The sequence below is a fragment of the Myxocyprinus asiaticus genome, chromosome 3, assembly GCF_019703515.2.
Source record: "Myxocyprinus asiaticus isolate MX2 ecotype Aquarium Trade chromosome 3, UBuf_Myxa_2, whole genome shotgun sequence".
Classification (NCBI taxonomy): Eukaryota; Metazoa; Chordata; class Actinopteri; order Cypriniformes; family Catostomidae; genus Myxocyprinus; species Myxocyprinus asiaticus.
The window spans coordinates 58,062,657-58,123,604 of NC_059346.1; the positions used below are offsets into that span (position 1 = coordinate 58,062,657).

Below are 60,948 nucleotides of genomic sequence, written 5' to 3' on the forward strand. Positions count from 1 at the left end.
CTTTAATGGATAAACTCAGTTTGCCGGTCTCACCCGCGATGGCAGAAATGCACAACAGTCCAATGTGGTTGGACCACAATACAGCAAATCAAATTCGTGATAATTAATACCCTGAGTATTAATAATGAGCAGACATGGCGGTCCGTAACTGTACAAGCAATAACCTTGGTACACAAGAATAACACACTATAATATTCTATCTCTGCCCAGACGTAAACCTCTTACTTGAATCGCATGAAGATGCAGAATGTGTGTTCATCCGTCCTTTAACTCCGACTCGGTTCCTCGAGGCTCGGGTGATGACGGGAGGCCGTTTCCTCACTCTGTCGGCGGGCAGTACGGCTGCTGATTCTCGGCGGGCTGGCGGAGAAATTAGCGACGTCGACTTGATTGAAGATGGAAGAGAAATCTTTTATCTCTTCACTTCTGCAGGCAAACCAATGAAGATGCGGATTGCTCAGCTGTCTCCTTCGGATCTGTTAGAGTGTTCGGAGGAACACAGAGTAATCTCAACTCATCCAGCGAGAATCCAGTCAAAAATTTCATGTAAATGCTTAAGTCCAACTGAAATTGCTCCAGTCTGTTTTTCAAGCTTTGAAATGGTACCACATATGATTATTTATGTATCCATGGGCTTTTACATTTTAAGTGTTAAATTATTACACACAACTGGCCCCGCCTACTTAACTTAAATGGAACTCCCATATATTTTTGCCACCATTTTTGCATACCACTCCGTTTTTTGTGTAGCCAGACTAACAGGCCTTGATAATGCAATTTTAGCTCAGCTTCTTTCAAAATATATGGATGAAGTCGAGGCCTTGTGCGCATGTTAAGTATGATGAACAAATGGTCTCCCTTTATTATGGAAATTTTTTAAATGTCCATAATAATGCATTACAGGCGTGACAGTTATAGGCACTTCATATCAAATCATATGGATATCAATCGTTCTTTTACTCACTATTGAATGAAGCAGTGAATGCAGACTAAAACGCCGCCTTTTTGCAGTTTGTAATTGCATAACACCATGTCGCGATTTCAGTCTTAATTCAATCAATCATGCAACCTTTATAGAAATCACACCAATGTCTCAAAGGTCAAAGAGATTTACATGCATTTTGGATGGTTTTTCATTTTCACATGTCCATTTTTGTCACATGAGTGCGTAGTGCAAGTTCATTCCCCGATCTAAAATGGAAATTTTCTGATATCTAGACTCTATCTGCAGGGGTTTATAATTCTACATCTAAAATGGTTTGATTTACTGGTAATAAGTACTTTCTATGAGAAGTTAAATTTCATATTTAGATTGCAAATGTTTATGTCTGCAATGCTGGAATTGCTGGTGATGTGTAACCTCAAATATTCGATTATGCATTGTGTCATGTACACTTGGGAAGACAAATGAAGACTGTAGCAGCTCAACTAAGCAAAACCCAGCTGTAGCTCAATTATAACTACACATGTAAGCATACTGAGTGTGTATTTTATTTATTGCCTTGCCCTGTGTACTTCCATTGTAAGTGCCTCACTGTAACATTCCTTTAACGTTTTATCAGAAGTCAATTCACAGTTGAAAAGAGTCAATGTTTTTCTGCTATACCATTTTAGTTGTTAGGAATACATTTCAGTTTGTAAAGAATCCAAGCTAGGATATTGACAAACATAAGACATGACATGATCACCAAAATACAAATTCATGGTTGTGAGACTTAATAGTGCACACAGTCACTACAGACTAAAAACTTTGTAACAGATTCACTATTATACAAATTGAGAACTGGTACAACAAAGGATTTTGTCTACACTGTCAGCATGTGCTGAAGCATAATTTCAGGAGGAAATTACATTTTTGAATAGTCTTACAATAACTACTGTTGAGAAAAAAAGTGTTTGTTTTTTTTTCTCTTGAGGGGAGCATACTGCCTTGGAATATTTGTAGATGTTTTTTCCTGAAAAAGGAACAATTATTTCAGAGACAGAGACTCATTTTACAGACAAATATCTTGGCATTTGAGTGGACCAGACACTTAATCTACTCTAATCAAAAACAAATTTTCATCATGCTTTCTTTTCTTTTTTTTTTTCTTTTTTTTTGCATCTAATGTCTATTTGAAGAAATGTTACTATTCATATTTCTACATCAGTAACTTATGAGAGAACTAGTTGTTTCCTTCGGTAAATCATCTCCTTGGTATACAACTGTTGGAGCAAAGTGATGTTCTCTTAAACCAGAAGAAGACACAAGAGGCCGAGGATGAAGGACTCCAAAGAGTGGCTTTTATTAGAGCTCATGCAAGCACCGGTCGATATACAAAATTGAGATCTGCAAAACAACAGCTGTAATTTACCCTCTAAATGTGTCACGGGTGTGACCAAACAAGTCTAGAGATATGTTTAGGACCTACCCAGAGGGGACGGAGCTCTACAAACATGGCGACCGGTGACAGAGGGAAACTCTGCCCATGGAAGACGCGGGTTTACCAACAGGGAAACCGTCTCATGGAAGATACATCACATGGGGTTACAAACAGGCAACCAGCGCATGTGGAGCACCTACCCCAGTACAGGGCCTAATAGCACATGTACTGGGCTGGCATTGAGTTTCTCCACGAACTCACCTGCCACAGGGCTAAGGAGGAAGGACAGGGTCCACGACCACGTGAACATGGCTGGGGGGTAAAAAGTGCACGTCTCCCCCTCCAGGAGGGGAAAGTTGTCCCGCGAACTTACCTGTTCGTACCTGACAACACACGGGATGAACCGGCTCAACCCGGAGATTGATGAACCATGTGAAGATATTGGGTGTTGCCCAGCCCACTGCTCTACCAATGTCTGCCAAAGAGGCACCATTGGTCGGGGCACGTCCTGGGCATGGTATGCCAAAGCGATGGCATCAACGACCCAGTGGGCGGTCCTCTGTTTGGAGACAGCGCTCCCATTCCGCTGTCCTCCGAAGCAGACAAAGAGCTGCTCAGAGCATCTAAAGCTCTGCGTGTGATCCAAGTAGATGCGCAAAGCACGCACTGGACATAGCAAAGAAAAGGCTGAGTCTGCCTCCTCCTGGGGCAGCTTCGCTTGCAGGTTCATCACCTGATCCCTAAACAGGGTCGTGGGAACCTTGGGCATATAGCTCAGTCGGGGCTTCAGGACCACATGAGAGTATTCCGGACTGAACTCCAGGCACGTGTCGCTGACAGAGAACACCTGCAGGTCCCCTACCCTCTTGATGGATGTGAGCTCAGTAGGAGGGCAGTTTTCAAGAAACTGCCTAAAGCTCAACTGATTGCAGGGTTCAAACAGGGCTCCCCGCAGGACCACGGAGAGATCCCATGAGGGAATGAGGTGCAGTCTGTGAGGATTCAACCTCCTCACGCCTCTAAGGAACCTGATGAAATACTTACCGTCAACTGCATTGTGGTGCGCTACCATAGCAGCCACGTACACCCTCAAGATGGGGGGGCAGCCGCCCCACCAGCCTTTCCTGCAGGAAGGAAAGCACCGACCCGACTGCGCATCTCCGGGTGTCTTCGCATCGGGAAGAACACCACTTAGCGAACAGATGCCACTGCAAGGTATAAAGGCGCCACATAGAGGGAGCCCTAGCCTGAGTGATCATATCTACCACCGCGGGTGGTAGGCCACTTAGGTCTTCTGAGTCCTGTCCATGGGCCAGACATGAGCATTCCAGAGGTCTGGTCATGGATGCCAGATGGTGCCCCGTCCCTGAGAGAGGAGAACCCTCCTCAGGGGAATTCACCAGGGAGGGGCGGTCGCGAGGAGTGTGAGGTCCGAGACCCAAGTCTGGGTGGGCCAGTAGGGTGCCACTAGGATGACTTGCTCCTTGTCCTCCCTGACCTGCACAGGGTCTGCCTTGGCGGCTACTGTATGCTACCATCACCGTGTTGTCCCTCTGGGCCAACACGTGCTTGCCCTGGATCAATGGCCGAAGCCTCCGCAGGGTGAGCAACGCTGCCAGTGACTTGAGGCAGTTGCTGTATGCTCGTTGCACACGGCGCCCCAGCCATGCTCGGAGGCATCTGTCATAACCATGACACGCCTGGGGTACTTGCACTAAGGGGACTCCTGCCCACGGGAATGCAAGGCCCGTCCAGTGGCTGAACAGGTAGCGGCAGATCGGCATGATGACCATGCGATATGTGCCACGGCACCATGCCCATCTCGCGACTCAAGTCTGACACCAGTGCTGAGGCGGTCTCATATACATCGTCCCGAGCGGCATGACTGCCATTGAGGACACCGTATGCCCCAGGAGCCTCTGAAAATGCTTCCATGGGTCCGCCGTGCTCCACCTGAACAACTTCAGGCAGTTCAGCACTGACTGTGTGCACTCGCTCATGAGGCGCGCCATCATAGAGACTGAGTCTAACTCCAACCCAAGAAAAAAGATGCTCTGTACCAGGGAGAACTGCTCGTTCCCCAGTTGACCCAGAGCCCCAACCGGCTGAGGTGGCTGAGGTGCCTGAGCACCAGGTCCCTGTGCGCACACAACAGAGCTAGAGCCAGAGACAAGGTGGAAGAAGATGAAGGTGGAGGACTCTGATGGCGGCAGCTGCAGCAGGGAGAGAGTAGAGGTAATGTATATTTCAGGGTGTGAGATGGTGACGACTGGAGCAGAGAGAAACAGAGGTGATAAATCCTGGTGAATGGAGCTGATGGTAATGGCTGGAGCACAGGAAAATAGGCAAAAATATCCAAACTAAAAAATCCAGAGAACAGCGTGAGAACACGTGTAACAAAGTACACAACGAGAGAATGATCCGATACTGAACTCACACAAAAGGGCTTCTTATAAGGGAGAGAGAAGATAGTGTGCAGGTGCCGAGCTCATCAAGCAGTGGCTAGTAATGAGCGTTACTGGGCAACGCTGCCACGTGATTAACTCCGCACCAGCAACACAAGGGAGACACACAGAAACAAACCAGCAGAATGAATCCTCCCATGACAGTACCTCCCCCCTACGCGTGCCTCTCGGCGCGCTCAGGACAGGTGACCTGCTGCTGATGGAAGCTGTCAATGAGAGAATGGTCAAGTATGTCCCGGACCGGGACCCAACTCCCTCCTCTGGACCGTAACCTTCCCAATCAAGCAGGTACTGGAAACCGCGACCCCTCCATCTAGAATCCAGAATACGCTTGACCGAATAAGCGGTTCCCCGTCTACGAGGTGCGGCAGTGGGGGAACAGGGGCAGGTGGATTAATGGGAGAATGAATGACCGGTTTAATTTTTGAAACATGGAAAGTGGGGTGAATCCTTTTGTACGCTGGGAGTAATTTGAGATGAACTGCTACCGGGCTAATGATTTTGGTAACAGAAAAAGGGCCAATAAATTTGGGAGCAAGTTTATTAAACTGAACACATAGGAATATCCTTAGAAGAAAGCCACACTTTTTGACCTACAACATACACAGGAGGCTTAGACCAGTGGCGATCGGCTTGGGCCTTAGTGTGTCGTCCCACCTGGATGAGAGTCCGTCTGGCTCTGATCCAAGTGCGATGACACCTCTGGATGAACGCATATGCGGAGGGTACCGCGGAGATCCAATTTCGTGAAAAAGTTGGCTCCCTGCAGACGCTCGAACGCCGAAGACATCAGCGGCAAAGGGTAAGTGTTCTTCACCTTGATGTCATTCAGCTTATGATAGTCAATACAGGGACGAAGGGAACCATCCTTCTTATCCACGAAAAAGAGCCCCACGCCAGCAATGGAAGAAGAGGGCCTAATGATCTTAGCTGCCAGAGAATTGGAAATGTATTCTCCATGGCCTCCCTCTCAGGAGCTGAGAGCGAGTATAAACCACCCTTAGGGGGACACGTACCTGACTTAAGCTCAATAGCACAATCGTAGGGATGATGCGGAGGAAGAGAAGCAGCACAGGACTTACTGAACACCTCTCTCAGGTCATGGTACTCCACAGGAACACGGGAAACATCCACCGGCTCATCCTGCAACACAGAACAAGACACAGGGGAAGGAGCAGACAAAAGACAAGCAGAATGACAGTAAGTGCTCCAAGCCAATATTTTGTTTCTGGACCAGTCGATGTGGGAATTGTGTGAGGATAACCAGGAGTGACCTAAGATGACTGGAGCCAGGGGAGAGTCAATGACACAGAAAGAGGTGAGTTCAGTGTAGTTACCAGAAACGATGAGTCTGATGGTGATGGTGACCTGGGTGATTTCGGTGAGTTGAGTGTTACAGAGGGTATTAAATGGAATCTTGTGCTCGAGTGTGGAGGTAGGAATATTGAGGGATTTGACCAGGGATGCATCGATGAGATTAGATTCTGCTCCGGAGTCTACCAGGGTGTGACAGGAATGATGAAGGGTATCCCACTGCAGCCGTACTGGGTGGAGAGTAGATGAAGAGGGTTTACGTAGAGAAGATCCACCCACTCCTGGACTACTGGTGGGCTCTGTCTTTTAACGGGCAGAAATGTAACATACGACCAGCAGATCCACAACACAAGCAGAGACCATGAGTGCGTCGTCAATCCCTCTCCTCCCGGGTCAACTGAGCTCTGCCCACCTGCATGGGTTCTCCTTCTGATGACTGGCTGATCGCATCGTGAAGACAGGAACTCCTAGGTGGCGGAGAGAAGCTGGGAGTGTGCTCTGGATGAGAAGCTAGTGCCAAGCGTGAACGACGTTGAAAACGTGAGTCCACTCGAATGGCGTGGTCGACCAACTCAACAAAGGTCTTGGGTAAGTCCAGAGCATAAATCTCATCCTTAATGCGATCAGCCAACCCATACAGGATTAAGTCCCACTGCGCCTCCTCGTTCCAGTTACAGCTGGCTGCCAACATGTGAAACTCTATGGATTAATCAGAGACAGACATAGTACTTTGTCGTAGTTCCACTAATACTCGGGCAGCCTCTCTGCCGTGCGCCGAACGGTCGAAGACCTTCAGTAGCTCACTGGAAAATGACTGGAATGAGGAACAACAAGGATGTTTCTGATCCCACACCGCCGTATCCTAAAGGCATGCTCGGCCCGAAAGTAATGAGATGATTCATTGAGTATGAGATGAGTAATAAGCCACCTTGGAACCTTCAGCAGGAAAGCAGATGGCTGCAAAGCAAATGCTAGAGAACAGTGAGACAGAAATGCTCTGCAGTAGTTCGGCTCACCCGAATAGCTTGCTGGTGGGTTGATGCGAGATTCGGAACGAAGCGTGGGCGGCATCGCTGGTTCTATAGACGTTGGTGGTGGCGGTGTGGGTGCAGGGGACTCACTGGATGCTGGACTCTGTTGGATGATAGATGAGAGCTCGGTGAATCGCGCCGCCAGAGCCTCGATGGCCATCGTAGTAGTGTAACCCCTTTGAATTGTACATTGACATTTTTTTTATTATAGTAAACTTATTTTGTAACTCCTTGTGATTTATATACCACAAAGAAACTCCTGTATATTTGGTGCAGCATTGATTAACCACTAGAGGGCGGTTAACTCTGTTGAGTGAGTCGATTATATCAAATTCAGACGAAGAAGCCAGCTGAACATGCTCGCACGAGGTTAGCATGAGGTTCCAGAAATTGTTCAATTTTATTACGTTTCTTCATTTCAATGTGTATATTCTTTTCTTAAGAATGTTATCAATCATTCAGGTTGCCAATTCATCCTGTCACTGAGGAAAAACCAGTCAATGCTTTTGATTACTGGTTATTCTTTTACGAGAACTCTGGTGAGTTTTGCTTGTTTATGGATTACTTTGAATTAATTGACATTCATCTTTCTCTGTATGTGTCATAAAAACCAATCAGAGATATATATGATGTTTAAGAATGTATTTTTGTATGTTAAGAGGGTCAGAATTGGTATAGAGTTAATTCATTTGTGTATGACGTTAATTAATCTGTTTATGTTGAATGATTGCATCATCCATGAGTTTGTAAATGCAAATGTGTGGGAAAAAAAGATGTTGTACAATGAGATACGTCACATATTTGAATACTTTTCTATGTTTAAGCGTGCGTACGTTCACTAATGTTGTCACGTGTTGGATTAACAATTGTACTTGTGGACATTTTGTGCAGCTGATAGTAAATGTCGGTGTAGAAATTGTTGACATTTACAAATTATAGTGACTGCATTGTTTTGTGCAGATTGTTTTGTTTTTTTTAACGCTGATGTTTGTGTGATCCACCTTCGAATGGTGAGCCAGAGCCCTGATCTACGATTTGAGAAATCATCGTGACTCTACATGGATCCATTGAACTTTACAGCTGAACTGAGAGCTAAGCACATACACACTACCCGGGTAGAAAACACCAAAATGCCTTTACACACATTGACATTTGAGTATCACACACACACAAAGGAGCCAGAAGGACTACTGAGACTTTGTTTTACTTGTTTGATTCCTGGACTTCATATACAACTTTGGACTCAATATCAAACTAATTTTTTTCCACTTTGTTCATGGCGTTGAGTGGGAACCAGACAATTGTGTATTCACTTAAATTGTGGAAATTGTTTATTCGTAGTTTGTGTATTTGTAATAAAATTGCCAGCTGTTAATTGACTGAATAGAATTTGGCCCAAACCTCTATTTTTTAATCCTCCTAGAGCTGAACCTAGGCCTTATTTAAACTCTATTGAGTATAATACACTGAATACTTATTCGTTTTTTTCCGTGTTACAGTAGCACAAACAACGGAACAGTCCAGAGATGAGGTGGAAGATGAAGGTGGAGGACTCTGGCGGCGGCAGCTGCAGCAGGGAGAGAGTAGAGGTAATGTATATTCCAGGGTGTGAGATAGCGACGACTGGAGCAGAGAGAAATAGAGGTGAGAAATCCTGGTGAATGGAGCTGATGGTTATGGCTGGAGCACAGGAAAATTGGCAAAAATATCCAGACTAAAAAATACAGCGAACAGCGTGAGAACACAAGTAATAAAGCACACAACAAGAGAACGATCCAATACTGAACTCACGCAAAAGGGCTGCTTATAAGGGAGAGAGAAGATAGTGTGCAGATGCCTAGCTAATCAAGCAGTGGCTAGTAATGAGCGTTGCTGGGCAACGCTGCCGCGTGATTAACTCCGCACCAGCAACAACACAAGGGAGACACACAGAAACAAACCAGCAGAATGAATCCTCCCATGACACTTTGAATCGTTTGAATCATTTATATAGATAAATGTTTTCCAACTGAACAGACTAAATATTAAATGGAACAAATGACAGTAAAATGCAAAGTAAACTTTTCAGTCATCAAAATACCTTTTGAATGTAACTGTATTCTGATTACCGACGATTTAAACTGTAACTGTAGTGGAATACAGTAACTAATATTTTGTATTTTAAATACGTAATCCCATTACGTTATTACATTATGCCCCAAATCTGCCCCTCTGTGTGATTTTGAAAAATGTATGACATAATATAAGAAATATTTAAGATTCCACACAAATTCATAATCAGTAATCAGATAAGCAAATTTGTGACTGTGTTAACACATTTTGTACAAAAGGACAGGTTTTCTTTCATTAAAGCACTTTCACAAGATGCTCTGTGGAAACAGAGAGTTGGTGTAATTTAGTCTGGAGAATAGCTGGGATGATGGTGTTGAAAGCCGAACTGAAGTCCACAAAAAGGATCCTTGCATATGTCCCTGGTCTGTCCTGATGTTGCAGGATACGTTACAATCCCATGTTGACTGCATCCTCCACAGACCTGTTTGCTCAATAAGCAAAAAGAAGTGGATCTAGAAAGGGTCCAGTGATGTCCTTCAGGTGGGCCAACACCAGTCTCTCAAATGATTTCATGACCACAGATGTCAGGGTGATGGGTCTGTAGTCATTAAGTCCTGTGATTTTGGGTTTCTTTGGGACAGGAATGATGATTGAGCGTTTGAAGCAGCATGGGACTTCACATTGCTCCAGTGATCTATTGAAGATCAGTGTGAAGATGGGGGCCAGCTGGTTAGCACAGGATCTAATCTATTATCAGTTATGCTGATAATATAATTTGTAATTAAAAATAAACAGTTAAATTAGAAAAATGCTAAATAGAAACTTTTCACAAGTGGACTAAAATTTCGAAATTCACATACATGTGCATGTTTTTTGGGGGGGCGGCGGGGTCTCGGTACAGCCATTGACCAGGAAAATAAAAAAATGGCACTCCATATCAAAAGGGTTGCTGACCCCTGTGTGCTGCATTTGACACAGTCTGTCGCATCATCCTTGAAAGGTTGAATGGGTGGTTAGGTATCTCTGGTATTGTACTTGACTGGTTCAGATCCTACCTTGGATCGTTTCCAGTTTGTCCGACTGGGGAATAATAAATCTGAATCTACATTATTATAACAGGGTGTCCCACAAGGGTCTGTTTTAAGGCCCACCTTGTTCAGCATATATATGTTGCCCCTCGGGCAGATTATTTAGAATTATGGTTTAGGGTATCATTGCTATGCTGACGATGCACACATTTATATTAGCACAAAGCCTGATATTAAATCCACCTCTGCAGTTCTTTCTAATTGCTTGGATGAAATAAAAATGTGGATGCCAGTTTTTTATTTTTTCCCCTTTTCTCCCCAATTTTGAATGCCCAATCCCCAATGCGCTCTAAGTCCTCGTGGTGGCGTAGTGACTCGCCTCAATCCGGGTGGCGGAGGATGAATCTCAGTTGCCTCCACGTCTGAGATCATCAATCCGTGCATCTTATCACGTGGCTTGTTGAGCGCGTTACCGCGGAGACGTGGCCCAAGCTATTCTCCACGGCATCCACGCACAACTCACCACACGCCCCACCGAGAGCGAGAATCACACATTATAGTGACCATGAGGAGGTTACCCCATGTGACTCTACCCTCCCTAGCAACCGGGCCAATTGGTTGCTTTGGAGACCTGGCTGGAGTCACTCAGCACGCCCTGGATTCAAACTCGTGATTCCAGGGGTGACAGTCAGCGTCAATACTCGCTGAGCTACCCAGGCCCCAAACTTTCTCAAATTTATTGATTCAAAAACTGAGGTTTTACTTATTGGTATGCCGGCAGCCATACACAAAGTTATGAAATGCTTTCCCTCCAGCTATTAGAAATTCCCCGATGTTGGATTGTTTCAAGAAATATTTAAATCTAAAATTTTTAAACTTGTATTTATTGATTAGATTGTTTTCTATTAACTTCTCTTTTGTTATTTTTTTACATGTATATATTTTATGCTCTGGTGTTGTGTTTTTTTTACTCTATATTGTAGCACTCTGGGTATGAGAAAAAGGGCATTACAAATAAAATGTATTACTATAATAATTATTACTATAACACAGGATAGCACTCATTTGTAACGCAATGGATTTCAGGTCTTTTATAGTTATTTTATTTAACATAAATAGAAAAGTGGTGGATTCAAAAAGTTTCTAAGCTTTCAAATGCCAAATGTGATTACTTATGTATCCAGGGGGCTTTTACATTTTAAGCGTTAAATTATTATACACAACTGGCCCCGTCCACTTATTTAAATGGACCTCCTGTATATTTTTGCCAATACACCATTTCAGCCCATACACCCAGAGATAGCGTGAACACTCCCATCCACAGCCAGTTGTATGTTGCCTAGGCATGAAAACTGCACTTAGGCCCCTTACTTAGGCTCTTTCACGAAAATTGGATGAGATGTAACGGTTGTAACATATAGCTCTGCTTCTAATTGAGATACGAAAATGGAGCCCTCTCTCTCTCGCTCTCTCGCTCTCTCTCTCTGTATTTCTACACAAGGGCTATCTCTGGATTGTGTGTAAGTGCTTTTCAGCGGCTAATGCCTTCATCTCATGACCTTCTAGACCTTGATGGAAGTAGGATATGGGTTGTTTTCTCTTTGCAATCTTTTCCTGCCCAGTGATTTTTTATATCTAAATGACATGACCTTTGGACTACGGTCTCAGTGAGCTGAGAGGTGCTGACCTGAACGTCAAGTAGAAAGACTGCACTTATGAACAACTGTGTGCTCCTGCATCACTGAACAGTCTTATAATGCAGTGGAGAGACTGATGAATTATATGTTCTGTTCATGATGAGTATTAGGGACCAGATGAGGTTTTGTTGACAAGTCTTCTAACTGTTAACCTATCATGAGTTGTACTGAATTGTGATTGGCTACAACACCATAGACCACTGAGTGTCTTCAATACAACATTCTATATTGACAAATGTCTTATAACTTCTTCAGCAGGCATCTTTGCAGTTCAAAAAATGTACTTTAGCATATGCTTGTTAGAGGTTTTACCACAGTTAGGTGATGTTTCACCTTTTCAGCAGTACTGAATTGAATTTTGAGCAATGCAACTTTTGACACTGAAGACATTTCAGCCACTATCTCATTTGATATAATGCAGTTATCTAAAGAATAAATTGTCTCAACTCCACATCTACGAAATGATTACAGCAAAATTAAGGCTATTTTCCATGGCTAATGTTTGCCCAATTAATAAGCCTGCCAAGATAACCTCCATCCATTCAGTGCTTTAGCTTGGCCCCATCTTCATTATATTAAACCATGCACAGATATCACAATGTCAATCCGAAACTCCAGCCTAATAGCTTGATGACAGCTAGGATTGTTTTTTCCCCTTCATTTTTTTCTCCTAATCCTATCTCCGTCCCAGCCACAGTTTTTAATCTATATGTAGATATTGGTGACCAACACCCCTGTTGAAATGTCAGGTTGGGAAAGGTTATTAATTAACTTTTAATTACTGTCCATCACTCACATTGGTGGCTCAGGAATAAAGCTGTTCACATTAAAACCAATTATCTGCTATCTGGCTATGAGTGGTGAAAGGGAGTTTGGCCATCATGGATGAGTGGTCAATGTGTAGAAATTGATAATTTGTTGTGTATGAATGAAAAAACACAAATCAAAAACTCCCACACATACATTTACTTTCACCTCACTTTAAAATATTTTTTTCAGAGTTATTGTTTTATTTGATTTTTTTAAGAAATTTCAAAAAATGGGAAAGCATAAGACCTACTGTATGTAAATACAGCCATTTGCGGTAGACATGTATCTGAGCCCAGTGCTGCAATAGTGGCTGTTCATGCAAGATGCCAGATGGCGCACAACAGAATGAAACAGAAAATGTGGGGATAGTCAAGACCAGAGATTGACTGATATAACGGTTTTGCCGATTAATAGCTGCCGATAGCAACTTTTGCAACTATCCGTTATCTGCAGTAAGTAATGCAGATAGTTTGCCGATAGTTTTTTCCCCTGTGGCCGCTGTTGGAAGATTCTGGAGTACAACCGCAACCTCTGGAGGTGAGATATAAACACTGACACCTCGTGGTGATTTGCTGTGTCTAAATCTGTCTTCACTGACAATGTTTATCCATTTTTAAATCCTCACTTTAATGCCCATTTTGTTTTTTGATTAGATAATTAGCATTAGTGTTCTAAATTGAAACGAGGGCATGCACAGTAAAAAGCAAGTATATGGAAATGTGCCCCATCAGCACATGCATCACGTCTTAAATTTCATATCTGGTGAATAATAATCAAAAAAGTAATCTTGTGAATGTTATAAACACCTTTAACATCAGTTCTTATGGTGTGGAACACTGATAGAAAAGAAGGAGGAATATGTACCTTGACCACCAATTACAAATGTAGCGCAAATGGAATTTCATAATGCATTGGCTTCCTTTAGTTTTCTGTGAAACTGGATCGAAAGTTGAACTGGACCGCATTGCAGTGCTGCATGAAAGTGCACACAGACATTCAGAAATTACCAAAGTTCAGCCATCCAACTATGTAGCACAATCTGATAGGTTCTTTGACTAGTTATCTGTTAAGTCAATCGGTTCACTCACATGGCGCAAGCTGATTGGTCCTCTGATTGTCAACAGGTAGCCAATGAACTTGTGTCTCTCTCTAATCTAACATTTAAATGGCTCAGTTTTGCAATTAAGCTGGTTTCTCTCCAGAATGCTGCGAGAGTTTTTTCTCTGAAGCCCACCACCACCCCAGCTTCCACCAGATCAGCCACACGGGGGATCGTTTGTGATGTCTATTTGTGCAGCGGCATGCAACATGCTCAATACAGAATGTCTTGCGTTTTGTCTCATTGTGCAGTAGCAGGTCCACATGCTAACTCAGTATATATTTATATTTTCTAGCAGTAGCATGTCTCAATACTTTCTCTGCAGCAGCATAGCAGATCTAGAAAGCCAAGACCAATATCCATATTTTATTCTCACATTTACATGCTAAATGTTTTCGAGAGTTGGCATGACTGAACTACATTAACATCTATTTCTTGAGTCATTATCAGATCGGACTGCAACCGTGTTAAGATATTATCAACTAAGATAATAAGAAATGTTTGTCTAGCTCTAAATTAGAAGATTAGAATTATTACTTAAGGATGAGGTAACCCAGCGCTTTCCTTGAAGACTTGAGTAATTGCTGCAGAAAATGGGGCATTGCCATTACAGATTGAATTATAATGGGTATTTCAAACAGAAATTATAATTTGCAACATTAATGTTTCTTGATGTATGTTTGATCAATTAATTGCTACCTTGATTAACGTGAAGTATCAAGAGCATGCGCGAACCAGTTGGCTGGTGTTTTTACGGACATTTTCAACCTTTCCCTCTCTTTGTCTGTAGTGCCCACATGCTTTAAAACATCCACCATTGTGCCTGTTCCAAAACAATCAAAAATAACTTGTTTAAATGACTGGCGTCCTGTTGCTCTGACCCCCATCATCAGCAAATGTTTTGACAGACTAATCAGAGATTACATCTGCTCTGTATTGCCACTCTCTCTTGACCCACTGCAGTTTGCTTACCGCAACAACCGCTCCACTGATGATGCCATTGCATCTACAATACACACTGCTCTCTCCCACCTGGAAAAAAGGAACACATATGTGAGAATGCTGTTTGTAGACTACAGCTCAGCATTCAACACCATAGTGCCCTCCAAGCTAGATGAGAAACTCCGGGCTCTGGGCTTAAACAGCTCGCTGTGCAGCTGGATCCTGGACTTCCTGTCAAGCAGACGCCAGGTGGTTAGAATAGGCAGCAACATCTCCTCATCACTGACCCTCAACACTGGAGCCCCGCAGGGCTGTGTTCTCAGCCCACTACTGTATTCCTTGTACACACATGACTGTGTGGTAACACATAGCTCCAATGCCATCATTAAGTTTGCTGATGACACGACGGTGGTAGGTCTGATCACTGACAATGATGAAACAGCCTACAGAGAGGAGGTACACACTCTGACACACTGGTGTCAGGAGCACAACCTCTCCATCAACGTCAGTAAGACAAAGGAGCTTGTGGTGGACTTCAGAAGAAAAGACAGAGAACACAGTCCCATCACCATCAATGGAGCACCAGTGGAGAGAGTCAGCAGCTTCAAGTTCCTGGGTGTCCACATCACATGGTCCATCCACACTGAAGTCGTTGTGAAGAAGGCTCATCAGCGCCTCTTCTTCCTGAGACGGCTGAGGAAGTTTGGAATGAACCGCCACATCCTCACATGGTTCTACACCTGCACTGTGGAGAGCATCCTGACTGGCTGTATCTCTGCCTGGTACGGCAATAGCACAGCCCACAACCGCAAAGCACTGCAAAGGGTGGTGCGAACTGCCAGACACATCATCGAAAGTGAGCTTCCCTCCCTCCAGGAAATATATATAAGGCGGTGTGTGAAAAAAGCTCGGAGGATCATCAGAGACTCCAGCCACCAGAGCCATGGGCTGTTCTCACTGCTACCATCAGGTAGGCGGTATCGCAGCATCAGGACCCGCACCAGCCGACTCCATGATAGCTTCTTTCCCCAAGCAATCAGACTTTTGAACTCTTGATCTCCCACGATCAAAATACATCAGCACTGCACTTTATTACCCTTACTCTTATATCTCACACCGGACTGTCATAAATTATATTATTATTATATTATGTTCTCTCTTAACAACTGACTATCAACCGACAGCCTGAATGTCAATACAGTACAATACTGTACATTCTATATATATACTTTTTTATATTTTTTTATTTTTTTATTTTTTATTGAATAATGTGTATCTATATAGTGCGTACTGTATACTGTACAGTGTATGTTATTATTTGTATACTGTTGAGTGTAATTATGTGTATAACAGATGTTTGTGTTGTGTTAATTTGATGTTATTGTAAATTGGTATATGTCTCATCACTGTCACGACTGCTATGTTGATCGGAACTGCACCCAAGAATTTCACACACCATTGCACTTGTGTATATGGCTGTGTGACAATAAAGTGATTTGATTTGATTTGATTTGTATCAATTTCTTAAAAACAAAAATAGACAATTATCCTTTTTTTATTATACCAAAATGTTGAACATTGTTTCACCTTGTTTAATATTTATGACTAATTGCCACAAATATAATTCACTAAAAGGGATAATTTTAATTGGCAAACAGAAGATTTAGGGGATAAATTGTGTAGGAAAAGTAAATGTGATCATAGTCACTTGTGCATAGGAGGCAAAATAACAGCACTATAAAATGGCTCCATATGTATCTGAGCAAAATTTCTCTACAGTTACAGTACCTGGTGAAAATAGTTCTCTGCGTGTAGGTGGTTCCCTATGGTGTTAATGGGGATGTTTTAATAACTGTAATCATGGGGCCCTGGAACACAATGGCATCCAGCTGCCCTTTAAATAAATAGCCCTGCAGTATCCTTGTGGTATTACATCTCATATTTTCAGCAGTTCTAGGGTAAAAGCAAGCTGTGCCACCATTTAAGTGAAAAAATATAAACATGGAGGATGAAAAAAACAAAACATTTAAACTTATATTGTACATATATTTACCATGTCCATTATTTACCATTAAGTATATGGGCAGCTCTGAAGACAAATTGCAAGTTAGCTTAAAATCATATGGATGATGCTCAGTGCACACAACCTTATACAAGGTTACTGTGTAAGGGAAAAAAATAGGGATGCACTGATCCGATACCTGGTTTGGTAACGGCTCTGATATTGATGTTTTAACTGGAACAGTTATAGGTCTGATGAGCCTGTCCATTTTCCCGTGTTAGTAATGGTCATTACCGTCAAGCTCCAAAAATTACATAAAAGCAGCATTACAGTAGTCCATATCTCTTATGCATTTTATTTAAAATCTCTTAAAGACATACAATAGTTTTGTGAATCACAAAAGACTGCATACGCAGCAAACTTCACTGAATGAGTGCTGTTCTGTTGACACACACATGGCACATGCTGGGCTCCTGTTGTGCTACTATTTTTTGCTTTCAGAGCGGTGTGCAATATGTGAGCGCTCCACACAAACAACTTATCAGATGTAGATTTTCGGTTCGCTCATAACATCCAGCACCGGAGCTGCATTTGACCAGATTTTGAACAAAAAGTGAATTAAACTACTGTGAACTAGCCTACAAAAAAACACTCAAAAGTCTTCTTGGAGTGTTTCACCAAAACAAAAGCCAGAGGGTTTTTAAGTTAAGAAATTATGATTGAAATATATTATTTTTGTATCGTAAAATTTTTATATTTTGTATTATTATTATAAGTTAAGAGTTTATTACTGATATATTATTTTGGTATAATAAAATTCTAATATTTTGTAAATATATATATATATATATATATATATATATATATATATATATATATATATATATATATATTATACATTTTACTGTACAAAGTTTTTTATATTTTGTAATAATGATAATAACAGTTCTTCTTATTATTATTGTTATTATTCAGGGTTCCAAAAACTATTTTGTGATTAAAAGGTGCACTGATATCCTATTACAAGGAAAATGAACAAAAAAGTGATCTGAATCCATGTCCAGATACGAGCTGAAAAAATAAAAGATGTGCAAAGAGAACTGCCTTCTTGTCTACTGAAGACTTTTACTGGAACTACTGTTGTATTATCCAGTAGACTAGGCAACAATAGAGTTTTTCTTAGAAGTCTACACTTTTTTTATCTAATTGTTAATTGTTCATATATATATAGTTGCTCTTACTGTTCATGATGAGGAGAAAATCATCCAAAAAGCTCTAATCCTGCAGACTTTGACCTCTGAGACATCCATATGTTATCCATTAAGGCTGCACGATTGATTGAATTAAGAATAAAATTGCGATGTGGTATTGCTCGATTTCAAAACACCAAAAGGCTGCATGTTATGAAACATGCTCTCCATTCAGAGCTTCAGTCAGCAATGTGTGATCGCGGGGTGCCCTCTAGCAGTTATAGGCATACATGTTGAGTAGGGCAGCCATTGTAGATGAATATTTATCATATTACAATATAAATCGTCTTGCCTCATCTTGCTGGACAGCGGAAGATGCATTTGATGGGTCCTGGCTACCTTCTCCACCTCTGTGCAAAACAGCTGAATGTCAAACCATACTTTCCTAACATACATACTTTCCTAACTTTGGGTGAGTAATGCGGGGCTGATGAACACTGTTGTCTTGTCCGTGTTTCCTGTAGCTTCACAGTTGATTTAAAGATGACACTGCATGACTTGATGATGTTGTTTTGTGATGTGATGTGATGTTAATCCCAGCTCTGACACTATATTTGCATCTGGAGTTTGTTTGTTTGAGCAGAGGCATAAAACTCTTGCAATGTGTCGTTACGGGGGACAGCAGAGAAGGTGCATTAGAGGAACAGGTCACCCAAAAATGAAAATTCACTCATTATTCACTTACCCTGATGCCATCCCAGATGTGTATGACTGTCTTTCTTCAGCAGAACACAAATGAAGATTTTTAGTAGAAGATAGAGCTCTGTAAGGTCCTTATAATGGAAATACACAGGGGCCAGCACTTTGATGCTCCAAAAGTCATACTTAGGCAGCATAAAAGTCATCCACATGACTCCAGTTGATCAATGAATGTCTTCTGAAGCAAATCGATATGTTTGTGTAAAAAATAAATCAATAATTTAAACGTTATTAACTTTTAAAAAGCGCTTCCTGCCAGCAGCTGACGTGAAGTGTGACGTAAGCATGTCGGTGAGTTCACGTGAGAATTCTGAAACTTTGCTTATTTACAACAGAAAAATAAATGTCACACGAGAGTTCAGACATTTCAAACAGCATCAGAGCCTTGGATGAAAGCACGATTTAAAGTTAAAAACGTTATAATTATCGACTTGTTTCTTACATAAACCAATCGATTCGCTTAAAGAACATTCATTGATCGACTGGAGTCGCATGGATTACTTTTATACTGCCTAAATGTGACTTTTGGACTGTTGTAGGAAATTTTGGTTGTATAAATGTACACGGTATGTATTAAAGTGCCCGAGTACCTCCACCATTAATGTAGGAACATTTATAATGGAATTAGTCGCATTTGACAACCATTATAAGAAAGATAAAGGACAAATAATTAGATTATTTGTCTGAATAAAATTCTCCACCATTAAAATCTTAATAAAATGTCTCATTATATCCAAGCTTTAATAAGGGAATTATGATTAATTCACTTATTGGAGTAATATTATTCTCATGACTTATTGAAAATAATATCACACATATTTTAGGTATAGCTTGAGGGCCGGATCTTTGAAAAATCAAGTGACAAGATTATCAAAATATACCACAGTCAAATTATCTTTGAATACAAACAAGACTTTATTGCTAATCTAAACATAAACCTAATCTAACACATACAAACATGAAACAGGTTGGTGAGTAAAGTGAACAGAGTAGCTTGACTGGAAATGATCAATACAGAGAAAATGAACTTTACAGTGACAATGCCTTGAGAACCATTGATACTTAATTCAGTCTAACTCAATTTGCAATCAGGTAACCCGAATTATATTAGAGAGGCACCAGCACTTTCAGCAAAGTCTGGAGACGTACTTGCGTTTCCTTGCGTTGCTTGGTTCTTTGGCTCTTGTAGAAGGTTCCGTCGATGTTTTTGGACCTATTGTTAAGATCGTGGATAGTTTGTTGTCTGTTGCATCGATGGATGATGAGGTGGGCTTTGAAGCAATGCCTTCCACATGGAAGACTCACGACTCCCGTCACATGTGTGTGTCATAGCGCAGAGAAGAGATGGGCTTCCTCTGAGCTTTAATCCAAGCCTTCCTGGACTTCTACACTGCACGGAACTTGAGGGGCGCTGGGGCGAGGCTGCAAGCCACGAGGGCCAGAGCACTGAGAATGAGGAGCTGAAGAGGGAATGGAGCGCGAAGAAACCGAAGAAGAGAACTCAAAGGGGTTGTTCAGGATGGACTTTTAACCCATTCGGTTTGTTCACACCCCAAAGAGGCTCTAGCCAATCAGAGGTGGCTTTTCAGAGGCACATGGTCAAAAGTGTCCTCCCCTCAAAATAATCAATTTATGATTATTAATCAAAGCCTTTGTTCCAAGCTTTGTCATTTTCTGCTCAAAAACTGAACATTTTAATCATGAATTTCATAAGAAAACTATAATTGCATTCTGGAATTTAACAATCAATTACATACCAAACACTTGTACATTCTTGTTAAATTACAGTTATAATCCAGTTATAATGCATGATAAAACTTCCTACTAATTAGTTTTTAGTTTTAACATGGATAATACATTACATGTTATGAGAAACATGATTGTTAGGGTATATTATCAGGTTAAACCTTGAACAAGAGTTCTAGGCAATTTGGCAGATTATGTGAAGGATAAAATTACAGTAAAGTAAGATCTGTGACTGTGGCAAAGTTCCTAAATTAAGATGTGATCTCCTGAGATACACTTGTATACATTTGGAAACTTCATTTGTACATTTGAAGTTATGAGCATTAGTTTATTCTGCTAAAGAGAAGTTCAACAGTTCAGATCCAGTCTGTTCAACCTCTGTGTCTTGAACAATGACAATAGTCATGTGATACAGGAAATGTCTCATTTTTAAGTGTTTGTGTGTTACAAAATGGATGAAACAAAGGGACTTCTTTTTTAGCTGCTGTTTGCAGAATACTGATCATGATGTCTCGGGATCTCCTGATCAGTTTAGTTCAAGTGTAGCAAATTGGTTATTGTCCAGAATAAAGAGGAAAAAGGTCAACACAAACCTCATGAAGTTCTGATGCTCAGCATGCCATACCCATGTACATCTTTTTCCAGTCATGCAATTACAGCTCCTATCTACATAAATGTGGAAATAGAGAAATCTTCAAAAATCTTTTGCAAGCATGCAGTTCAATAATATTGTCAAATAACCAATAAATCCTACCAAAAATGCTCATCTAAATTTTGACGCTTATAAAACCATTTCTCATGTAGCGCTCATTGCAGTCATCTGCATCTATAGCTTTCTCAAAACACAAATTTGATGTGTATTGAAGTTTCCTTGGGAACACTTCACATGCTACAGTTTTCTTGGGTGCAAACCCGCTTGACCACAAATCTCACTTTTGATACCTGGATCACTACCTCGTGATACTCCTTGGACATTGTCTTTCTGATTATTGGAAGATATTATTGGCCCATGGCCCAATCCAAAAAGTAAACAAACAAGAGTGGTTTGGTACTTCTGGGATGCACTGCTGAGGGACCAAAAAAACAAATGAAAGCAAGACAAAAATTAGAGTTAACAACCCTCCTTGTTATGCTGGTAAGCCCACTGCCTGTCATTCCCTCTTAATACAATTTGAGGTTGTATTTTCTCTCCAGCCCACCACCTACACCTCAGAGAGAGCCAAAGTAGCATTTGTGGTCTCTCTCCTCATGAGATTAGCCCGCAAATGGGGCACTGCTGTCAGGGGGGTGGACACTCCGTTCTGTGCAGATTACAGACTGTTCAAGATGGAAATTATGAAGATTTTTGACAGGTCAGTGTGTAGGCCTCAGGCATCTGATCAGCTGGCCACGCTGCGGCAAGGTAGCCGATCGGTGGCGGATTATCGAGTTCTGCACTCTCACCACTACCAGTGGATGGAACGTGGTGGCGATGAAGGAGACGTTTTTAGGGGGGCTCGCAGAGGATGTCAAGGATGAGCTCTACGCCTGTGACCCTCCCTCACAGTTCAACGATGTAGTGGCCCTTGCCATTCGCGTGGACAACAGAATGGATCTTCATTGTCTGGTTCGAGGAGCTCCCATCTGGCCACGGAGCGAGATGATGTCCTCAACCACTAACCCATCACCCCAGTGAATCGTCATCTGAATCTGAGCCCATGCAGGATTCGTCTCACTGCGGAAGAGAGGCAGTGCCATATCTCTCTGGGTCTTTGTCTGTATTGTGGTGGCAAGGGACATTTTGCCACCACCTGTCCAGCAAATGCTGCTGCTTGACAGTAGTCAGGGGGATACTGGCAAGCACTATTCCCCTCTCACCTTCCCCCATTTCACGTACACTTCTGCTGGCCACTCTGTGGTGGGGCGACACCTCCCACAACTGCCCTGTTCTGATTGACTCTGGGGCCGAGGGGAACTTTATTGATGCTGTGCTGGTCGCCAAGTGGAGACTTAACGTCAGCGAGCTTTCTCATCCGCTGACAGCCTGCACACTTAATGGTCGTCCTCTCGCCAGTGTAACCCAGGTCTTCGATTCATTACAATTTCAGGTAATCGCCAAGAGGAACTGAGTTTTTTTTTATCCATTAACTGTATGTTCCCATCGTCCTTGGCAACTCCTGGCTCTCCCTTCATAACCCCTACTTCAACTGGGCAGAGAGTTCTGTTTTGTTTTGGAATGCTTTTTCTTTGGAGTGTCCGTTTTTGTTTTCTGTTACCTCCTGGGGATCGCAATGTTCCAGCTGATTTGCTGTTCTTAATCATTGTGATCACTCACACCTGTTCCTCCTCTCCCTTTTGATTTTCTCCCCTATTTATCCTCTCTCTGTCTGTCGTCCTTTGCCAGATTGTCTTGTGCTATTGCCTTGTCAACTCTAGCTATCCAGTCCTGTCTGTTTTCCTGTTACCCCCAATATCCTGCCCAGTTTTGGTCTGCCCCTCCCACGCAGATTAGCTGCCTGCTCCTGTCTCTCCCCATGATCCTCTCTGCCTGATTCTTGACTTCCTACCTGATCTCCCGTCTCTGAGCTCACCTAGCCCTCTACCTTGATTGCCCTTGTGGGTTTGCCTTGGACTTTTGTTGCTTGTTTTTTCCTTTTTATTTTTTAATTTTTAATAAAACACTCTTCCCTTCAGTTCCGCTTCTGGGTCATTTGTTACTCGTGCCTGACAACCGTATATTTGTTTAATTAAATCTCAGCCTATTGTGGTTTAAGCATCACACTAGGACATCACAATTTTAATTTGATTAATTGTGCATTTATACATTCATTTCATCCCAAATATGTCAAATTCCATGACATTCCGCATTTGGTAGGTAATTCCGTTTTTATGACTGGATTGCGTGATTCCGTCCGTGTTTTCCGCATCACAGAAATCAAGTATATTTAGTGTATGAATATCGCTGTGTTGCATCGAGTGTGGACAGACAGATTGCTTGTTGCTGGAACCTTAACATGTCATGTCTGGTTAGGACATGGTGTAAGCCATTGAATTAGACATTGCCCCCTCTTTCCAAAACACCTCCAAAGATAGCGTTGAGACTGTAACCAGTAGCAAACTATTTTTCCAGCAAGTAGCTGTGTAGCATGACCAAACGCTACAGTACATCACATTTTATTCTGATTATAAATAATCTTTATTGCGTAAAAGCCAAACATCTACCAGCAAAACATCTGACGAACTTGCAGCGTATTCTGGATGCTGCTCAGAATCAGGCAGCATCTTTATTATACTTTTTTTGTAATGGCAGATCACAAACTAGAAAAGTGCATTGCCGCCATCCACTGTTAAATCAGGGAGCTACGGCTCTGTCTGATGGTTATGTAAAGCGTCCAACCACAGTTTGTTTACTTTTACAAGACGCAGAGTGGTGGGTAAGTCTGAAAAGCATAATTCCACAATAAATTAACACCATCCTATTCTATGAAACAAAGAATGTTTCAGACACTTCAGCATATTTACCTTTACTTTTTTAAATCAAATATCTATCATGGATCGTCTGAAAACTTGCAACAAGAGCTCCATGATGTTTGTGAAAAATTCAGTTCAGCTGAAGTCATCAGAGATGACATTCATCAAAGAATATGCCATTGTAAGTTAGAATTGGCAAAGATTTATTGAATCACATTAGTACATCTTTTTATTAATGTAAATATTTTTTTTTTCATGGAATCCCATATCACATCTTAAAAGTAATTTGTTTTTGTAAATAATTATTAATATATAATTACGTTAAACAAAATTTGATTATTATTAATATCTAGTTTATTTTTTAAAAATAAGTCTTAATTAAATTTATTTTTTATCTAAATTAATAACTAATAATGAATAACTCATAATAATACAACAATCAACATGAATTATGCATCCTGCAATTTTCTTCCTGTATTTATACCTGGGAGTCTTGATCCCTACTATTAAAAATTTTTGTTGAAAAGTTGCAATCAATCGTGCAAAGAAACCTCCAATATTGTGGGCCATAAGCTGAAGTCATCCTCATTGGTGTAAAGACAAGATTCAGTTACCTTTCCGGTAAAATATATCTCATGGCAGTGGCTTCACATCCTATGTTTCGCCTGTCTTGCATACCAAATGAGCAAACAGATTAAATCATCTTAAGTCTAAAACAGGAGCTTCACAAACTTTCAGCACACAGTGTTCCAAATGTTGCTGAACCAGTTGTTACAAGGGAGGCGGAAAATGAAAGCTATGAAATCACAGCCTTCTTCTCCATATGGTAGGAGAATGTTTTGGATGAAGTGGACAGTCTACTGCAACCTCATCTGACAGCACCTAGTGAAAATGAAGAGAGTCTTCAGTGCAATACTGATGTCCCTGCCAGTGAGCGATTGTTTAGTGTTGGAAAATACATTTTCCTGCCGAAACACAACCGTCTCTCAGAGAGTAATTTTGAGAAACCTTTCCTGTGTCAAGTTAACAGATGCTTCTGCTCAAGTTTTAAGAGTACAACTTAAGTTACATGAGTTTTGTTCTTGCAATGATTTGTGAATAAAATGTCAAAAAAAAGAAATTGTTGCAATATCGCACTTTGACATACAGTCTCAGTTTGATATATAGTTTGAGTACTGTGTGTATCTTTGGGTAGTGATTTTTGGGTTGACCCAAAAATGAGAATTATCTCATTTATTCAACCTCATGCCATCCCAGATGTGTACGACTTTCTTTCTTCTGCTGAACACAAACAAAGATTTTAGAAGAATATCTCAGCTCTGTTGGTCCATACAATGCAAGTTAATAGTGACCAGAACTCCAAAGGCTCCAAAAAGGAGATAAAGTCAGCATAAAAGTAATCCACAAGACTCCAGTGGTTTAATCACTGTCTTCTGAAGTTAGTAGAACTAACAGTTAGTTTTGGGTCTCCTTTTTCATGATACATCTTGACATTAGTCTCCTTGGCGATCATTATTTCAAGCTTGATTACACTTCCTATAGCACAATCTAGTGTTCTGCGCATGTGTCATGCACTAGGAAGTGTAATCGAGCTTAAAATAATGATTGTGCCTAGAGACTGCAATGGCAAGATGTACAGTGAAAAAGGAGTTATATTTTGGTCTGTTCTCACCTAAAAGCAACTGGATTGCTTCAGAAGACATTCTGAATCACCATTCACTTGCATTGTGAGGATCTACAGAGCTGAGATTTTATTTTAAAAATGTTTGTTTGTGTTCTGCAGAAGAAAGAAAGTCATACACATTTGGGATAGCATTAGGGTGAGTAAATGAGAGAATTTTTATTTTTGGGTCCACAAGAAAGAAGCTACTTTTTGATAGTAACTTGTAGTATGGCTAACTACTTTTTCAAAAGGGTAGCTTGACTGTAGCTTAACTACTTTTAATTATGAGTAGCTTGCAGCTTCACCAACACTGATCTGAAGATGGCATTAAACCTGAATGTTCCGCTTCAACTACTACACTCTGACAACGTGCATAATAATTATTTGGAATAATTTTTTCAATATCTGCATATTAATGTCCACGGTGCTGAGGTACAGTGTTTAGGAGGGAAAAAGAAGAGGTTAGGGAAACCATCCTGTAGCCTACAACTAAAAAAAAATTATATTTCCATAAAGAAAACTTTCCTGGAAAACCAAAAAACTTACCTTAAAGCTCTGTTCTGAGAACGTTCTGGAATCCAAAACCTAACTTTCCCAGAATGTTCTGGGAACCAAAAATGGTTAGTTTGGCATATATTCACAAGCAACATAGGCTTTAGTCTGTTTTATCTTCTATTTGCCTAGTTTCTCACACAACAGCAGTGTCAAGTGTCTGGATGGATATGCATATGGTAATGATATGTAGATGAGGTTATGCATAGAACAACCAGGCGTTGTAAGCAACATATAGCCTATGGTTATTTCCGGGAGGCGACAAGGGATGGGAATGAAGCATGTGCATATACATGCAATCTTCCACTAACTGGGATTTGAACTTTGAGCTGGTTCTGGTGTACATATATGGTTTTATACATATGAAAACCTTTGTGCGTACGCAAAATCTAACTTTTGTGCATGCGCAAACTTTTAGTATGGAATTTACCCAAAGTTATATGAGGCCCCAGTATTGGGAAACACTGAAATAAAGGGCATGAGAAAGGCAGAGATGCCAAATGTCGGTTGCAATGCTCATATTATTAGTAAATTAAAAACATGCAACACACTTTAACCACTCTGCGCTAGCAAAGCAGAAGTGTCAAATTTGAACCAGATGAACTCAAACTTTGTTGCTATCTCGGAATGTGAGGAATTTGCATTACTCTTGGATTAAATGAATCCTATCTTACTGTGCATAGTGCATTAATACAATGGCATTAGCTATGTTTCCATCCAAGTTGTAAACGTAATTTATATGAAAATCAGAATATCGCAAGAACAAAGTGCAAATAAAGTCATGTTTCCATTCCATGTGCTCAAAAGAACAAAACCGTCACATTCGGGGAAATCTTACTCTTTGTTTTTTTTTTTTTGTTTTTTTTTTATAAAATACTCGCATTTTATAGCACGCAGAAATAAACACTGTAAAGAATTTTGTCTCATGTCTGGGAGCAACAGCGCGTCAAACAGTTTTAGAAGCGCAATGTATGTGCGTTTCTCTGTCCTTATGTCTTTACCATGTGGATCTATATAATCTCCCACTGGCGTCCCCGGCTCTTTATGTCTCTCCCGCATGCATCCTCATGGCCCAGCCACACCCTCTTCCTTGTCATACGGTGCATTTGGGGATTTTTTAGGCCGCAAACATTTCAGTGCACTGGAACGATTTTGCAAATGAGACAGTGTCCTGACTACTGAACAAGGGAACTGACTGAGACGCACCCTTAGTGTTTCTATCCAGCAGTTTTTATGTGATATCCCAAAATGTGCATAAAAATATGTGGATAGAAACCCAACTTTTGGTAGCTGAAAACTACTGTGTTTGAATTATGCTGCATCCAGTCCACTAGGTGTCAGTGTAAGCCATACTTCAAAAAATTGAGTGCAAACTTACCGCAAATTTGCCATTCCTAATTTTCACATGCAAATGAGCTTTTGATTTGCCGAAAATGTTTGCCAGAAGTTTGCAGCTCTTTGCCAGTAGTGGTGAACCTCCAGCAAACCTTTGGCAACAATTAACAATTTGCCGCAAGTTTGCTGCAAAGCTCATTTGCATGTGAAAATTATCAGTGGCTCACACTCAAGTGATGCGAAATTGGAACTGCTGTGAATTATATAGGTCCATTTCAAGACATTGTATGTTGTAATATCCCCTCAGTTACAGTATTGTTTAGAGAGCAAAACCCAACAAATAAGCAGACCAAGCATCACCAACGACGAGCAGGACTGCGCGAATGTCTGTCTAGTTTTTTCTCCTGAATAAATTAGATTTCCTACATAACCGCTGCAGTGTCCAGAAACTAATAATAACTCTGTGCTGATACGCCAAAAGACCAAGGATTTCTTTATTCCTAAATCCAATTCTATAAATGATTACATCCTCCCAGGGGCACATTAATGCACAGGTTTCTACAGGCTGAAGCCCAGGGGCCTACAACTCCCATGGGGCCCAGCGAGGAGCGCGCTTAAACACTTTCAGTGGGAGACGAGGTTGTTGACGTGGCAACCGTTAAAGGTGTCCGTGTAGTTCTTGTTCAATGCACAACAGTTTTTTGCCTTCATTTTGCTCTGGTGTTCAGACTTAAATACAATAATTAGACAAGTTCAATGCCATCTGATTTTAAACTATTTAAAAATCAAGGCACTCCAAAGAGGCTATTTAAACGCAGCAGCGTAACTCCACGCACATGACATGGAAATGTAAACCAGTTTTTGGATCATTTTTGTTTGACTTTAATGTGAGATTTTATCATTTTAAAACCTGTGTATTATGCCATTTAGGCTCATAGCTCACTGTGCTGATATTCTGAGTTGCGTTTGAGGAAATTCCATTGCAATAAATTCTTTATTCCACCTCCAGACAAAAACCTGAATAACCGTTCGTGAAACCTTGTGGTTAACCGAATGGAAAAAAAGGTAACCATACACATCCCTACTACAAATTATCAACGGATAATGATAAATCAAGATATTTGGTCAGCTCACGTGTAACTTAACCAGTTAGCAACTGTGTTAGCTCATTAACGTGGCTACCTGGTTTCTGGCATAAGAATCGTACATCATACAGATCTTATTCTTGTTAAAGTTTTGTTGTATTTAAGGTATTGTTCTTCTTCATTCAGATGGACTAATGCTAAATAAAGTCTGGTTGGTTCGTCGTTAAATGAACTTGCTGCTAATTTGATTATGGTAATTCTTAAATATGCTAGCTGATTTTACCTAGGCAGAATCCATCTTAGGGAGAGAGAAGGGATGCTCCAAACCAGCTGACTAGCGCATGCGTTAAAAACTACTTGGTGTGCGGATTGTGAACAAATGAAGATTAGAAATTAGGTTTATAGATTATATATTTAGAAATAAAGCTTGCATAATAAAACCTCAGTGCCTCTGGGGCTTCAGTCCTATCAGCAAAGGTGTAGCTACGCCGCTGCCACCAAGCATCCCTTGTTAGAACCCACCAGGAACCTACACATTTCTTATAAACGAAACAGCAGTTAGTCGCTTACGACATTCCTCTCACCAGTGTGTTTGCCGTAAACATTCATGATAACGGTAGATGGCGGCATGCGCTTACAGCGTCCAACTCGTATTTAGTCGAAGAAGAGGAGTTCTTCAGTTGACTGCTCCACACAGGCGAATATTCTTATTATACTTACATTTAAAGCTTTATTTGCAGTTATAGCCAACTAATAAGCGCTTCACTTAAATGTAAAATTATCACGGCCATAATGCAGCGCGTATTATTGATAACTACACTAATTTAGCGAACCTTTTATATAACAAACACTCACACACAGTGGTGTTGTTTCGTGTATGCATTGCTAAATCTGGGCATATAGAATAGATGTGATAGATTTGTATGATGTTATTTATATGAGTACGTACGAGTGAAAATTACGAGGGGAATAATACAGTTAATATGTTAACATCACCTGTCGGACACATTTTAGATTTGTGTTTTTTGTGTGTGTGTGTGTGTGTGTGTGTGTGTGTGTGTGTGTGTGTGTGTGTGTGTTGACAGCCCTTTCTTTATTAGGTGTTGTGATGTTTGCAGTATTAATATTTGCGCATTCTTTTACAGTGGATTCCTAGTGGGTGTGCCATGCCTGGGAAAGCAGGTGGACTCGGCGGGTTTGCTCATATAACGGACTGTCTGTGCATTGGCAACAGCAAAGCAGCAAACGACACTTCAGTTATATCCTCTCTCAATATTACGTGCATTATTAACGCCACTCAGGACATAAACAACACCAGCCTTCCCACAATTGATTATATCCATGTGCCTATCTCTGATGATCCTGAATCCAGACTCATTGACCATTTTGATGCGGTTGCAGATAAAATACACCACGTCAATGAACAGCACGGACGCGTCCTGGTTCACTGCAACGCTGGCGTGAGTCGCTCAGCTACACTCTGCTTGGCATACCTGATGAAACACTGTGATATGGCACTAGCGGAGGCGTACGAGTTGGTCAAATCTCAGAGACCGATAGTGAGACCAAACAGTGGGTTTTGGAGGCAGCTGATCGAGTACGAGTGTAACTTACGCGGAACAAGTACAGTTAATATGATACCTTCAACTGTGGGAGACATTCCAGATTTGTATGAGAAGGAAACAAAGGGTTTGATACCACTTTAAGAAATAATTGATATGGGAACTGTGAGTCTTGATATATTAACTGGGGGATTTTGTGTTGTCTGTTATTTCATTAAGATTTGGAAAATTAAAGAGGAGAGCATTTATTTGTTGTTGATGCTGTTGGGATGTTATGCAATAAGCTGCCAGAAGATGGCAGAAAGGTTCTTGAAATTCACTGACCCCAAAACTATATCTGACCTCGCTTAAAATGTATGATTGTCATTGCATTAGATAACAAATATGAAACCAAGATGGCACAAGGACATTTTTCAAGCAAAACATTTCAAACAGATAAATATTTGAGGTTGTAAATTTACTTTTCAAAATGAAGACGTTATTTTGACATTTTCTGCATGTTAAACGTTAGAACATGTCCATAGTCATGCATAATTTAAATGAGTAAAGTAGCTGCTCTTTTAAAAAAGTAGTTAGCTACACCACAAGTTACACAAAAAGTAACCAACTACATTTTAGCTATTACAAGAAAATATTTTTTAAATGTATAACAACCAGATGATATTTAATTGGGTTGACATTAAACAAATCGGGCATCAATATTAAATCGAACATATAAAGGTAAATACTCTAAATATAAACTAAATATGAAATACTAAATATAAACTAATTAAACTAGAAAACACAGTCGAAACGTAGTAATAAAAAGCAGCAATTAAAAATATTTTGCTTCAAAAAAAGTTTTCTGGCAACGTCCCTTTAAGGCTGCATGGGGCTTCAAGGTGCTGTAAGCGATTTTGTTCATGGAAAAGTTTGCAAAAAATGTTCCTAATCCCTTAAAGATATTAATGAAATAAGTGTCATGAGATATCTCACCGGTCTCTTGTCACAGCTATAGACTTTGTAAGCAGCAAGCAAAAATGTGTCTGCGAACCACGGACATTGGCGCTTTTCACCTGTCAATCATTTTGCTCCTTCTCATAGTGTTGTATTTGAAGCGGATCATTGAGACTATGATTCATAATGTTTGTCAGTTTAGGGCGCTATTGTGCCACTGTTGAATTTGACAGCCACAGGAACAAACAATGCTCCTCTTTTGCTCGGTTTTGGTCTCAAAATTATCATTGGAGGGTGGGGTTTTGGAATAAGGGGGCGTGACTAACGGCTTAGTCACGTGAAAGCTTCAGAACACTAAAATCGCTTACAGAACCTTTAAATGAATCAGTGAATCATTTATGTGAACTAGTAAATTGACTGTGAGGAGGAGGAGGGCGTGGCCGGGCCGTGATGGTTGGTTGATTTTGTGTTTTTAATTTCAGGGTTGCCAAAGATATGGCTAAAATTAAAATGGATGCAAATTAGCTCTAAAATGAAATACAAGGGCATTTATTGTTTTATTTATTGATTTAATGATAAATGTAATAATTTAATATTTTAACGACTTCAGTATGTGTTTAATAATTTATTTAAATATCTAATGATTTCATTTTTAGAAACATTTAGTATAGTTGGTGAGGGGGCTTGGGTAGCTCAGTGGTAAAATACACTGGCTACCACCCCTGGAGTTCAGCTTGCTAGTTCGAATCCCAGGGTGTGCTGAGTGACTCCAGCCTGGTCTCCCAAGCAACCAAATTGGCCCGGTTGCTAGGGAGGGTAGAGTCACATAGGATAACCTCCTCGTGGTCGCTATAATGTGGTTTGTTCTCGGTGGGGCGCATGGTGAATTGAGCGCGGTAGATGGCGGGAAGCCTCCACACGCGCTATGTCTCCGTGGCAACGCCACGTGATAAGATGCGCGGGTTGACTGTCGTCCTCCGCCACCCGGATTGAGGTGAATCACTATGCGACCACCAGGACTTAGAGCGAATTGGGCATTCCAAATTGGGAGAAAAAGGGAAAAAATACAGTTGGTGAATTGTTAATTTTAACCAGTACATCAGTGTTTCCCAACCCTGGTCCTGGAGTACACTGCACATTTAGCTTTTCTCCCTTATTTAACACAACTGATTCAACACATTAGTTCATTAGTAGAGGCTCCATGAGCAGAATAGCGTGTCAAATAAGTGTGATATCTAAAATGTGCAGTGTTGGGGGTACTCCAGGACCAGGGTTGGGAAACACTGATGTAAATGTACTGGTTAAAATTAACGATTCACCAACTGATTTGGATTTCCCAGTGCAACAGAGAGAGGACAGTTTAGGTGTGCGTGTTTGTTTTCTCCTGCTTCATCGCGTGTTTACAACATAATGCGACAAATGAAGCGTTTTGTGACACTACAGCTTTCCTCGTTAAAAAATGTGTCTCTTACTGGAAAAGTCACACTATTATGAAAATAGCTGAGCTACTGTCATGTTACTGAAAATTTTTGCCAAAGGGATAGTTCACCCAAAAATGAAAATTCTCTCATCATTTACTCACCCTCATGCCATCCCAGGTGTGTATGACTTTCTTTCTTCTGCTGAACACAAATAAAGATTTTTAGAAGAATAACTCAGATCTGTAGGTCCTCATAATGCAAGTGAATGGTACCAAAATTGTGAAGCTCCAAAAGGCATATAAAGGCAGCATAAAAGTAATCCAGAAGACTTCAGTGGTTTAATCCATGTCTTCAGAAGCTATATGATAGGTGTGAGTGAGAAACAGATCAATATTTAATTCTTTTTTCTTTTTTTTTTACTATAAATTCTTCTCCTTGCCCAGTAGGTGATGATATGCATGAATAATGCAAATTACAAAAGAAGAAGAAAGTGAAAGTGGTGATTGAAAGTAAAAAAAGTTCTTAAATATTGATCTCTTTCTCACCCATACCTATCATATCACTTCTGAAGACTTGGATTTCACCAATGGAGTTTTATATGGATTACTTTTATGCTGCCTTTTATGTGCTTTTGGAGCTTCAAAATGTTGGTACCCATTCACTTGCATTGTGAGGACATATAGAGCTAAACTATTCTAAAAATCATTGTGTTCAACAGAAAAAAGAAAGTCATACAACTCTGGTATGGCATGAGGGTAAGTAAATTATAAAAGAATTTTCATTTTTTAGTGATCTATTCCTTTAAGTTACCTAGTTAGTTGTTTAGTTAGCAACTCCCCTTATCGTCCAGATACTTTTTTGGGTCACTGTATTATTAAAAATTGCTGTTGTTTTTTAACCAAGAATATTTTTGTAACTAGTTACAACAAGGTCAGTCAACAACAAACTACTTGTGTGGGGAAAAAAAGCTTGTGGTCTGTGTAATAGTGTAATATTGCATTGCATGGAACATTAGGCTACATTGCATTGAAAGTGTTCCTTGCATATTAAGCATAGTACTGTGCCATTCGGGAGTGTGTGTCAAGGTCCATGCCTTAGGTCAACATTTAGTTTGGGAAAAAAAGAATAATATGCTCGTAACACATTAATTTGTGCATGTTCATCATAAATCAACAAAGTCCCTTTGTATTAGCTCTTTAGATACTGTAAAGTTTTATTTTACACAAGACAAATAAATGTTCTTGGATTAAAATTGAGGCTGTAAAAATCTTTTTAAAAAGTGTATTTGCATTGTACTTGTGTCTTAATTGGATAGGTTACCCAAAAATGAAAATTCTGTCATCATTTACTCACCCGAATTTCTTCTGTGCATGGAACACAATAGGACATGTTAAGCAGAATGACAGTCGAAGTCACGATTCACTTTCATTGCATTTTTTTTTCAATAGAGTGAAAATGAATGGTGTCTGTCACACTCTCTCCTTTTGTGTAACTTCATGTTTTACATGTGATAAATAAGCTGTTTTGTTTCGGTTTAGAATGTAAAAAAGACCTTATTTATGTCTTACGCCACCTTGAACTGTGCCTTTTCTCAGACTTAAACTTTTCTGGTGTGGGTTTTGTGAAATTATAGGCTATAACAAAAAATTTTTGTAGACATTGGAATGTCGTACTTCAGCATTTTTATACAAGTGGAAATTCTCATGCTCGTTTAGTGAATATTTGAGATGTTGCAATAGTGTTGTTAAATTGAAGGGCTTGCATTGCTTCCTTATTTAGTTTTTTATTCTAGTCACATACTCTGGGCATTGTTCAAATATTCCATGTCTGGCTTGGAAGTGGCAGAAAGTCCGACCTGTTGGTATATGAGAGATTTCCCTGTTCATGAATCGTATGCTTGCAGCCTTAACACAGTTACATTTGTAATGTCTTCCTGGGGGTAAAGATACACAAACACCTTATATTTCAAATATTTATTAACCTGGTATTTGGTTGGCATGGTTTTTATGGTGGTGGAAGGTCACATTTTTTTCCATATCACATTATACACTTTAATATAGTTAACTTACTACCACTTGACCTATATGCTATTAATACATGCAAATTGAAATCTTAAGAAAATTTGACCTGCATTTGAGAGGAGTAAAACATTTGATTAAAGTCATCCAATAAACTGCATTGTTTTACATTATGTATTTTTCCACAGACTAACAATTCCATATAGTGTAACAACAGAATGCATTTTAAATGTTTCTACATTTAATGCATATTTTGATGACACAGCACAACCAAACATTCAAATATCGTGTTGTCGGCTACAGCAACGTAAGTTGTGTTTTGTGCCACTCCTTAAGCACACTTGTGAAAGGGGAACAGAGATATGGGGTATTTATACTTCTATTTTACATCATCAGTTTGTTTTCAGTTTGAAACTTTGAAATAATACCCCTTGCTTGTAGCCCAACAAAGAAGTTGTGTGTCATATCTCCCATTTTTGTGAAATTAAATGTTGATATTGTATGTTCTTTTGCAGAAATGTGAGTTTATTGCATCAATTAAACCTACATCTGTTTGATGCATTTTAAACCTGCATAATACAGGTTCAAAACATACTTTACGAAAGTATTCAGACCTTTAGACAGTTCTCTTATTTCATTGAATTACAGAATCTACATTGCAATTTATCTCTCTGTGATATTTTTATTTCCAAGCAGTACGAGTAATAATACATTCAGTGTGTTTCAATGTGGTATATGTAACAAAATATCTAAATAAACAGATGGTAGGTATGTACTGTAGAGAGGTAGGTAGATTAGATAGATGGAGGGATGGATGGATGGATAGATAGATAGGTCAGTAGTTAGGTCAGTCAGTAGGTAGGTACTAGGTTGGTCAGTCAGTAGATAGGAAGGTAGTTTGGTTTGTAGTAAAACAAATGCATAAGTTAGGAAAAGGGTCAAAATAAATAACAAATTCACTGTGACAGTGAGGAGCTGGTATTGATTAATTTATCAAGAAGTGGAGGATCTAATCACTCAGACACTGCTTAGGTTGTTTAATAAAACTATACAATATGATTTGTGATTGAAGCCACTTTTATCTGTGGAGCACAAAGGGAGATATTAGGCAGAATGCTTCAGTCACCATTCACTTTCATCCTTTTTGCATCTTTTTTTCCTGCCAATGAAAGTGAATGGTGGCTGAGGCTGTCCCCAACATTCCTAAACATCTCCTTTTGTGTTCCAGAGAAAATGGGATGGAACAACACAAGGATGACTTTGATTATATGACTTTTCATTTTTGGGTGAACGATATGTTCCATATATTGATGTACATAGAACTGAAAATTAAGACTGAAAGCAGACTGTTGTGGCTGAGCAGTGACCCATGTAAAGCTTTCACCTCTGTGTCTGTGCAACAGATGTTGTTCCATACAAATTGTGGCCTTTGTTTAAAATTTCCATTCATTTAGTCTATTTTGCTCTTTTTTTTCCAAACTGCAAATGCAAGATCAAAGCTGAAATGCTAAAATGAAAAAGAGGGGGATATTTATGGGCTTTTTGTGCCTTTTAATTGACAGGACAGAGGACAGAGAGAGGAATTTAGGGGCTAGGGGGTGCATTGCATTTTCCTTGAACCCCAACCTAAAAACCTCTGACGGCCCTCCTGGACCGATAGTGAAGGAATGCCATTACCTGTGGTAGGCGGGGCTTTATATGCTGTTTACCCTTGTGTTCATTGTTCCCACACTTAGTGTCATTAATGAAACAAGACAAGTGGGTGAGTGGTGTGGCAATTTGATGGTGATGTAAACTGACAGAGAAGCGCATAACCCATAGATGGAGATGTTAATCAAATGTGTTTTTTTAGCCCAACATCCCCTCGCCGGTTTGTAGTTTGTCCCTCCTCGGACCATTGTCGGTAGGTACTCACCACTGCTGACCGGGAGCACCCCACAAGCCTGGCCATTTCAGAGATGCTCTGACCCGATCATCTGGCCATAACAATTTGGCCCTTGTCAAAGTCGCTCAGGTTTTTACTCCTGCCCATTTCTCCTGCATTCAACACGTTGACTACGATAACTAATTGTTCGCTTACCATATAATTTACCCAGACCTTGACATGTGGCCTTGTTCGGAGATGATCAATGTTATTCACTTCACCTGTGAGTGGTCAGAATGTTTTGGCTCATCAGTGTACATACAATGCAATGTGCATTCAGTTGCAGTATACTGTATAAGTATAGCCTGTAAATATTTGAATATGGAGATGCTACAGTATACATACTCTGAGCAACATACATAGGACATGTATGTTGTTTACATGTGGTTGCCAACTTTCTACCACCCAAATGTGGAATATGTGGCAGTGTGGATATGCTATTATATGAATGTAAATACAAACATATTTTTAATATGTTACATAAATCACTCACACATGTTTGTTTTTCTTCCATGGACGGAATTTTCCATGGACTTTTGTTGTTTATAAAATGAGTTAATTATATTTTCTATTCGCAAACACATTTTATTAGTTTTTAGATTTGTGCAATTAAGTATGTTTTTTGTGCCATTTTCTGTGTTGGACTGGCTGCTCCCCACAACGTATAAAAGATGATTTCAGGGTTTTTTCAATGTAGGCAAAACCAGGCAAACACATAAAGAAAATTTCTTCTGAAAATTCTTTTCAGATTTAAAAGGTATGGACTTTTCCCATTGTGAACAACTCAATTGCAACTTTAATGCAAAACTTATGAAATAGTGAGTATTTTAACTTACGTTTTAAATACTTAGTAAATACACTTATTCATCTGTATACTAATCAAAAACATAAAATGCCCTAATTCATGATTTATGTCACAATGAAGCAAAAATAGATTATTATAGATATGTAATTTTGCTACAGTCCACTTTGTGTTATATTAATTACTGTAGTGTCTTGACTCACATGTGTTGTCACTTTCCTTGTCACATTGATGTCAAAAGAATGAGTTGTGTCCCAATTTACCTAGTCCAAGTTAACTAAAGTACTCTGCAAAAACACTTTTCAGGTCTTCATGCTCATTCCGAGCGAAGCCTGATGAACATTAAACCATGCTGAACTTTATAGGTTTCTAATGTCTAATTTCTAACTCCTTAAAAAAAATTTTCGTATGTAACTACTTTACATTAAAGTACATTTTCATTAGTTGAATAAGTGCATTTATAACAAGTAGTTTTTTGCCAAGTAGCTACTGCATGAAAGACCCTTCTTATGCATATTGTTATAATCAATTATTCATAATGCATTTGTAAATGAATTATTAGTCATTTATAAACCCCTTTATAAACCCTTAACAAAGGGACCATTAATGTGGTGTTAACCATTTTTCTCATAGTTATTGTGGCTGAGGCTGCTCCAATGACACAGTATTATGAGATGCGTTAACGAGCATTTTTTATTGAGGAACAGAGGCGATATGTAGCCTATTTACATGGTTGTCACCACAAGTGTGTTACATGAATCATGCGCTGAGACGGTTTACAAAACGTTGCTTTCTGTGTATTTATTCTCATGCTCAGCCGATAGAAACAACGGTAATGGCAAAGTTTGCATGGCATATCATTTATACGACACACAACAGACAAAACAGTCTGACGGGACGGTTGGCAAAACTTCAGCATGATGACGACCCAAAGCACAAAGCAAAACGCTTCAGCGACAGAACTATTGAAGCAAGCACGCCTCATGACGCAGTTGTGTTGTAGTCAGATCTTATCCTATGAGAGTTTGTGTGACTAAATAGGTGGAGCGCGGTTATTATTTACAGTGCTCAAAATCGAAAGCACTTTTGTTAATCTGTACTGCTATATAGTGCTTATATGCTCATTGTTCTGGTTGCAAATAAATCATTCCAGAGCTACGACCAGAATAATTCCTGTCTCTTTATAGGGAATCTGCGTGGATTGTTTATTATTGTTATTATTATTATTATTATTATTATTATTGCTTAAGTTAAATTGATCACTGAATATTTATTATAATATGGACGTTTTTGAGCAAAATAATTCAGCAATAAACACCACCACTCCGACTGAAAACTGGACATATGTAAGTAGCTGAAAACTAACGCATCACTTATTGTGTTTACATGCCACGTGCACAGAAATATGCTGTTGGCGTGCTTTGGACTCAAGATATTTAGATTTTCTTTAAATAACAAATAATTCTAAGAATTTAAGACATTTGGAAGGGATGATTCTTGAATGAGAATTAAATGTTGTATTGTTTTTATTTTTATGTAAAATAATCCCTTCCTTATAATTTGCGTAGGCTAATATACAGTACATTTTTCCAGACACTTTATATCTGGGTCATGCGTGTCATGATAATATATATATATATATATATATATATATATATATATATATATATATATATATATATATATTTTTTTTTTTTTTTTTTTTTTTTTCTGATCTAGGTATACTCAGCAGTTCGATGGATTCAGATGATCATGGCTGTCCTAAGGTGACCACTATTTCAAAGTGATTTAGTTTTGTAGTTATATCAGACACTAACAATAAATGTTTATATATTGTGTACACATTTATATGTACAAATAATTTGTCTCCCTATTCCTTCAGCATCTTTGGTGCTGGCTCCATAATCATATATGCCATTTTTCAAAGACTTGTAAGAAAACCAGAGGTAAGCCTCCATCAGCAATGAATTATTAGTTATGTTAAACATGCAAACATGTAATTTTGACAATATCACTCAGAAAGTTTGTAGCCCATATACACTCAAAAAAAGGATATTGCTGCGTGTTCAATTGATGTAATTAAATGACACAACAACTTCATTTCATTGTGGTCTAACCATTTAAATTTTTGAAATGGAAGTTTTCTTAATCCATTTTTGTTTGGACAACATGAATACTTTTTGGGGTGTTGATGTAGCATTGATGAAACTGGGCAGGAGATTTCCATTTCCCAGCATGCTTTTTCATGTCTTGATAGGGAGAGTAAATATTAAATAATTTTTTTACGTGTTTTTGTGCAAGATTAATATAAACGGGGATAATTGTTAGTTTTTAATGTTGTGTTATGTTGAGATTTAGAAGAGTTTCGGTTATTTTGGTGGGAATTTTAGTGGTTACCATTATGGTGAATAGTGGAGGAGCTTGAGCTAACACTGAGGACAGGTAGATATCACACATGAAATTTATCACTTGCTTTTTTGAGCAATATCTGTGATATTCATAGCACAGTTACTAAACTACACCCTGTTGTGCTCCCAGCCAACATGTATTCAGCATGCAAACATTGACTTACACTAGTTAGTACTTAACCCTTTAAGCTCAGCTGTGCCCGCCATCTGTAAATAACTCATTGAGTCAAAACAATTTAAAAACAAAAATAAAATCTTAAAATCTATCCTGTAACGGACTGGCAGCCAGTGCAGAGAGGCCAATATTGGGGTAATATGATCTCGATTATGAGTACCGGTCAAGAGTCTAGCAGCAGTGTTCTGGACAATTTGCAGTCGTGACAAGGAGGACTGACTAACACCTACGTACAGTGAATTACAATAGTCCAGACATGATGAAACAAATGCATGCATCACCTTCTCAAAATCATGAAACAAAAGAAAAGACTTAACCGTAGCCAGTATTCTTAAGTGAAAAAAAAAAAAAACTTGATTTGACAACAGAATTAATCTGTTTGTCAAATCTAAGCAAACTATCAAAAAGTACCCCTAAGTTCCTCACCATCGGTTTACAATATGTAGCTAGAGGACCTAGATTAAAGTTAGAGGACCCCAAACACAACAATCTCTTAAATCCTTTAAGCAAGCTAAAAGAGGTTCTAATTAATTACCTTTCTTTTTCATTGGCAGATAAATTTGAGTATCATCTGCGTAACAATGATATATCAAGGATATTCCACGTTTGTTAAAAACTGACTCAATTGGAAGCATATATAATGAAAACAAAATTGGTCCCAAAATAGAGCCTTGCGGGATCCCACAATAAGAGGAGCTGTGGAAGATGAATATTCACTCAAAGTAACTGCAAAGCTTCTATTACTTAAATATGACTTGAACCAGTTAAGGACAGTTCCTTGGATCCCTACAGACTGATCAAGTCGGGCTATAAGTATATCATGGTTTATGGTATCAAATGCCGCATTAAGATCTAACAGCACCAAAATTGCAGAATCCCCTGAGTCCAAAGTTAAGAAAACATAATTAAGAACCTTTAAAAGTGAAGATTCTGTGCTATGATGTGCTCTGAACCCAGACTGAAATGGCTTTAATTGATCTACAATTTTTGCCAGACTGGGAAAAGAGACAGGTTCAAAGTGACCAAACATAGCAGGGCATACAAGAGGGTTTGATGGGACATAAGCAACAGGTAGAATTTGAGATCTAATATTAGCAACCTTAGTAAGCAAAATCGGAGAAAATTTTCGCATGTAGCTTCTAATACATCAGGGCCAACCATATTAGAAGAATTAATAACAGAATTGATGGTACTAAATAGGACAATAATATCTAGGTTTTATAACAACTAGGTTTATTCTGTTTGTGTTGAGATTACATAGTAATTTAAAGTTAAGAAAACTCATTTCAAATATGTAGAAACACTGTCCACAACTGAATCAAGTTCAGACAAAGAGCTATTTGTTTTGAGTGTATTAGTGATTATGTTTTATCATCAAACCCAGGGACATTCAGTTGATCATAAATGGTTGTTAGGAGCAGCACATCCTGCAAGAATGATGAATACCAGTTTATTTTCTCTGTTTCAGGTGCTGCCACTATTCTTGCTAAGTTTAACAGACCTACTGTTAGCTTTGAGTTGGATGTGTGGGGGTCTTCTCTTCACCCAGTCCTGTAACTCCTATGCCACCTGCTATAACCTACACATAGTGGAACAGGTACAAAAACAATATCATGCTGACATTAGGCCTAAAATTGGGAAAGGAGCAACATTTTCACTACGTGGTATTTGCACTTCCACAATTAAAGCCACACTGTAAAAAAATAATTGTTGAGCAAACTTAAAAAGTCAAGGCAACATGATGCAGTAAGATAATAAAGTTTAATATTTGTCCCCAGTAACATTGCTTTGTATAGTCAGTGTGAATTTGTTCACTAAATGCAAGAATTCTTGTGAGAAGTACTCGTTTCTTGTTCAGCCAACTATCAATTCACAATACGAAAACTTTCATTTTGTCACCATTTCAATTATTTTTACATGACGTTAACTGCAATATTTGCCTCTGAAGAGATATATGTCTTGCAAGGCAAGGCAGTAAGTACAATTGATTGACTTAAGCCCCGTTCACACCGCCAGCGGCTTTGTGGCTTGGTGTCGCTAGACTTTGCGATCTGTGTTGCTAGTGGGAATTCCTACTGTTTGTCGCTGTAACATTATTGGAGGACTGCATGTCTGGCCATAACTTTTGAAAATTTGATCACAGATGAGACCTAAATACTGGTAAAATTAAGATATTACAATTTAATAAGGAATCAGTTATCTTTTCTCTAAAAATGTACATTCTGCAGTGTAGAGTGTTTTATATAACGTGCAGCAGTGTTCAGTGCATTAAATCATTAACAAGACAATCAATCTATCATGAATAAATGAATCAAACTCACTTGGAATGCAGACCGTTTCTTACACACTTATCCACGCATCATTGTTTTATTATATCCATGCATGTGGTTAGAACTGTAAAAATCCCTCACGACACTGAAACTTCTCCTCCGTCTTGCCTGCACTCATCTCCAATCTGCCTGGAGACAGGTGACGTGAGCTCCGCTGACTTCACTCTCATTGGTAGTCGCTTGCGAATGTCGCTCGTCATTTTGTCAGCTTGTCTTGTTGCTCTCAACAGCGATCTCTGTCGCCAAACGGCCATTGCAGCTCACGTTGGTGGAAGTCGCTATGCTCTCACTGAAAATGAATGGGATCGTGTCGCTTTCTCGCGCGATGTCGCTGGCAGTGTGAATGGGGCTTTAGAACACAATAGACCTCAACCCTTAACACACAAACCTCAATAACGGTGACAATCAACAAACCTCGTAAAGTAAAAGATGAGCTCCTAACATCACCACCCAACAATTGACTAACAGTGGCAATAAAAAACAACAACAATAACAGCATAAATAAAGTCAATGAACAGCTAAAATTAAGCCTGTAACACTAACCGCATAATTTATTCATGTTGCAATGCATGCTGGAAATTTTTCATGATGATGTATGTTATCAAGTTGAAATGTTCTTTATAACCAGTTTTTACAAGAATAGGAAAAGTCTAGTAAGATGCGGCATTGTTAAGTATATATTTTGAGATATTAAAAGGGCCTTTGGGAAATCTCAGACCACAAACAGAATATGAGGATTTAACTGTACCTTCTAAAAATTCCACAACATTTTGAAAAAGGATGAGTCACATAAGAGGGCGGTCATGTTAACATTTTAACTGTGCGATGCTTTCCTGTTGTCTGCCAGTTCACTGCAGGCCCAAACATGTGTTCTTCGTTATCTAAACATGTTTGGGTCTCATTTAGCTGAGAAATAACATCGGGAAAGCACTAAGAAATCTACTAGTGCTCGAGCAGTTTCACTTCAAAAACGGAACTGTTCCCTGCTCAGCTATTATAACCAGTGTGTCCCGCATAGCACATAACAAACAAGGAACTGGGACGAGTCTGAAAAAGAAGTGGAGCGGCAAATCTGGTTCATATTGTTTGACCAGATATAATGAGTTCTGCCCCACTTTTGAAGTCTACATGTGCCTGTATAAAGGAGGGTTCCTTCTGTTGTTTGTTATTGGGGTACCACTGTTTGCCCTGCATGTTTTTGCTCCATTTGATAATTTTTATGTCATTTATCGAACTGAAAATGCAATTTGATTTCCTAACCCTATGCTGTATCTTAGGGACTTCAAAGTTAAGTGTATATTTTTGCAGTACGTAATAATTTGATTATTAAATTGAAGTTTATTAACGGAACATGGGACATTAGTAAAAATGCATTCGAAATTGGCAGTCACTGCTTAAACCTGGGTTTGGTAAAACCTTTCGAACTTCTATTCCTAGATCTCTCCAGCTTTGCTTCAGGCAGAGAAAACGCCTCTCTGGAAAGCCCAGCGTTTGCTCATTTGGCATACTTCCTGATGAGTCATATCTCACATGAAGGGCATGCTCAAGTTTACTATACATATAAACCTGTAGAGCTTATACATGTCTAATCAAAATGAGCTGCTCATATATTGAATCATGTTCTTTGAATTCCTTAAGCATTGTATCTCACTGTGGAAAGCAACTGTATTGTCAGATATATAAAACAAAGATAAAAATCCTTATTCATGTAATTGTAATCCTGCATTAAGCCTCCAAGCATAAAGCACTTTATATACACTCTTAAGAAAAATGGTTCTAAATAGTACCAAATAAGGGGTTCTTTGGCTTGTAACAATAGCAGAACCCTTGTTGGTGCTAAATAGAACCCTTTTTTTAAAGGTTCCATAAAGAACCTTCATTTGAAAGTGCTATATAGAACCTCAAAATTGCTACAAAGAACCTTTTTGATGCACTATATTTCTGCTCCTATAATACATTAGAGCCTCAATTATGGTTTTATATTAAGTATAAACACAAACAAACAAATACATAAAATAAAAGTAAGGCATGTGTCAATTAAGTACTTTTATTTTCTATTTAAATGAAAAATTGTGGAAAAAATTATGTTTTTACAGCAATTGTTAGCTGAATACTTTAATAAATAATTGTTATTAAATTATTGTGATTAAATCATTTCAAATGCATAAATCACTCATTAATAAAATATTATATATACATATTTACATTAATAAATACATCAACAAATACATAATGTGAAAGGCTGGGACAGAAACGTGAACATTCTTCGATCTTTTATAGAGAAAGCATTTTTCTTCCATACTGACAACCAGTCATTCAAGAAAGAGCAAAGTCCCATGGAAAAACAAAATAGATGCAATGATCTACATTTCACTAAAATATCTGCACAATCCTCTATGATGTCTTCACCATCCATCACTGTGTATTTTGGTGTAATTGAGTGGCAGCCCCCCTCTGCAGGTAAAGAGGGTCCAACAGTGTCGGTCTGAGTAGAAATACACAATTAGGTTCAGAGTCAGTCTTTCAGTATATGTGGACAATATATGTGAGCCCTTTACAATGTGAAAAAGAAAAAGTGAAATAAAGAGTGATAGGTTTTAATTTTATGTGTTTATTTATTTTGTGACTGGGCAAAATGTTTATGCATAAACCTAAGTAAATAATTGGAACATTCCAAAATTCTATATGGATCACAAATTCAGTCTTTATCACTCACGTATTTAGCGGAAAAGTGGCAATAAGTATCCTCACCGAATACAGCTGGAAGACGTAGTGTAGCTGCTTTTTAACTGTAAACCTATGACACAAAGAAATGGCATTGTATTATTACAGTGTATAAATGAATGGCAAAAATAGATATGAAATAGAAAGAGAGATAAAAAGGACTACTTAAAACTTACATAATCAGATATCTTTAATGCAGCCATATGCTGTTATTAGAGCAGACAATTCGTACCGCCGGTGGGATGGATACCTGAAAACACAATAAAAATCCAAAATTACCTTCTTTTTTCAGAACATAATGTCAGTATTTTAAACAAAATGACAGTTTTGAGTTGGTCACAGTTGCATGTTCTGGTAGAGATCTGTAAAATAAAAAAAGGACAATCTTATGGCAAGAAACCACCAGTTACAGAAAGTTTTACATTTATAAAGGTTCAAATTGAAAGCGCTTAATTTGCTCAGCTTGCTCAAAATTTTGCAAAAACCTACCCATGTGCTGTGCTGCCTTTATCAAGCAGTGATACAATTGTCTGTTGTCTGATAACAGACATAGTTTCATTCATTCTGTGATTATTATTTAGAGGTTATTAGCACTAAAGTTGGTCCATCAGTCTCATGCCCCACAGGGAGAGAAAATGTCATGAGCTCTTGGTTCTATCTTCATGAATCCTAATCAGGATTATTAAATATATTTGCAAAAAATAACTGGATGCTGTTTATTTTGGACATTGTGGCTACATTTCTAAATCTAAAGGTTAAGAAGCTCTGAGTAAAATTATGTATAATTATTGAATGCGTAGAGGATAATGTTGCAATGAGAAAAATTCTTTTGCGCGATTAGATACATTAATGCTTAAAATAGTAACAGCTTGGGGAAAGTTTCGCCATACAGTTTACTGTATATTCATCTTGAAATTTATGACGTGAATGAGCTTAGAAAATGTGATCTCCCCAGCATGAACAGTTACAGCCATAGCGGTTACAAAAGTGTCATTAATAATTTGGCCAACCTCTTACTCCCAAACTGCACATTTACGATAAAATGTAATCTTTAAATTTGCCATGGTTTCACTTTCAAAAACATCGAGTGAAGCGAAAGAAAAATAAGCAAATGCTCACTCCCATGTAACTGTACTAGTGGGATTTGTTATTCCTGATAACTTTCCTGCTAAAACTGCTAATGGTTCAAAGTGGCTTTGAAAGAATTTATTGGCAGTTATGTAGTATGGAGTGGTGTGATGGTGTAGTGGGCTAAAGCAAATAACTGGTAATCAGAAGGTTGCTGGTTCAATTCCCACAGCCATCACCATTGTGTCCTTGAGCAAGGCACTTAACTCCAGGTTGCTCCAGGGGGATTGTCCCTGTAATAAGTGCACTGTAAGCCGCTTTGGATAAAAGCGTCTGCCAAATGCATAAATGTAAATGTAAATGTAGTTATATTCAAAAAAGGACCGAAATAAAGAACCCCTAATGCCCAATGCAAAGAACCATTTCAGCACAAAAGGGTTCTTCAGGAATATATGGTTCTATATATAATTATTTGAAGAACCATCTTTTTTTAGAGTTTATAAAACAGTGTTTTTTGAGTGTGTTGTACTAACATTGTTAATGAATACAATGTTCATAGAGTGTTGATGGAATGGGTAGCAGCGGTCATATTTTAATGTATGCAAATGAGAAGGATATTTGAAAGCTTTGAGAGAAACTTTTCAGTGAATACCGACCTAAATTTCTATCTGTTCCTCACACAAAGCTATCGTATGGCTTGTAAAGGGCACAAATATAATAACCATTGGTTCTAAACGTAATGAAGGTATGGAATAACTTTTGGTCGTAAATGTAATAAAGACCTTAAATGTAATAACTATTGGTCCTATATGTAATAAAGTTCGTGAAAGTAATAACTATTTGTCTTAAATGTAATAAAGGCCCAAAATGTAATAACTATTGGTCCTAAATGTAATAAAGGCCCCAAAAAACTTTTGGTCCTAAATTTACTATAGTAATACCATGGTCAATTTTCGTATGGGTTTGTCTCCCAAGACTTTTGCAAAAGGAACTATACTGAAAAAAAGGCAATATAAAGCCAGACTGTTTAAGAAAGTCATAATCCATCTCACCCTAGACGAGGACGTGAACAATTGCTATTGACAGACCCGACTTCTTCAATAACCATATTTATGACCATATAATACATTTGTGCCCTCAACATAGCTTCAGAGAACTTGGAGTAATACAGTATATGTTTTTCAGAATTTCTGTGGTTCTTTTTTGGAGCTTGATAGCATGAGCATGAGTTAGCATGAGTTTTATGTATTTCTATGGATTCTATACATTTTTGCTATGCATTAGAATCAGGCAGTGAAACAAGTTAAATAGGCAATATACACCATGATCAAATATAACAACTATATATCCTCCTTTTTCAATCATTTGCAAAAGGCAAATCAGAAAGGAAAACCATTTTGGTTTTATAAGATGAAAGAAATAATCTTTTATCATAAAGAACTGACTCTACACTCCTGGAATGTCATTTAACGACTTTGAAACGCTTTGACATGAGTGCCAACAAAAGTGTCATAAGACAAACTAAGAATGAATGGGGGAGTCATAAGTAACAATGTTGAGACAACATGGTTAAACTTTTTCAAAGATCAGAATGTGAAAGTAAGCCAGAGGGCACACCTGGGCTAGGTGTCACATGGGGAAGTTGTCACAAGGGCTATTTCTCAGTAACCATAAGGTTTTGATTCGAAAGTCCAATTACTTAAATGTGTTTTCTTCAGGAGTGGTTTTGTATGTTGGTTTCAAAGACCAAGTTTGAACACCAGCACAAAAACAAGTTCGAAACCCTAAATTATCTAAAAATTAGAATAACTATTCCAATATACTCAACTACACTAACGGTCAAAAGTTTTGAAACACTTACTCATTAATTTTTTTTTTCACATTTTAGAATAATAGTAAAGTCATCAAAACTATGGAATAACATAAATGGAACTATGGAAATTATGTTGTGACTAAACAAAATCCAAAATAAATCAAAACTGTGTTATATTTTAGCATCTTCAAAGTAGTCACCCTTTGCCTAGAATTTGCAGAAATGTACTCTTGACATTTTCTCAACCAACTTCTTGAGGTATCACCCTGGGATGCTTTTTAAACAGTATTGAAGGAGTTCCCATCTATGTTGGGTACTTACTGGCTGCTTTTCTTTATTATTTGGTCCAAGTCATCAATTTCAAAAACTTTCTTTTTTTTAAATTAAATTTTAGATTTATAATGAAATAAATTAATATGTTGGCACAATTATATTTTTGTCTACAAAATTAATTTCAAACATTTAAGCATACGCCTTCAGATCAAAAGATTTTTAAGATCATGGGAAACATTTCGGTCAAGTGTCAAAACTTTTGACCGGTAGTGTATATACTGAAGGTAGACTGTAACCAAGAGGATGAACTGTGTTCTCAGGATAAGGTTATTTTTCATAAATGTCAGGTTTATCATGGGGCAGGTTGTCAAATTTTTATTGGGCTTAGTGGTCACATGTGTTCTACATTTAAATTTGTACAATTTATTAATTACAATATTTGTTGATCAAAATAATGGTTTGATATTATGTTTGCATGTTTTATGTTCATGTTTTATATTCTTGCTTTACTGTTTAGATTTACATTTACATTTATTCACTTGGCAGATGCTTTTATCCAAAGCGACTTACAAGAGAGGAAAACATAAGCGAATCATCTTAGGAGACAGTGGTATGAAAAGTGCTGTATTACAAAGTATCACTAGCATCATAATAGTATTCAAAACAGAATAAAGTGCAACAGAATGTTTTATTTTTTTTTTTAATGACTGGTTAAGTGCTCATGGAAAAGATGTGTTTTTAGTCATTTTTGAAGACAGAGAGTGAGTCAGCTTCGTGGATGGAGTTGGGAAGGTCGTTCCACCAACGTGGTATGATGAAGCTGAAAGTCCGGGAAAGTGTTTTGGTGCCTCTTTGTGTTGGTACAACAAGGCGACGTTCCTTAGCTGACCGCAGGCTTCTAGTGGGTGCGTAGTTCTGCATAAATGATTTGAGGTATGCTGGAGCAGACCCAGTAACTGTTCTGTATGCCAGCATCAGAGCCTTGAATTTGATACGTGCATCAACCGGTAGCCAGTGGAGAGAGACAAGGAATTGTGTAACATGTGCTCTCTTTGGTTCATTAAAGACCAGACATGCTGCTGCATTCTGGATCATTTGGAGGGGTCTAGTTGCACATGCAGGGAGGCCTGCAATGAGAGCGTTACAGTAGTCCAGTCTAGTTATGACAAGTGACTGGACAAGCAGTTGTGTGGCATGTTCAGATTTAGCTGAGAAGCCTATAATAGTCTGTTAGGTCTTTGGTTAGGTTACATTGTGACAGCTTACCGCATATAGTGTGACAACAGGGCAAAGGTCTGAGAAATATTCACAAAAATGTGTGAAAATTAACCCCGATCTCCCCTATATAAAATATAGTATCATTACAGAGTACACTTAAAAAATGTTAACCTAAAAATGTGCTTCATTTGATAACCTCTAATTTAACTGGTTTTTATTAAAATCAGAAACATTGCTAAACATCATTGAATCAACCTGAATACATAAGGTTACACCAACTAAACAAATTTTAGATTAGTGAATTAAATTATAATTTTAGGTTAGATCAGGAGGAAATAGCTCTTTAAAGGAATGTTCCGGCTTAAATACAAGTTAAGCTCAGTCGACAGCATTTATGGCATAATATTGATTACCACAAAAATTTAACCTGACTTGTCCCTCATTTTATAAAAAATAAATAAATCTGGGTTCCAGTGAGGCGCTTATAATGGCAGTGAATGGGGTCAATCTGTAAACGTTAAAATACTCACTATTTTAAAAGTATAGCCACAAGACATATACAGTATGTGTGTTATATGTAGTGCATAAACACAATTTTAGTGTAATAAAATCGCTTACAAATCTTTTCTGTGTAAAGTTTTAGCCAATTTTACAACTTCATTGCCATGATGATGTAATGTCAACAAACCCTAAAACCCTAAAATGACTGTAAAAAACAACTTTACAGCTCAAATAATACATGAGGTTTAAAAGAAGTGCACTACAAAATTGTAAGTGCTTTTATAAAATTAAAAGCTTCACATTTCTGCCTTTAAATCATCCAAAAATTGGCCCCATTCACTGGACACATTCCATTATAAGTGCTTTACTGTAACCTTTTTTTTTTTAAAGGGATGGATGAGTCAAAATAATTTTTGTGGTAATCAACATTATGCCTCAAATGCTGTCGATTGAGCTTACCTTGTATTGAACACGGAATATTCCTTTAAGGTAACAGTTACAGGTTACCACTTTTTACAGTGTAACTTTGACTTCTAATTTTGACTTAAGTCCTAAGTTCCTAACTAAGTTTTTCTCTTTTATTCTCTTTTTAACACCCTACAGATGCTGTATATGGCATCTTTCTTTTACACACTGCACTATGTTTGGGTGCTGTACACTGGACTGAGCAGGAAGTATTACAGGATACTGAATGGTTTCCCAGCTGAGGTAATAAATGTATCTTTCTAAACAAGCTAATAACTATGGAAACCCTGAGAGGACAGGGCGGGAATTTTCTTTTTTCAGAAATATTTTTGCGAGCCCTTGCAATAAGTTTTGCGTTCCCTCGCAATAGTTTTGTGTTCCCTCGCAATAGTTTTGCTTTTCCTCGCAATAAGTTTTACATGCCCTCGCAATAGTTTTGCGTGCCCTCGCAATTATTTTGCGTTCCCTCACAATAAGTTTTGCGTGCCCTCACAATAGTTTTGCATTCCCTTGCAATAAATTTTGCATGCCTTCGCAATAGTTTTGCTTTTCCTCGCAATATGTTTTGCATTCCCTCGTAATAAGTTTTGCATGCCCTCACAATAGTTTTGTGTTCCCTCACAATAGGTTTTGCATGCCTCCCTCACAATAAGTTTTGCGTGCCCTCGCAATAGTTTTGTATTCCTTCGCAATAAGTTTTGCGTGTCCTCACTATAATTTTGCATTCCCTCGCAATAAGTTTTGAGTGCCCTCGCAATAGTTTTGCATTCCCTCGCAATAAGTTTTGCGTGCCTTCACATTAGTTTTGTGTTCTCTCGCAATAAGTTTTGCGTGCCCTCGCAATAGTTTTACATTCCCTCGTGATAAGTTTTTTATGCCCGCGCATTAGTTTTGCGTTCTCTTGCAATACGTTTTGCGTGCCCTCACAGTAAGCTTTGCGTGCCCTCGCAATAGTTTTTTGTTCCCTCGCAGTAAGTTTTACATGCCCTCTCAATAGTTTTGCATTCCCTTGCGATAAGTTTTGCATGCCCTCGCATTAGTTTTGCGTTCTTTTGCAAAATGTTTTGCATGCCCTCGCAGTAAGCTTTGTGTGCCCTCGCAATAAGTTTTGCTTTCCCTCTGTGTAAGTTTTGCGTGCCCTCACAAAAGTTTTGCGTTCCCTCACAATAAGTTTTGCATTCCCTCGCAATAAATTTTGCATGCCCTTGTAATAGTTTTGCGTTCCCTCGCAATAAGTTTTACATTCCCTCACAATAAGTTTTGAGTGCCCTCGCAATAAGTACGGAACACTGTCCTCTAAATGGCTCCTTAGTAAACAGCAATAGTTCACAATATTGTCTATTTACAGTGCATCCGGAAAGTATTCACAGCACTTCACTTTTTCCACATTTTGTTATGTTACAGCCTTATTCCAAAATGGATTAAATTCATTATTTTCCTCAAAATTCTACAAACAATACCCCATAATGACAATGTAAAAGAAGTTTGTTTGAAATCTTTGCAAATTTATTAAAAATAAAAAACGAAACAAATCACATGTACATAAGTATTCACAGCCTTTGCCATGACACTCAAAATTGAGCTCAGGTGCATCCTGTTTCCACTGATCATCCTTGAGATGTTTCTACAACTTGATTGGAGTCCACCTGTGGTAAATTCAGTTGATTGGACATGATTTGGAAAGGCGCACACCTGTTTATATAAGGTCCCACAGTTAACAGTGCATGTCAGAGCACAAACCAAGCCATGAAGTCCAAGGAATTGTCTGTAGACCTCTGAGACAGGATTGTATCGAGGCACAGATCTGGGGAAGGGTACAGAAACATTTCTGCAGCATTGAAGGTCCCAATGAGCACAGTGGCCTCCATCATCTGTAAATGGAAGAAGTTTGGAACCACCAGGACTCTTCCTAGAGCTGGCCGCCTGGCCAAACTGAGCGATCGGGGGAGAAGGGCCTTAGTCAGGGAGGTGACCAAGAACCCGATGGTCACTCTGACAGAGCTCCAGCATTTCTCTGTGGAGAGAGGAGAACCTCCCAGAAGAACAACCATCTCTGCAGCACTCCACCAATCAGGCCTGTATGGTAGAGTGGCCAGACGGAAGCAACTCCTCAGTAAAAGGCAAATGACAGCCCGCCTGGAGTTTGCCAAAAGGCACCTGAAGGACTCTCAGACCATGAGAAACAAAGATTGAACTCTTTGGAATGAAAGGCAAGCGTCATGTCTGGAGGAAACCAGGCACCGCTCATCACCTGGCCAATACCATCTCTACAGTGAAGCATGGTGGTACCAGCATCATGCTGTGGGGATGTTTTTCAGCGGCAGGAACTGGGAGACTAGTCAGGATCGAGGGAAAGATGAATGCAGCAATGTACAGAGACTTCCTTGATGAAAACCTGCTCCAGAGCGCTCTGGACCTCAGACTGGGGTGAAGGTTCATCTTCCAACAGGACAACGACCCTAAGCACACAGCCAAGATAACAAAGGAGTGGCTCTGGGACAACTCTGTGAATGTCCTTGAGTGGCCCAGCCAGAGCCCAGACTTGAACCCGATTGAACATCTCTGGAGAGATCTGAAAATGGCTGTGCACCGACGCTCCCCATCCAACCTGATGGAGCTTGAGAGGTCCTGCAAAGAAGAATGGGAGAAACTGCCCAAAAATAGGTGTGCCAAGCTTGTAGCATCATACTCAAAAAGACTTGAGGCTGTAAGTGGTGCCAAAGGTGCTTCAACAAAGTATTGAGCAAAGGCTGTGAATACTTATGTACATGTGATTTTTTTCGTTTTTTATTTTTAATAAATTTGCAAAGATTTCAAACAAACTTCTTTCACGTTGTCATTATGGGGTATTGTTTGTAGAATTTTGAGGAAAATAATGAATTTAATCCATTTTGGAATAAGGCTGTAACATAAAAAAATGTGGAAAAAGTGAAGCGCTTTGAATACTTTCCGGATGCACTGTAATGTCAATACTGGCAATACTAATTACTAATACTAATACTGGCAGCCTGTTAATTTCAGCATCCTGCACAAGCAAGAAACTGCAGATGTTTGGTGCCAGTAGTGTCATGGTAAGTACATCATCACTGAAATAAAACAATTTGAAAATCATTACTAGCTAGTTTTTAGAACAAATTGTAAGTTTTTTATTTATTTATTTTATGTTTTATAAGTTTTTATCTAAAATAAAATGAGAATTTACTCTCATCCTCTGCTTTTCCCTTATAAACCCCCTTTTGCATAAAGTGTAGGCACACGTGCTTCCTTTAATTGTATAGAACGTGAGAAAAGGACTATATTCTAATTTCCATACTTCTACTGCACTCTGAAATTACACTGAAAGTGTACTTTGCTCAACCTGTTCTCATAAATAATTTTTGCGTAGCTTTTTGTACTTATCGCAGCAGTTTCCTGGTGAAATTAACACTACAGGCACTACAACAATGACTTTTTGTCACTTTAATGCAAATCATAAGGAAAACAGCAGATTATCAGTTTACAGATTAACACTTTTCACTCAGCTCTTCACACAATGTTATTTTATGACATTAAAACACTTTTAATATAGCGCATGACTTGTAGATACATTTTTAACAGTTGCATTACATAACCAACTAAATTTACAAGCTTGTTTGTGCATGATCAAATTGTGCAGTAGCTCAACTGATGCAAAGGAATGGGTATGAGTCCTGAAGAGCACACAAGAGTGAACACGTGAGCTGAAAGTGTCGTAGAAACACGACAAAATGATGAGGTTGCTTCAGCAATTGCATTTTTCATCTCACATTCCCTTTTTATGACACTATTGGTTAGGTTAAGGGTTAAGGTTTAAGGTAGGGAGGTTGGTTTTGTTGATTTAAAGGTGCACTCAGTAATTTTTTCCTCATTGAAAAAAGCTTTAATCCTTAATAAATTAATTGTTATTTTGAAACATATGTATAGTATAAAATCATGGCAACTCACATGAGATGAAGACTGAAATCTTATGAATACTGTTTTATTCTACATGGAGACGGTCCTCTCATGGGGGCTGCCATGTTAGAATCACATGACCAGTCAAATACTACTCGCTAAATCTCAGTAACCGTCCTGTTATTTGACACTTTCACTCCCTGATTAAAATAATCATGGCTGACTGTGAATACTAAATTTCTACAATGGCATCTGCAACTGAAAACTATTGATTCTGAATGATGCTGCATCCAAGCCGCTTGGTGTCAGTGTAAGTCCAAGATGACAAAAACAAAAACGTTACAGAGTGCACCTTTAAAACACAATAGATCATTAATCTTAAAAAACTCATCTGTTTGGGAGAACATTTAACTTGCTTTTTGCGCATTTCACCTCAGAGCTGCCACAAGACATGTAACGAACCGTAATGTCATTTTGCAAAAATGTTGCCACATTGTGTAATCTTCATGAGACCTGATTGGATTTGCTGGTGTAGAAAAATACATACTTTTGAATGTGAAGTTAGACATTATGCCAGTTTGCAACAAAATACCATGGCATAAAATTGTGCCATCACACCCCTTTGTCATTTAGCTACTGTTTGTGTTTGCATGTAAATGCTGACATCTACAGTAGCTGAATGTATTACTTTAAATTGACTATTACATTTAAAAATTGCTGTAATAGCTTTTGCTTTGCATTCATTGGCAATTTATTAAAAAAAAAAAAAAAAAAAAAAAAAAAAGGAACCATCACAAGCACCTTTGGCATACTGTTAGTAACACACCATGGTGACCTACAAATTCTAATCTGGCATACTATGGGATGTGGCCAAGAATTGGCCGATGTTAGCATTAGCAAGAATGTATGGCTTTTTGGTCCTCTGATTCTGTGTCCTGATCTCTCCATTCAGTCTTTTACCTCTAGTGCTGACAGCGCCCGTCTTTGTGGCAGGAAATGTGTTTCAGTGTTATACAAACTTCACCCAGCCCTACAGGTGAGTCTGTATTTTCACATTGACACTAAGCAAATAAATAACTTTATTACACTCAGGAATACTTGATTCTGATTAGTCAGTCGTGGCATTCAGCTATGAAATATTTCTGAATAATGATTAGTTGCCTGGGACAATGGTCAGTTTAAAGGTTCACTCAATATTTGTATTTTTTTCATTTCAAAAGTTTTACTTCTAAAGAAATTAACAGTAATTTTATATGTAAAAAAATCATGACCACTCATGTGAGATGAAGACTCCAGTCATATCAGTAACCTTATAAAAACTCTTTTTATTCTAAACGGAGAGGGTCCGCACATGGGGGCTGCCATGTTAGAATCACATGACTAGCTGAATACTTATCGTTAAATCTCAGTAACCGCCCTGTTTTTGGACACATTCATGGATTCAATTAATCCGGGTTTACTGTGCATAGTGAATTTCTACAATGGCATTGGTAACTGGAAACTACAAACTGTGACTGTGTTTGAATGATGCAGCATTCAGGCCACTAGGTGTCAGTGTAAGCCAATGTAAGCTACATCAACATACTTCAGAAAATTACTGAGTGTACTTTTTTGATTATAAAAAAATATTTGACTGCATAATGCCACAACTGACCAATCAGAATCAAGTATCCTAGAGAGACATGTAATAATATGTTGTTAAAACAATCTCTTTTGACAGATGTTTGCTGATGCATACGGGTGCTGTGTATCTCACTTCATCTACAATAACAGAGGTCACAGCATGTAGCATCATCCAAATCTACTGTATGGCCATCTTCCTTACCACCTTCTTTTTCACCTTCATCGGCATCACGGTTAGCTGCCTTTAACATTTATCATGTCTCATTAAGCTGAGGAATGTATGACTTTAATAATAAATGTGTTATTGATTAACTAATTTAATGAAACTACCTGTGCTGAGATTTAAACACATAATCATTTTATAAATGTTATCAATTCCAATTATCTTTATTTAACTAGAAGCATGACTGAATGCCAAAAAATTTAAAAGATGAAACGTTGAATGCAAAGTATTTTAAGATATATGAATATACAGTTCTTCCATTTTGTGTGGCACATTGATTGTCTCATCGTATTTCACCTTTTCTTTTCAGACTCTTATGTGTAAAGCTCGGTCCCTTTACAAGCGTGTTGTCACGTCTCAGGGTTTTTTTGGTGACCATCATTGGGAAACCTTGCGTATCCTGGAACGACGTATGCTGCTCTATCCCTCAGCCTTCTTCTTCTGCTGGAGTCCAGGTAAGCACACATTATTTGCCTAGTGCAGAAAATGTTCAAATGATAACCTATGAGATTAATAGTGCTAATTAAATATATTTAATGCTGTTTCACACATGTCCCCAATATTACATGTTAAAGACTGGTCGGAATACAAGCACCAGCACAGGTGCCTGATTTCTACACACACACGCACACAAAAGCAACAATACTTTTACGTTTTTTTTCAGTAAATGATGAAGAAAGGCCTTCTTAACAGCAATTATTTTCATAAATCAAAATCAGATGGAACTGAGTTAAGCAAAAGTTAAGGTGCAATCAGTAACGTTTGTCTTTGTGTCATCTTGGACTTACACTGACACCTAGCGGCTTGGATGCTGCATTATTTAAAATCAATAGTTTTCAGTTACAGATGACATTGTAGAAATTTAGTATTCACAGTCAGCCATGATTACTTTAATCAATGAGTGAAAGTGTCAAATAACAGGACGGTTACTGAGATTAAGCGAGTTGTATTCGGCTGGTCATGTGATTCTAACATGGCAGCCCCCATGTGTGGACCCTCTCCATGTAGAATAAACAGCTTTTATAAGGTTACTGATATGACTGGAGTCTTAATTTGTGTTATTACTACATATATTGCAAAATTAAAATTCATGTCTTTAGGAGTTAAACTTTATTAATGAGGAAAAAAAGCAAAGAGTGCTGCTTTAAGCAATTTACAGTCTCTGTAAGGCAGAATTTAATGACGTAGTGACTATTTGCACTAGGAATAAATTATACCTGTCACACTGCGTGGCTATTTGCACTCCAATAGTCTGGTGGAAACACAGAAATTGAAGACAATTTGTACCCCTAGTGTTGCTGCAGTGGCTAGGGTGTAACAACTGTGTGGGTGTGTTTTTTTCGTGTGGATAACCCGGGTTCGATTCCACCTTTTAGCCACTTTTTCCCATCCTGTTTCCTGTCTCCAATGTTAATATTTTCTTTAATACTACTTATAATTAATAAATAAAAGTTCATTTAAATGTTAATTTCCTCACAGTGATTTGGTCACGGTGAAGGTAGGGGAGCTGAAAGGTTTGATCTGGGTAAAATTAACCGTGGTGATACTACAGTAATACGGTCTTAATATAGTAACCATGTTTAATTTTATCTGTACTATGATTTTCTACAAAATACGTGATACTGTGTTTACTGTAGTAAAACCATTGTTAATTTTTGTAAGGGAAGGTTAGGGTTAGGGTTAGGTTTAGGGGTAGGGGATGGTGTAGGGTGTCTGTGGAACTCTAAATAAACACAATAAACACATTGCAGTGATGCCCCTGTACTGAATTCTAGTATTTAATTTGGTTATTAATTAAGTGCAAATAGTGTTAGATCTCCTCTCGCTTGTCGTGGGTTCTAAATGCAGTCCTTATCATTTATGTTCCATGACACCCCCAATATGCTGGATCCATAACCATGACCAAAATTCTCAATATTTTAATCTACTGACAAATTCATACTGTAAACATATTTACAGCGTAAAAAATAAATCCTAAAAACAAGTATTGTTGCCACACTTTTCATTCTGTTTTTTATGATTTTTTGTTTACTAGCAATTTTGCTGGCCACCATGATTCTGGTGAAGCCTGACATCATAGAAGGAAGGTTAGGAGTCATCCTCTACATCTTGCAGGTTAGCGGAAATACATAAAAACGTGCTATTAATTGTTATGTGCAAACAGACCTGTCCAACAAAATAGTTGCTTTTATCCTACTTGCAAATGGACATATTTGTTGTTCTCTGTCTCTATAGGCTTTTACCTCTGCATCTCAAGGTCTGTTGAACTGCCTGGTATACGGATGGACACAACAACACTTTCGTTCTCTCAGCAGCAGTACCTTCCGTGATGTTAACACGCAGACTCCACTTTTACGCTCGCAGAAAAAAAACTATGCTGCTTTGCGTTCTGGTGGCTCACTCACTAATGTTGTCTGACAGAAAGACACTTCAAGATAAATCTCAAGCATACAGCGCTATGCCATAAAAACAAAATGTGTTGCAATTACACTGTCAACCAATTTTTTTCATAAATCAAAATCGTTAAGCAAAAGTTAAAGGTGCACTCAGTAACTTTTGTCTTTGTGTCATCTTGGACTTACACTGACACCTAGCGGCTTGGATGCAGCATTATTTAAAATCAATAGTTTTCAGTTATAGATGTCACTGTAGAAATTCACTATTCACAGCCAGCCAGGATTAATTAAATCCCTGAGTGAAACTGTCCAATAACAGGACGGTTACTGAGATTTAGCGAGTAGTATTCGGCTGGTCATGTGATTCTAACATGGCAGCCCCCATGAGGGGACCCTCTCCATGTAGAATAAAACAGCGTTTATAAGGTTACTGATGTGACTGAATTCTTCAACTCATGTGAGTGGTCATGATTTTAGATACTGGCTTCAAAATTACAGTTCATTTCTTTAGAAGTAAAACTTTTGTGCACCTTTAATATCTTTCATGATGGAATGACTGACAATCCCTTGAGGCATTACGCATGATGTAATTGAATTAAAAACAATGGAAAATATAAAACTATTGATTTAAAGTTGTTGATTATAAATATAGAAACAATATATTTCAAGTTTATTGCAAAATAATCAGATAAATATATGCAGTGAGTAGTTTGCATCATTCACAGTGTGTCAAGGAAGTGGGCGTTCACTACAGCGCTCTTTTGGCACGCTTTGTTGGCCTCTCTGATTTGTGTATCTTATCAGCAGGATCATGAGTAGTCTGTAAAGGTTTAAAAGTTAAAATTTTTTAATGTAATGAATGTGATTATTACTTCGGGAACCAGAGCTGTGTGTGAAGCCAAATGCTCCAAAATAGGGATGAAACTGCGTTACTTAACTGAACCACAGTGATCAGTGCGACAATAATGGTGCAAACATACTAGACAGTGGTGGGCAAATCCATGTACTTTCACAGTCCACTGATAACATGACGCAAGGGTGTAAATACAGTCATGGACAGGGCAAAAATCAGAGATGTGTCAAAATCTGTGTGGTCCTTCAAGTACACTAAACCAAACCCTGCTTAAAATAAATCTTAAACCAACCTAAGCTGGTTTGCTGGTCTTAGCTGATGTCTCAGCTTGGTCAGGCTGGTCTGTTGGCTGGTTTTTGAGGGGTGTTAGGCACTTTTTAGCTAGACCAGCTGGGAGACCAGTTAGACCAGCTTAAAAGGCCAGCAGTCAGCAAGGTATGGTTTTTATACCACTGCTGGAATGATGTGTGCTTCTGTCAAAACAACACCATGTGGTAGATAATAAGGGTGCTTGTACACTAGCATAAAGAGTCTTGGATTTGTTAAAGATTTTAGATGCAGCACCTGGTGTTAGCTGAGCCAAAAGCAAATAGAGGAATCCACCTCAAGAAAATGTTTCATCATCCCACTTCATGATATGTGAATATTTGCTATAGTAACCTTTTGCAATGACACGGTCAAGACTGACAACTACTGAAATGTGAAAAAAGGAAAGACCAAAGGGGGGAGTACAGCCAGAGGGAAACAGCTCTGAAACAGGATTTGAGAGCACAATACTGTTACTTTCCATCCATTTTTTTTTTGTTTCTTTTTTTTTTTTTTTTTGAGTTGGAGAATCTTACATTCTTCTCCATTACAGAATGACTTAACGGCATCTTATGTTTCTTTTGAACTAAAGAAATATGAGTTTCTGAATGCATTTGTTTAAAGTTTACATGTGTACATTTCGGTATTCTTGATACCTGTTTTTCAAAATACAAATAATTTTAATTAAACTGAATTATGTGTCGAAGTAGGCCTACTGTGAGGGTTGATTTCTGTCTTTTGAATACTTATTATTAAATATTGAGCTTTTCTGCCACATTCTTTTTGCCAATCAATCAGCCATGTGGACAATGAATGATTGTGAGTTGCAGTGTGACTCTGCAGTACAAACATTTGTGTCGTATTCTTGACATTGTAAACACAAAGTGTGTACTGTAATTGGTCACTTTCTCTTTAATATTGTGACATGCAGGAAGAATATGTGTCAAAGTCAGTCGCACCAAATACTTTGGAAGTAAATACTGCCCTCTGCTGCAAGTACTGTTACTTGAAATAGAGAGATAGATAGATAGATAGATAGATGTCCATCCATCCATCCATCCATACAATGAAGGTAAATGGTGACTGAGGCTGTCAGTCCCTAACATTCTGCCTAACATCTTGTGTGTGTGTGTGTGTGTGTGTGTGTGTGTGTGTGTGTGTGTGTGTGTGTGTGTGTGTGTTTTCCACAAAAGAAAAAAATAATGAGTTTGAAACAACATGAGGGTCAGTTAATAAAGTCAGAATTTTCATTTTTGACCCGTTAATTATTAGTAAAACATTAAGTTTATTTCTGACACTTTTTTTTCCCTGGCAAATCAAAGTTTTGCTGTCATTGTGCAAGTTAATTTTAGCCCCCTGAGACCCCTGTGTGACCGCTGTGTGCATTTTCCATTTCCCGTTTTGATTTGTAACT

General features: G+C 38.7%; 2 protein-coding genes across 2 annotated transcripts; both read left to right on the forward strand.

Moving 5' to 3' along the window:
- The first annotated feature begins 29,182 nt into the window (after positions 1-29,182).
- LOC127431188 (dual specificity protein phosphatase 14-like) lies at positions 29,183-34,988 on the forward strand. Its single transcript, XM_051681503.1, has 2 exons — positions 29,183-29,280; positions 29,729-34,988. The coding sequence occupies exon 2, from the start codon at positions 29,750-29,752 to the stop codon at positions 30,287-30,289; it is 540 nt and encodes a 179-aa protein (XP_051537463.1). The 5' UTR covers positions 29,183-29,280; positions 29,729-29,749; the 3' UTR covers positions 30,290-34,988.
- Positions 34,989-38,188: 3,200 nt separating this feature from the next.
- On the forward strand, positions 38,189-60,709 carry LOC127431156 (transmembrane protein 116-like). Its single transcript, XM_051681443.1, has 11 exons — positions 38,189-38,592; positions 38,966-39,012; positions 39,129-39,192; positions 41,298-41,426; positions 50,360-50,464; positions 53,243-53,292; positions 55,086-55,169; positions 55,854-55,989; positions 56,290-56,434; positions 58,015-58,094; positions 58,215-60,709. The coding sequence occupies exons 1-11, from the start codon at positions 38,527-38,529 to the stop codon at positions 58,395-58,397; spliced, it is 1,089 nt and encodes a 362-aa protein (XP_051537403.1). The 5' UTR covers positions 38,189-38,526; the 3' UTR covers positions 58,398-60,709.
- Positions 60,710-60,948: the final 239 nt, after the last annotated feature.

Bases quoted from the DNA above. Each gene is read 5' to 3' on its own strand.
- LOC127431188 (XM_051681503.1), top strand. From the start codon at position 29,750: ATGCCTGGGAAAGCAGGTGGACTCGGCGGGTTTGCTCATATAACGGAC.
- LOC127431156 (XM_051681443.1), top strand. From the start codon at position 38,527: ATGGACGTTTTTGAGCAAAATAATTCAGCAATAAACACCACCACTCCG. The intron at 55,170-55,853 runs GTGAGTCTGTAT...CTCTTTTGACAG, and splicing joins AACTTCACCCAGCCCTACAG to ATGTTTGCTGATGCATACGG. The intron at 56,435-58,014 runs GTAAGCACACAT...TTTGTTTACTAG, and splicing joins CTTCTTCTGCTGGAGTCCAG to CAATTTTGCTGGCCACCATG.